The sequence below is a fragment of the Cyprinodon tularosa genome, unplaced genomic scaffold, assembly GCF_016077235.1.
Source record: "Cyprinodon tularosa strain WSP-4 unplaced genomic scaffold, ASM1607723v1 ctg678, whole genome shotgun sequence".
NCBI classification, from domain to species: Eukaryota; Metazoa; Chordata; class Actinopteri; order Cyprinodontiformes; family Cyprinodontidae; genus Cyprinodon; species Cyprinodon tularosa.
In genome coordinates, this window is record NW_024039427.1 from 50695 (window position 1) to 122783 (window position 72089).

General features: G+C 40.0%; 1 protein-coding gene and 1 long non-coding RNA gene across 2 annotated transcripts; both read right to left on the bottom strand.

The window, feature by feature from the left end:
• Positions 1-4601: 4601 nt before the first annotated feature.
• Positions 4602-59486, bottom strand: igf2bp1 (insulin-like growth factor 2 mRNA binding protein 1). The gene is made up of 15 exons (XM_038267577.1): positions 59278-59486; positions 58501-58561; positions 20299-20347; positions 16608-16659; positions 16112-16175; positions 12792-13082; positions 12581-12715; positions 12376-12498; positions 11162-11297; positions 9813-9935; positions 9402-9518; positions 9247-9321; positions 9034-9165; positions 8030-8143; positions 4602-4919 (listed from the first exon to the last, which is right to left on the bottom strand). Exons 1-15 carry the CDS (start codon positions 59450-59452, stop codon positions 4764-4766), a joined length of 1803 nt encoding a protein of 600 aa, XP_038123505.1. The 5' UTR covers positions 59453-59486; the 3' UTR covers positions 4602-4763.
• Positions 59487-63490: 4004 nt separating this feature from the next.
• On the bottom strand, positions 63491-68802 carry LOC119771523. The gene is made up of 3 exons (XR_005279154.1): positions 68484-68802; positions 67185-67291; positions 63491-63752 (listed from the first exon to the last, which is right to left on the bottom strand). It is a non-coding gene; the product is annotated as an uncharacterized LOC119771523 (long non-coding RNA).
• Positions 68803-72089: the final 3287 nt, after the last annotated feature.

The following is a 72089-nucleotide window of genomic DNA, read 5'->3' on the forward strand; positions in this document are numbered from 1 at the left end:
ACGGTTGAGTCGCAGCTCAGCTCCGTAAAGTTTTAACAACAAACCAGAAGTTTCCAGGTCTGACGTTCCAAGGTTCTACTCTTAAAGGAAATCTTTTTTTTTTTTTATCCATTTTTGATTTTTGATACTTTTTTGTTTTGTTTTCTATTTTGCCAATTTATTAGGTACTTTCTATCACTGCTGATCAAAGCTCATCAATGTGCCGCCGTCAAACTGAACGGCTTCTAGGTGGATTTCTACAGTGAGGCGATGGTGACCCCTGGTGAAAAGGGTTGCAACCTGATGCACCGATGAACTCACGGCTGACGTTTTCTGTATTCAACTCCGGCAGGAACTTTGCCAGATAAACATCCGTTCACCGGTTTGGAGACGAAGGATAAATCCACAATTTGTTGATGCTTTGATGTTTCTGAACTACACTACGGAAAACAAAATATATAGAAGCAGATTTTCCTTCAAATAACTGCATTTTCATTTGATTTGTGCAAGTAAGACAATTTGCCCTCAAAATAATAATGTTTTACATTTAAAATAACAAAAAAAACATCAACTCTTAACTTTTTTTTCTTTTTTTTTTAAAGGTGCATAATATCCAGTTATCTTAAGGGTAAGAATACTTGTTCAATTGACAAATCCTTTCATTTAAAGGCTCAAATTAAGAGCATCTGTGTTTAAAAAAAACCCAAAAAAAAACAAAGAATATAAGTTGTTCCTAAAACATAAATTGGAACTATGGCTCTGAAACTGAGCTACGAGAACTACTGCTGGTCCTCTGAATAGGGAGCGGTTTGAATTATCTCTTTATTATTTGCAAAATAAACATGAGACTACAAAATAATGAAAAAACTAAGATACATTTCCTTTAAATAAGTCTAATTGCCCTTAATTTGAGTTTAAAGATCAGATCAAATCAGTAAGAGGATTTCTGTCCTGAAATTAAGAAAATCAGATCATATGCACCTGAAATACAGTTGATGTTTCAACGCATTTCAAATCTAAATATTATTATTTTATTGGCTGACTGTCTTACCAAGGAAAAAAAACAGTCTTAAATTTCCGTTTTTAACAAACAGACTGATGTGAATGCTGCTGGTTGGTTATGCTTCATTCGTTGGGTCTGATGCAGAAAGTTCATCAGATCAGATGCTTTAAAATAAGGTTTTAAGGAGCAGAAACTGCAGAACGGATCAGCAGTGATATAAAGCACCTGAGAATGGAAAAGGGGCTAAACATGCACCATGAACTAAAAGGAGGAATCAAACATTATAGCGAAGAGTTTAACACAGAAAAATGTTCTACATGTTGAGTGTTAGAGCGTGGAGTCAACATCTGAGCTACGTTCAAAGGTGGCGTCACTAAAACTCTCCATTCCCACCTGGATTCAGCCCAGAAAGCGTCCAGAACCGGGCTGCTCCAGGGGCTGAGAGGGAATCAGGACAGTCCTGCTCACTACGGTCTGACCCACAGCATAGAGGCTGCAGGTGGAACGGTCCGATCGGGTCCGATCCGAACAGGCTTTCTCTACTGGATGTTAACATAAAGAGTTAAATAACCTCTCCTGGGTTTTGGACCTGCTTACGGACCGACCTGTTGGTGTTTTATCATATTTAGTGGCAGTTTTAATAATAAATGTTTAGTCATATAGAAGCTTGATTACTTTTCAGATTTTTCAAACAGAAAAATTCAGCTTTCATTTGATTTTTTTTTTTTATAATTTTTTTTTTTTTTGGGTGAACTAATTAGGGGGGGAAAAAAATCGTCTTTTATAGAAGTGAGCAAAACAAATGAAATGGAGACCAGCGCAAGAGAGGGCGAGGGACGCCGACGCTCCTGCCCGCTCCGAACGGTAAATATCATTTAGAAACTTCAGGAAATTCATTATTTTCTTCACTAAAACACAAAGGAGAGGAGAGAGGGAGGAAATGAGCTGGTTTCCTCCCGTCTCTTTCCTTTCGCAGTGACGGGCGGGTGTTTTTAGTCGTTCTGTTAGTTTGTTGTCCATTAGTGCAACACTACGTCCCTAGATGTTATGTCCAAATAAAGCTTGCTGTTTTGTCTAAACTAAAAAAAAACAAAAAAAGAAAACAACATTGAATCTAACCAATCCCCTGCAGGCTGAGCAATAAATCCTATAAACTGCGTCTCGGCGGCTGTGAACGGAGCTCTATGGTTGGGAAAGACGTGGAAACGACAGCAGCCATGCTGGGCTGTGGGCTTTGGGCCTCTGGGGAAAAATGGAAGCGAAGGCATGAGCGAACGGGTTTCCTCCTCGTCTTTTGGGGCGGAGGTCGCTGCTGCGAGGACTTTAGTTTGGCGGCGCCCTGCAATGGCCAACGTTTTCTTTCTCTTCAACGCTTTTCCTATTCTTCTATTTTTTTTATTTATTCCTTTTTACTTTTTTTTCTCCAAAAATACAAAAGAATCCTGATTTTTTTTTTTTTTTACGGTCTGACAGCAGCTTTCCTGCTGTTTTGCTCCCATTTTCCAGAATGTTTCTCCATCTTTGATGAGTCTGCTCGCAGATGGAGGGGCCTTAAGGTTCTGCCTTTTTTTAAACCAACCACATTCCCTGACCACAAAAAAAACAAACAAAAAAACAACACAAACTTGCAAATGCCTGCTTTTTACAAACACGCCCATTCAGCCAACAGGGAGCATCATGGTCAGTGCACAGGTAATAAATATTCACATTTGGAGACATCAGAGCTGCCTGCAGTGTGACCAGCTGCTGCGCCCTCTAAAACGCCGACAGTTAGGCTCTGGATGGACAACTGCTCAAAGGATGAAGCTCTGGAACGGCTGAGGGAGAAAACAGCTCCTGTTTGGCGCTTCCTGATGATGTCACAACAATAAGGCACCAGAGGCGGGTCCTTCAGGGTTCAGGCAGGCACACTGACTGATAGCAGAGGCAGGCGGAGGAGACCGCCATTCCTAAGAGTCAACTAGAAGCTCAGAGTGCTGTGTTTGGTCATCCTTGAGCCTGTTAGGACCCGCCTCTAAAGGTAACACTGCTCCCCATTGGCCAGTTCTCCACTTCAGGCAGTGGCTGATCCAATCACGCTTCAGGGAGACGGATGGCGCGTTTTTTTCCCCACCAGCGTTTTATCTCTGTGCTTAGAACAAAACCGCCTCCATGTCGTCCCGAATTCATTCATCCATCCCCCCCACCCCACCCTAAAAATTAACAATACTAAAAAAAAAAAAAAAATCTTAAAAAAATAAAACATATTAAGGACTATTAGCTCTTTTTTTTCTATTTATATAAAACACCAGCAAGCGAAAAAAAAAAAAAAAAAGTTAGGAATACTGAGGTAATTTTACCCTGAGGTAGTTTTTTCTTTATCGTTTCTTCTCTGATCTGTTCTAATCTTGGTAAAGCATCCACGCTCCTGCCACTCATTATCATACACAGGCAGGATCTGGAGGCTCCGCCCACAGGCCTTTGGCAGGAACTGGGAGAGGAGACCAGGAAGCTGCTTCCAATCAAGTCAGGCTTTAACTACTGAGGTGAAGGTGGGAGTTTTGGGATGTTCCATTGATTTGGGGCCTAGTCCCCGTCAGTAGCTGTGGAAACGGCTCTGGTACCAGAGGGGTCTCCGTTTCAGACGGGGGAGCTCGGCTGCCCGCCGCTGGAAGAACGCAAAGATCAGAGGGTCTCAGACGCGCCTCGTCTGTCTGTCTCTGCAGCAAAACGTCCCACCTGCCACTCAGACGTACGTCCAGATGGGGGCCGGACTAACTCACATATCATATATATATAATATATATAAAATATGTCATTGAAGGTGCGGGTCGCTGGCCAGCGAGCACGGCTGCTGCGCCTGTAAACATGCTTCCTTATATCAGCGTGTAGCTGAGCCGCTGCATTAGAACTGCAGGACCAGCTGCGACGGCCGCCTCCTTACTGTCTCTTGCTGTGTCCTTCCACAAGCGAAGCACGGAGGAGGGTGCCAGGTGCCCCCCTCACCCCTCGTTTAACTGTAGGCTACGTTATGCTACACGGGGGGAAAGGGAAATTGAAAGACAACCCCTCCTTTTTTAGTAAAAAATGTGGTCGGACGCAGCATTTACTAACAATAACATGAAGATGATATATTTACAACCTCATATTTTTCTTCAGAGAGTTGTTTAAAGAGCAGTGTTAGCATCTACGGCCCCCCCTCCTTTAGAGAACCAGGCTTAGAGATGCCTGTGGCTCCTCAGCAGCTTCGCTCCCAGCTCTCCCAGCTCCGCCTCACTGCATTCTTATCAATAATAGCTCTGAATAAAACATTTCTATACATATATCTCTATGTTAAAAAACGCCCTTAAAATATAAGACTGACTGCAGATGATTGGAGGTGTGCAGAGGAGGACCGAAGCATGGCCGACCTGCTCAGCGCAGCGGAGACTTTCAGGCAGGTTCCAGGATCCGGTCCACCGGACACTGAAACCTGCCCGAAGCGTGGCGTCCCGCCGCGGCACGCCAGAACCATGCCGCCTCTCCATCCCTCCTTTTCACCACATCATCCACATTCAGCCTCTCCTCTGGCCTGGCACTGGGTCTTTGTTTTCAAGTTTCTTTCAATCTAAATCCTCTTTATATCAATTTCATCTTTTGATTTTTTCCTAATTTTTCCGGCTTTCTCAGTGGCTGTCAGGCGTAGCGCCACCCTTCTCAATATTTCTCCCTGTCTATTGCTGGGTCCGTGTTTTACTCTTCTGAATCCGTTCGTCCGTCCGTCCGTCTGCACACGTCAGTCAGGTGGGGTGGGAAGAGGCCCTCACTTCCTGCGTGGCTGGTGATCCTGATTCAGTCCCGGCGTAGGGCTGCCCATTTCGGTGAAACCCTGGGGGCTGGGGCCGGGGCCTATACCCATCCCACCTTTCTGAGACATTTTGACCTGCGTCAGGATATCACGAATCTTCCTCTGAGCCAGCTGAAGGAGACAAAGAACAGACAAAAAAAAGATTAAAATAAATTGAGGAATCCAGAAAGGTTCAAGGTTATTTTAGGTTATTATCCTTAATTTCGTTAAAATGGTGCTCAAGTGATTAGGGTGGTTAGGGCATTGCGCTTGGATCCCAGACACTCTGAGTTGATGCCCCACTCCCACAGACTGCCACTGTGGCTCCCTGAGCATGACCCTTAAAGGAATAGTACACCCAAAACATGATTAGCCTTCATTTTCTACTCACCCCCATGCTGAACAACACTCTGGAGTACTTTTTTGATATCTCAAATGCATCTGGAGATCTGGGAGGCTTCTTGCTGTCTGCTGACATTCAAATAATGGAGGTCTATGGCGCCCGAGGCAGAAAGGTCCATAAAAGTCCACAAAAAACGTGTCAATATTCCTCCATACTGCTCGTCCAATGTATTCCAAGTGTCCTGAGTGGGTAGCATCCAGAATTTACTCGAAACGAAGTCATTTAGAATGTTTTTAGAGCATAAACAGTAGTTTATAGGATTTCCTCAAAGCGCGTTCACGAGTCTACGGAAGCCGGCAGACCAAACCAGATGAAAGTGCGCATTCAGCGTCTGCTCTGCCAATAATGCAAGCGTAGAACAAGAAATGTGCTGTTTACCTGTGCAAAGAAAGAAACAACGAAAGAAAAATGTCTGAGGACTTCAGTGTTGAGAAAGAGCATGAGTTCTTTGCCGAGCTGAATGCGCACTTTCATCTGGTTTGGTCTGCCGCGGTTTCCGTAGACTCGTTAACGCGCTTTGAGGAAATCCTATACACTACTGTTTATGCTCTAAAAACATCCTAAATGACTTGGTTTCGAGTAAATTATGGACGCTACCCACTCAGGACACTTGGAATACATTGGACGAGCAGTATGGAGGAATATTGACACGTTTTTTGTGGACTTTTATGGACCTTTCTGTCTCGGGCGCCATAGACCTCCATTATTTGAATGTCAGCAGACAGCAAGAAGCCTCCCAGATCTCCAGATGCATTTGAGATATCAAAAAAGTACTCCAGAGTGTTGTTCAGCATGGGGTGAGTAGAAAATGAAGGCTAATCATGTTTTGGGTGTACTATTCCTTTAACCCCACACTGCTCCCCTGGCACCACCAGTAGCAGCCCACTGCTCCCCAAGGGGAGGGGTTAAATGCAGAGTTAATACAACTCCAGTCTGCCGTATCATCACATCATTACATCATACACCTTAGTAGATGAGGAGACATAATCTATGTCTGCTTCTGTCTCCTTGAACCCCAGTGGGCCTCAGCAGATGGCCCCTCACACTGAGCCTGGTTCTGCTGGAGGTTTCTTCCTGTTTCTTCCTGTTCAAAGGGAGTTTTGCTGTTTCCATCTCTCCACTGTCGCTACAAGCATGCTTAGTGTGAGTCGATGCGATCAGCTGGTTTTCCTTAGATGGAAACTTTGATTCAATCTGACTGGATGATCTGGTGAACTGGAAAGTGCCTTGAGACGACATATGTTGTGAATTTGGCGCTATAGAAATAAAGAAAATAGAAAAATTTTATCCATGGTTACAGCCTTATCAAAATATACTTCTTAGATCAACGACGCCGCTTTCATTCCATTCCCAAATCTTTGCCACGTGCAAAATGAAGATTATTTTTTATTCTGAACTGTCCTAATTAGATAAACTACTTGGGAAACACACAGGCAGGTAATATTAGGGTTTAACAGACTCCCATCATCAATAAGGAGAATTCTAACAGATGAGAAACGGATCTCATCTGCCTCTGCAAAGGTAACAAAATCACCTTCTCTCAACGCTCTAAAGCAGAGGTCACGGATTAGCTGATCACGGTCCGGATCCGGATCAACCTGCAGGCTAATCCGGAACCCACCTGATTTAGGACATTTATAAATCACTGCATGTTGTCCGACAACAGTTTCTGATTTCACTTGCGCTGCTTCTCCTGTTAATACGGTAAAGCCCTAGGGAGCGTCCGGCTCCAGGCTGCACGTGATCCAAATGAGCCAATGAGCTGTCAGTCTGGGTTGCTGCTGCTGCTACTTTTAGACACAGCAGGCAAACCTGTGGCAAGCCGGGCGATGGGAAAGAAGGAGAAGACCATGAGAAAAAGAGAGCAGAGAAAGTGTGGACTGCTGGAAGAACTGCGGTGAACTGGTGAAAGAAAAGTGAAATGGCGTGCTCAAAGATGACCCTGCACATTTAGAGGATGTTTGGCTCAACCTGCTGCTGTGAAGCAGGATTCTCCACCATGAACAGAATCAACAATAAATCTGGATCCAGACTCAAAATTTGCTCCTTGATATGTGCTTGAGAATGGCTTAGTCTCCGGTTAAACCCAGGTTTAAAGCCTTGCAGGGCAGCCTAAAGCCCACTGCCAACATTAAGACAGAAAAAAGGAAGAAAATAACAAACCATCAGTTCAGGGGTTTGAGAAAATATGGGAATCAGGAAATTATCTATAAACCAAACTGAAAGATTGTTGTTCTCTACTTCAAAAAAATCTTTAGATTTTAAAATGGAAAGATATTCTGTTTTTTAATATTTTTTTTATTTGAAAATTTAATGTATAACATGGATGCATAAAAAACGGCTTTTTTATTTCAGTGTTAAATTCTGTTTAAAGTAACAGATTATAATTAAAAATGTCTCTGGACCTTTACTGGTTGATTATTTTCTTTATTCTGACCCTGCTGATTTTTAATTGGTTACCGCTGCTCTAAAGCATGAGAACAGCAGAGAGGATCATGGGGGCTCCTCTTCCCTCCATTAAAGACATTTCATCCCAGAGCCGCGTGTCCAGAGCCCGTGACATCATCAATGACCCCTCACCCCCCCACCACGGACTGTTCTCCCTGCTGCCCTCTGGGAAGAGGCTTCACAGCATTCAATGCAGGACCAGCAGGTTCTGCAGCAGCTTCATCAAGTAAGATCAAGATCATTTGGAGTTTTTACATTAAAGACATAAATAAGTTTCATTTTCCTTCAACCTGTGGACTCCTTAGTAACAGCCAATACCAGCATGCCGCTTAGATACAGGGTTAGTCATTAGAGCGTGGAATAAAGGCAAACTAAAGCGTTATCAGCGTACCTGGCTGGCATAGAAATGTCCATTGATCTTGACGATGACCTGATCGTTTTCATCAGGTGTTTGCTCTCTGGGGACGACCACCTCAGCTGCTGTCAGGTTCTGCAGCTCATTCACCTGGAAATAAAATCATTGGTCAATTTAGGAGTGAGCCACTAGCTTAACACTAGAGCTCCCACTGGCCGTCAATTGGACGGATGACTTTTTTCCCCAATGGAACGCATGAGTAGTGATGATGTCATCAACTGAAATGGTTATAGTGTGCGATATAAACTCATTGTGGATATGTAAACCTTAAAACAGGTCTAATATATATTTTTTAAAGGCTGTATTGTTAGCTACTATTATCTGTGGACATAATTTGGATAAAATTAAAAATAAATAAATCTGTTCTATCACACAGGTTTGAAGTTTAAAATTACAATTTTATTTACAGAAATTCATTAGCCCCACGCATTTTCCCCTGACGACCTTTTCACATTTGTGAAAAACATCATATGATGCTTTTTTTTTGTGCAGCGCTGAAAAATGACGTGAAATGAAGGAAATATAGAAACAGGAAAAATCAATTAACATTAGCAACACAAGATTAATGTAAATAAAGTTATTTCCCTTTAAAATCTCAGAACCGTCAGAATGATGGCTGTGGGAGTTCTAGTGTTAACATATCTGAGTCATTGCCTGCCAAAAAAAGTGCCTTCTCCCTGATCCAAAATACTCAGGTTATCCTGAGCTATTTTCTGCATTAGTGCTGCTATAGCATTAGACTGCTGGAGGACATGGGAACGGACGCCGTTTCATCACATCAAGGGAGTTTTTCCTCTCCACTGTCGCTACAAGCATGCTTGGTGTGAGGGATTGCCTTAGAGTAATGAGTCGATGCAATCAGCTGGTTTTCCTTAGATAGAAAACTGAACCAATCGGACTGGATGATCTGGTTGAATTTTCTCTATAAAGGGTCTAAAAATTGGCGCAATAGAAATAAACTGAACCGAATTGCTGCTCACCGTCTTTCCTCCTTTGCCGATGACTCTCCCTGCAGCAGCAGCCGCCATTTTAATGTGAGTCTCCAGCTTGACTTCCTCTTTTGGTCCAAAAAAATTCTCCTCTTTCAGTTTTCCATAGATTCTGCCCTGAGCCTGTGGATCAGAGACGGAGAAAGCAAACGGTTATCGAGCGCAGTCTGCAGGTAAAACAGGGTTATTCTCAACCATCATCACCTTGAACTGAGCCTCTGGGGGTCCCGTCACAATCACCATCCTCATTTTGGAGTCTGGGGTTTCCGCCGGCGCGATCTGGAGAAGGAAACGGGAATACATTTCTGGTCTTTGGGGTTTATATTCTGGTTTGGACCTCATCTTGGTCTTTCACCAACCTTAATGGAGGCTCCAGCGAAGCGGCTCAGCTGTTTGATGTGCTGTCCCTTCTTGCCGATGATGGCCCCCACTGCTTGAGCTGGGATGTAGACATGGACCGTCTCCTGCTCCGGGGCCTGAGCGCACAGAAACATGGCTGCCTGACATTCATATCCACCGGGATCATCTGCCCTGTGTTTAGTCTCACTTTATTAACAATAAACTTCCTTGTTCTGTTTTTTTTTTTAACACTACAGCCCTTATGGAGAAGTGACGTGTTCCATCTCCTGTGAACCAGTTCTTTGAATCTGGATGTGTGGATAAGGATGGAGTCATTTGGGGCAAATTTGGACAGATCAGATCAGATGTAGGTTGAACCAAACTGACAGCATGTCAGTGGATTCTGGACCGTCCAGTGAGGCTTCTCTTACCCCAAAGGAGCCATAGGGGGCTCCTCCCACTGCATTTCCAGGTGGTGGGGGGGGCATGTTGGATGAAGGAGGGAAGAGGCCCAGAGCGCCCAGGTTCAGTCCAGGGATCAGATGAGTTTGTTGCTGTAGAGGAAAATGATTTTGTTGTTAGACGCAGCTTGAATGTGATAAAGCTCCTCATTAATGAGGCTAACGTCAGCCAGTCTGCGGCGGCCGGGGCCGACGTCGGCCCGTCTGCGGCGGCCGGGGCCGACGTCGGCCCGTCTGCGGCGGCCGGGGCCGACGTCGGCCCGTCTGCGGCGGCCGGGGCCGACGTCGGCCCGTCTGCGGCGGCCGGGGCCGACGTCGGCCCGTCTGCGGCGGCCGGGGCCGACGTCGGCCCGTCTGCAGCGGAGAGAACACGAGTCCGTACTTTTGTTCTTTTAAATTGCGGTTTATGTTCTAATAAAGGCTAATGTGCTTCATTTTCTTTTATCATAACAGTAGAACAAAATATACACAAATATAACAACAGAGTCTTGATTCATTTTTTCCACATCGAACATAAAAATAGAGTCAATGCTTTTTTTTATGTAGTTTTTTAATTTATTTATTTATTAGTCAGAATTAATAATCTCAAACATTATAATAATAAGCCCTATGTAGTTACTTTGCTCAGTATTTAGTTATTTTGATTTTTAACTGAGTTCTAACCCAGGTAGGAGAATTAACTAGTAACTATAACTAGTTCCCTTTCTAGGAAACATTTCCAACACTGCTTACACTGGAAAAACGATCTAGAAATAATAATAAAAAAAAAAAAATTAAATTAAGTGTTTTTACCATTAATCTGAGTAGGTAAATGAGAGGATTTGCCAGTGGAATGAGTATTTTTATTCTTAAAATAAGATAATTAAAAAGGCACTTGAAATAAGATAAAGCGGTTGTGTTTTTTATTTTTAAGTGTAAATTGTCTTGTTCTATTGGCAAAATGTCTTTAACTTTGCTGTTTTAATTTGATCTAACGTTTCTGGACTTTTCCTGGGAATCTGTTTATGAGGACAATTAATTCTAATTAAGAGAGAAAAATACAATTGATACTGGAGCCCCTGTAGTAAAATCTAGATATAAGCATAGATTCTAGTGATCCAGTCCGTCCCATAATAAGCGGATTTTACCTCCCATTATGTCTCTCCTTCCTGGATGGTGTTTGGATGCTCGAAATATGAATCTTTGTCTTTTCACAGACATTTTCAGAATATTTCAAGCATCAGGATCTTTATGCTACAATAGTTTGAGACTGAGACCATAAACCTCCATATCCGCTGACGATCTTACAGCAGAGAACGGCGTTGCTGAGCGTTACTTACGTTCATGGCTGCAATGTCGTTCTCGTAGGCCTCTCTGACCTTCTTCATGATCTCCACCTCGGCCTTGCAGCAAGCTTCGATGGAGCCTTTGACAGTGATGGTCCTCTCCGGGTTATACAGGGTCAGGTCCTGGAGGCTGCACACGTCACCACAACAAGCATCGTCATTCAGGTAATCTGAAGATGGCTTCAGCTTGGTGATAGGTTAGTCAGAGCGATGGAACTAGCTTTGGCTCAGCAAACGCACTGAGAACGCGTTGCTGAGGGGAAATCCCAATGAAATACTTTGTAAAATGTGGAGAATCTGATTCTCTGCTTCGGTCGGCTTATGAACACAACCGTCTCTATCTTGATGGGATTTTATGTCTCTGAAGTATTTATGGTTCTGCTGAAAGGCGCATCACTTTGATTTCTAAAAAGCTCCTAGCGCCAAATCTAGAGACTTTTTTCTGCTACTGGAGACTTTGGAGGCAACATCTAAAAGCAGCGAACTCTGCTCTCCAGAGCGAGTAGATTGGTAACCCCGCCTCCTGCTCTCCTCTATCTTGTCTGCTGTCATGATTCATGCAGCTATTATTTCACCCAAATGAAAAATGGAGAACAGATAAGCAGATCATGGCTTGTCTACAGTGAAAAGAAGGACTGGGTTATTTACTTTGGCCTTTTTGAAACACAGGAAGGAGCAATCAGCTAAGTGAGCTTAGTGCTTGGAAAAAATCTTTCATTCCTTTAGAGACAGCATGAAAAGTCAGCTGAGTACAAAACATAGAGAGGAAAACAAGAAGAAAAGGGACAAGAAGAGAGGGACACAACCTAGAACAGATAATGGATGTCTATTCTATTAACATTTATCTATCTGTAGAATGGGTCTGTTTTATGTGTTGTCTTCTCCATTCAGAGGGGCCCCCTGCCTGTCTATGCCCAGGAAATTGCTGCTGAATTGCTGCATCGTCCGACTAAAGCAGACCTGGGCTCTATCTCAGTCTGAGCTATGCTGCCCCCTGCAGGACTTTATTAGCGCTAAACGCCACAACTTCTGAGGCACGATTTTCTGTGACGCGTTGTGTTCAGAGCCACCTGCGGAAAAATGCATGTCACACTTTTCAGGTTTTTTTAGGAGTAAAATCAACCTCATCAAATAAATGCTTTGGTTTTAACGTGACTGAGGGGTGTGAATACTTTATGATGCTGCAGTGGTCGTGGTGCGCCGCTTACGGTGAGATGGTTATCTTAGTATCCGTGTCCTGCTCCACTTTTTTCAGGTTGCGTCCTTCCTTCCCGATAAGCCGGCCGACAAAGTTGTTGTGGGCGAGAACCTTCAGAGGGACCTCATCCGCCCTAAAACAAAGCTAGCTGTCATCAAACCCCGCCTCAGTCGGGCTCCATGTTCTGCTGCTTTAGCTCTGGCTCTCAAACCTACGTCTTGGTGTCTTTGGCCTCCTGGTGCATGATCTCCAGGATCATGCGGCAGGCGGCTGAGCAGCCTTCCGGCGTGGAGTGGATGCTGATGGGCTTCTCAGCGGCCCCGGCGTTCTCCTTACGGTGGACGTCAATCCTGCAGGGAAACAGATTGGCGTCAGGCTGCGGGTTGATGTCGCTAAGCCCGCTTTCAAAGCGTCATGGTCACCCACTTGCTCTGCGTCTGCTTGGTGATGTTGCGGATGGTGGCTCCCTCCTTGCCGATGATGGCTCCAACGTACTGGGTGGGCACCAGCAGCCTGAGGGGGATGTCGGCGTGCGGAGGTTTGGGTGGCATTCCCGAGTTCGGGGAGCCGCCGCGGAGTCCGCCGCGGGGCCCGTAGCCGGGGCGACGGCCGTTCTCGGTCCCCCGCTGTCCGTCCATGTCGGAGGTCTCGTCGGGGATGTAGGAGACGCGCAGGGCGTTGCTCTCCAGCTGATATCCGTTCAGCTTCTGGATGGCTCTGATGGCAGCAAACGGAACAACAGGAGGATGATTAAAGAGACGCAGCGCCACGTTCCGCGTACGGGGAGACATTACTGCCAGGATTACGCAGAACAAAGAAAGAGGAAAGTTTGGATTAAAAAATAAAGGGAGATTCATTGATATGAAAAAGTTCAACCACTATTTTATATTTGTTTAGATTTTTGTTCACCAGATTTTCAAATCTGCAGTTAGCTGAGAAATAAATATGTAAAAAACTTTTAAAGAAAAATAAGATCTGTTAAATAATCGGATATTTTATTGATGGGTTTTTTGTGCGGCTGCAGAAGCTGAGCTCTCAGTTGTTAATGATTTGTAGAACAAACTTCTCCTGTCAGAGTCTGGCCTTGAGGTCCCGGTCACACCTTGCTAATTTAGCAGCATCTGCCCGACGTCCCAGAATCTTCTAAAACGCTGACATACGCTGAACTTTCTATGTAGTCTTTCAATTTTGGGCCTAAACATACAGTACAGACCTTCTCATTTAAAGAGTTCTCTTTATTTTCATGACTATGAAAACTGAAGGCATCAAAACTGTGAATTAATACGTGTTGAATTATATACTTAACAAAAAAGTGTGAAACAACTGAAACTATGTCTTATATTCTAGGTTTTTCAAAGCAGCTCTGATCACTGCTTCGCTCACTCTTGGCGTTCTCTTGATGAGCTTCCGGAGGCCGTCACCTGAAATGGTTTTCCCTTCACAGGTGTTGTCTGTCAGGTTTAATAAGTGGGATTACTGGCCTTATAAATGGGGTCGGGAGCAGTGTAAATTTTGTCAACCAGGACGATGACGAAAATATTTCGTCATCGTCCCTTTTTCCCGTGACGATGACGAGATGATAACACAAAAAAAGTTTTTCCAGAAAATAAAAAATTATTTTCGTCAACGAGACTAAGACAAAATTTATGATCTATTGACGAATGGACATTAATATAAGTGTTTCTAGAGCTTCTTAGAAGATTACACGTTGTTGCACCGTTTGTCCCTAAACGACACCTGTCCCACAGCGCCTCGCAGTACTCAGTCAGTACCAGCAGAGGGCCTGTATCTGTCTGTCTATCTGTCATAGAAGAAAGATGTTCTACTGATACTCTGGATATTAATCATTTAAATTTCTTCCTCCCAACTAGATTCCTGACACAGTGACACCACAGTCAGATCAGAGGTTGGGGAAGGAAGGGATTCTGTTGCAGAGATGTTGGGAGCCCCCCCACCGTACAAACCTGACGCCAAAGAGCAGAAAGCCCTGGAGAACTCAATGGCAAAGTGGATTGAGCGTTCTGGCCTGCCTACAAGGACCATTGAGGATGAAGACTTTGTGGATATGATGAAACAAGCCGACAAAAGGTTCAATGTGTGCAGTGGATATATCTTAAAAAGAGAATCAGTGTGTGAAGTTCTATTCTGCTCAGTGTTATATAAATAAAATAGAGAAAAAGAGAAGCTGTGTGTGAAGAATTTTTATTCTGTACAGTGTGATATATATGTGTAAAAAGAAATAAAAAAAAGCAGTGTGTGGAGAAGTTTTATTATTTACAGTGTTGACTAAAATGACTAAAATCTGTCTAAGACTAAAATAGATTCTTGTCATTTAGACTAAGATCAAGACTAAATCGGGAAGGCAATGACTAAATATGACCAATACTAAGATTTATTTTTGTGACTAAGACTAAATTAAAAAACGCTGACAAAATTAACACTGGTAGGGAGCATCAGTTGTGTTTAGCAGAAGTCAGGTCGTTAAACAGCTCATAGTCCTGCTGAATAGACTGCTAGAATTTGGATTATGGCCAGAAAAAGAAAAACGAGCGGCCATCATTACTTAACTTTAGCCCTAGCAAGTCTCTTCTGCTTGTTGTCCAGAAAGGATAGATGACATGACATCATCCTATCAGAGCGAATCAGTGCAGACCTGTAGGCCCAGTTAGCTGGTCTGTTGAAGGCGTTTATGGATGATTGACACAGTTAACCTGTCAGGTAGAAACATTTTCCTTTTTGCTGCTTTTTCTATTAAAACTTTCAGCAAAACCACCAGTTTTCTATGTGCAGCCGACATTTAAAAGAAGTCCGCTCATATTCAGAATTCAAACTTCTGAAAGTACTTTAAATATGAAAATATTACATATTGTTCAATAAATCAGTGTTTTTAAATCAGAGTCATTTTCATGTGAATGTGCTTTACTGGAGGCATCCATGTTTGTCAAAGAACACTACTGCCACCTACTGGTTAGTGACGTCACGGTGCGGTATCGGCTGTTGATCAAGTCCCAGTGCTGTATCTGGTGTTTGTCACAACGCGCTATTATCCAAGTCATCTTGAAAACATTCTTCTTCCAAATGTTGGCTACATATTACGGGTTTTTTCTCTGGCCAGAAGTTCGATGGCAAATCCTCCCTCTTCAAGTTGACGATCCAACGACCAACCCGTCCGTGGAGGATCAGGAATCAGAAAGGTGGAATAACTCTTTTTTTCCACTTTTACCTGATTTTATCTCCATTAAATTAGAAAAACTAAAACCTTTCAAGTTTAATTATTTTAAGTTTGATTGTTTACTGTGTATCTAACTGGACTGTCTCTAATAATCTAATAATTCATTGATTATCCTTTCCGACTGGACTTTTCCTTTAAACAACCAATAAAATATTTTTTAAGCCCTATTTAATCTCAAAAAAAGGAAAAGGCCTAAATGGGCAGAAATCTGCCCAATCTGGAACCACGGCTCCTCCGCCTTAAGCTCTGATCACCTTCATCAAGGCAGCTCTGATTCCTCATTAAGCAGAAGGAATTAAAGCGCTTCCTGAAACGGCCACTAGATGGCAGTCACACACCGCAGGAGGCGCCCATGCAGAGCAGTTTTCATTGAGGCCTTTTTATCCCTCAGTAAACAGCAGCCTGGTGATTCCAGACTCATCCTGCTGTAGATCCAAACATGCTGTTGGGTTTACCTTCATCATCTTCATCATCATCACAGAAAGAACAGAGTGCGAGGATCAGAATAACTCACTGTCTGGCGTGCTCCCGGGAAGCGTATGTGACGTTAACCACCGCAGTCTCGCTCTCTGTATTCACTAAAACAAAAGCAACAAAGCGAGTTAGACAGAAGCTCCAGAGCTACCGGCTACATCCGGACGATCAAACGGAGGAATAACTAAAAACCAGGATTAAGGTTTTCTTTAATCCCAGCAGGTCAAACCAGACTCTGTTACTGCCTGGTTTTATCGGCCTGTTTCTCTACAGCTGCTGGACTTTAAAGAAACCTAAACAATCAAACTGATCAGAGTTGATCTATTAAACCAAATATAGATAAAAGCACGTCAGAAAATAGATCCGCCAGACACCAGGCCTTCATTTAAACCCACAGAAGAAACGACTCATCAGATTTTTTAAGAATTTTCCTAATTAGTGAGTCATCAGAAAAACAGCCACAGCTCTGAGAGACCTTCTAGATCTATAGTAGATAGAGTAGAACTAGAGATGTTAGATGCAGAAGAGAGACTGACCTTGTTCACAGTTTTCTACGGTCCCACACTGAGCCAGCAGTCCGTCCAGCACCTGGAAGCACACGGAGGCAGGAAGTGATCAGGTCAAACGTTTCAGCCTTTTCCTTCCGAACGTCACTGACTGATCATTTAAAAACGATTCATCAAGCAGCTCTATTACCAAACATCTATTTCCTGTCAGGATCCAACCTTTAGTTGTTTATTAAAGGTAAAAAAAACTGAATATACGGAACTGAAGCATCAACAGTTGGACTGGAAGTGAGAGAAACTTAAGGCTGAGCAACAACTTTGATGTTTTCCTGAAACAAATAAAAATCTAGAGTTATTCTCAGATCTGGAGCCATAATAGGATTCAAAATACTAGAACTTCATGCATCGGCCGAGTAGCGCAAATATTTTGCCATTGTTGTTTTGTTTTTTATTGCTAAACAAACAACCAATCAGTTTAGGGCTGCAATTAACGGTTATTCTGTAAATCGATTAATCTGTCGATCATTTTTTCGATTAAAATCTGACAGCAAACGATTCCTTAAAGATTTTTTACAGATTTAAACACGTGAAACTAAATAACTTCTACTTTAGGTGTTCTGGATAGAGCATACTGATGGATAAAAAATGTTTTTTGCATCTTAAATGCAAAATCTTTATATATTTTTGTAAAATTTTGGTATAATTCCTGCTGAAAGTTGGTCGCTCTGTCAGCTAAAGGCAAGTTTTACAGTCTCTCTACTCAAGTTAACGATTCATCAATTATTAAATTAGTTAAAGATTATTTCAATAATTGATTAATAACCATTAATCTTTTTGTTTTAGTCCTAAATCAGATAATATTTCAAGTTAACAAGTAAATTTCTCCAGTTAGTAAAGGCAACTGGAAAGAAAATCTAAGAAATGTGAAACAATTTATTTTTGTTTGTCTTTTCAGCAATAAGGAAAAGTCTAAACCTTGTTTTATTTTCCTTTTCTCATAACCGCCCACTTTAAGTCGGTTCTGTCAGAAAAAAAATAAATATAAAATTAAATAGATGTTTGTTTTCCTGTTTATAATTTTAAAAAATCGGAACACAAAAACATGACTAAAAAAAAAAAAGATTAAACTTTTTTATAGAAGGAGTTTAATTTTGCTCTCTTTTTTAAATTAAAATAAAAATCCTTACACTCATTTATTCGATTGTTTCTTTTATTTAGTCTTTTTTAAACACCATTTAAAGGCCGCAAATAATTCCTCCAAGGGCCATAAAATGGCCGCCAGGCCGCGCTTTGGCGTTAGAAGATGGTTTAATCTGGAATCGTCCAAAAAACCTGAAAATAGAAATAATGAATCTCTGAGAAGAAAAAGTGATTTTAGTGGAAGATGTGCCTCCAAGAAGGAACGGAATAATGTTTCTAATCTTCTAAATACTAAAGTCTGACCACAGAGAAATGATCCGAACTTTTTAATTACATTAAGAATAATTCACCATTATGTGATTTTTTTTTTCTGTTTTGTTTTTTGTGAAATTAAACAACATTTTTGCTAAACTTTAGGTTAAAGTTCAAAGGGATTATTTTTGCTGTTTGGTATTTTTAACAGTTCAACACATTTATTAATTAAACATGTTGAGATGAAGCGGTTTCCAAAGCAACGAAAATCAGGCTGAAAAAAGCAACACCATCATCATCATCTTCATCCTCCTCCTCTTCCTCACCGGTGGGAACTAACAGTTACATTTACTTAGTTACAGTTACTTCAAAAACTCTGACTAAACTCTACTTTAGGAGAAATTGTTATTCTGCCATAATTCCTAATAAACATGATTAGTTTTCATCGAAACTTTAATGAATAAAGTTTGTTTTGAATGAAGCTCCAGATAAAGACGCAGCGTTAATGTTTAGAGCAGATTTTGTAAATGGAAATTTGAAAATAGGTTTAGTTAAATTAAACTTTAAGAGAGAGAAAAAAAATGCAGTCTAGAAATGAAATTTTGAAAAAAATTTCAATGAAAAAAAAAAAAAGTTTTGAGAGTAACTGTGCTGTTTGATCAGATTTTATTTAAAAACACTTTTTATTCCTCAAATATTTTTGCATTTTTCATAAAAAAAAAATAATTGATTTTATACATTAACTTTATATAAATAGTGGGGTGTTTTTTTTGTTTGTTTTTTTTTTTTTTTACAGATTTTATATTTTTGAATTTTCCCACCTTGCGTTCTGGAAAAACAAGGTGAAAAATAAGGTTATTCATAAAACTTCATCTAAATAACCGAAATACAAACACACCCGTAAAAAAAGTATTAAAATCTTCTAAAACTTTTTTTTAAAGATTTTAAAATCTGAAAAAAAGGAGGAAAAAATAAAAGTTAAGTTACTCTCAAAACCTTTCCCAAAGTTATATTTGCAAATTTCTTTTTTTTTTTTTTTTTTTATGTTCTTTAATTTCAACAATAATGGAACAAAGTGTACTCCATACGGCATCATAAAACTTCCATGATATTTGGAGATCCAACTTTAATAAGAATTAAATATCAGAACTGGAGGAAATGGTTTTATAAAAGTTTTATGTTTAGAAGAAAAGTTTTTCTTCTGCCTTAAAAAAATGTTGTTGAATTAAATTATTTGTTTGCTTGTTTGAATCATTTTATAATAATCCTAAAAAAAATAACCTTTTTTTATTACCAACTCTTTATTACATCGCTTTTAAAGTCAGACGTTTCTTTTTTACCAAATAATGTTTTACTCCTAGTTAGGTATTATTTTTGGGACTCATCCCTTATCTGACCATACTGTAAAAAAGAAAATAGATAATAGCGAGAAAAATAGCTTTTAACTTAAGAATATATAGAAAAAAAGAAAGAAAAAAGCCGACATTGCTGATTAGTACAAAAAGATTTGCTGAGTCACAAACAGAAAGGTAAGTTTAGAGTTGTAAAAGAAAAGGATGCAGAACTTTCTATATGGGACATTTTCATCACTCGTACTTCAATAAGTAATATATTTTATTTATACCTTTAATATAGTTGATGAAAAACGGGAGAAAAAACAACCGTGTTCAGCTGAAGCTTTAAACTTTAAACTTCCTTAAATAAACTAACAGATCAATGATTTAACCGATTAGCCTGAGTAGCAGAGACAGCTAACTGATAAACAAAGGTTAAAGGTGACTGTGGCAGACATCTTAGCTCTGATTCACAGAATTCCCAAACATCCTGAAGCTACCAGAGGAACGGCGTAGAAAATAAACTCACCTCAGCTATCATATCCAACCTCACAATAACATTCATTCATTCGTTCATTCAGAAAATGAACAGAAGTTTCCTGGCCTCCAGAGGAGCATCTCTGCTGTTTAGATCAGCCGGTGTTCTGGCAGATGATTATACCCATTCTTAGTAGCAGTTATAGTACAAAAAGTTTAGTTTTGTACAAAAAATACACTAAACTACTTTGACAGGCAAGTATTCCTTTAGTCTAGTACAAAAAAAAACGATTTAATTACTTGCTTCTTGGTGTTTTTTGAGGCGTATGGAGATTTCACCTTAAATAGTTTTTCTTTGGTACATGACTATAGAGATATACGCCCGTTGACGTAGTTTAAAGTCTATTTTTCATATGAAACTAAAGGGATAAATGCAAATGTGACTCTGCTGACGGCGTATGCTGATCTGACAGAACAGCGGCTCTCTGAACATGACCAGAACGGAAACAGGACCTTACCTCCCACTGCAGGTGGGGGGGGATGTTCCTGATCTGCAGTTTTCTGGTCCTGTGGGGAAAAAAAAAAAAGGACAGAAATCAGAAACTTTATCGTCTACTAACTTGCTGACGGAGCGCTTATTTAAATGTAGGTTTTCAGCTTATCGCCGGCCCATTCTTACGCGGTTGCCATGGTTTCAGCCCATGTTGTAAGCCATGTGTCAGCAGGAGGTAATGGTAGGGGGTCAGAGGAGGTCTTTGATGGTGACTATGGTCTCTGAAGACATGATGGGGGCCCTGATAAGACCACCTTTACATGTATGTGGTTTAAACACGTAGAGCTTTGATGTAGAAGCTGCTCGTACCTTTGACTCCGTATTTTCTCACCCAGGTTTGGTGGCGAAGGCGCTGATTGAAGCTCCAGCTATGAATACTGAAGCCGCCTGGTATTTTAAAACCACAGAGAATTCCTCCATGGAAACGCCTCCTGAGAGTTTGGATGGCTTTCATTATGGGAGCAGTTTGTGGGGGCGGGGCATTAAAACCTATGGATGCCCGGCTGGGTGTAGACTGACTGTTAATGAAGGTTATAGGAGGTCAGGATGGAGCATGTGCTTGATTTAGATCTGTATAATCATAGTGCCATTTCACCAGGCTGTTTCCCTACAGCGCTTCACCAGACTGTTTCCCTACAGCGCTTCACCAGACTGTTTCCCTACAGCGCTTCACCAGACTGTTTCCCTACAGCGCTTCACCAGGCTGTTTCCCTACAGCGCTTCACCAGGCTGTTTCCCTACAGCGCTTCACCAGGCTGTTTCCCTACAGCGCTTCACCAGACTGTTTCCCTACAGCGCTTCACCAGGCTGTTTCCCTACAGCGCTTCACCAGGCTGTTTCCCTACAGCGCTTCACCAGGCTGTTTCCCTACAGCGCTTCACCAGGACATTTCACCACAGCGCTTCACCAGGCTGTTTATCTACGCTGTTTCACCAGGACATTTCACCATAGCACTTCACCAGCCTGTTTCCCTACAGCGCTTCACCAGGACATTTCACCACAGCGCTTCACCAGGCTGTTTCCCTACGCCGTTTCACCAGGACATTTCACCACAGCGCTTCACCAGGCTGTTTCCCTACGCCGTTTCACCAGGACATTTCACCATAGCGCTTCACCAGGCTGTTTCCCTACAGCGTATCACCAGGACATTTCATCACAGGGCTTCACCAGGCTGTTTCCCTACAGCGTTTCACCAGGACATTTCACCACAGCGCTTCACCAGGCTGTTTCCCTACGCCGTTTCACCAGGACATTTCACCATAGCACTTCACCAGCCTGTTTCCCTACGCCGTTTCACCAGGACATTTCACCATAGCGCTTCACCAGGCTGTTTCCCTACAGCGTTTCACCAGGACATTTCACCATAGCACTTCCCAAGCCTGTTTCCCTACGCCGTTTCACCAGGACATTTCACCATAGCACTTCACCAGGCTGTTTCCCTACAGCGCTTCACCAGGACATTTCACCACAGCGCTTGACCAGGCTGTTTCCCTACGCCGTTTCACCAGGACATTTCACCACAGCACTTCACCAGGCTGTTTATCTACGCTGTTTCACCAGGACATTTCACCACAGCGCTTCACCAGGCTGTTTATCTACGCTGTTTCACCAGGACAATTCACCATAGCGCTTCACCAGGCTGTTTCCCTACAGCGTATCACCAGGACATTTCATCACAGCGCTTCACCAGGCTGTTTCCCTACAGCGTTTCACCAGGACATTTCACCACAGCGCTTCACCAGGCTGTTTCCCTACAGCGTTTCACCAGGACATTTCATCCCAGTGATTCACCAGGCTGTTTCCCTACAGCGTTTCACCAGGACATTTCACCATAGCACTTCACAAGCCTGTTTCCCTACGCCGTTTCACCAGGACATTTCACCATAGCACTTCACCAGCCTGTTTCCCTACGCCGTTTCACCAGGACATTTCACCATAGCGCTTCACCAGGCTGTTTCCCTACAGCGTTTCACCAGGACATTTCACCACAGCGCTTTACCAGGCTGTTTCCCTACACCGTTTCACCAGGACATTTCACCATAGCGCTTCACCAGGCTGTTTCACCAGGACATTTCACCATAGTGCTTCACCAGGCTGTTTCACCAGGACATTTCACCATAGCGCTTCACTAGAACATTTCACCATAGCACTTCACCAGCCTGTTTCCCTACAGCGCTTCACCAGGACATTTCACCACAGCACTTCACCAGCCTGTTTCCCTACGCCGTTTCACCAGGACATTTCACCATAGCGCTTCACCAGGCTGTTTCCCTACAGCGTTTCACCAGGACATTTCACCACAGCGCTTCACCAGGCTGTTTCCCTACACCGTTTCACCAGGACATTTCACCACAGCGCTTCACCAGGCTGTTTCCCTACGCCGTTTCACCAGGACATTTCACCATAGCGCTTCACCAGCCTGTTTCCCTACGCCGTTTCACCAGGACATTTCACCATAGCGCTTCACCAGGCTGTTTCCCTACAGCGTTTCACCAGGACATTTCACCATAGCACTTCCCAAGCCTGTTTCCCTACGCCGTTTCACCAGGACATTTCACCATAGCACTTCACCAGGCTGTTTCCCTACAGCGCTTCACCAGGACATTTCACCACAGCGCTTGACCAGGCTGTTTCCCTACGCCGTTTCACCAGGACATTTCACCACAGCACTTCACCAGGCTGTTTATCTACGCTGTTTCACCAGGACATTTCACCACAGCGCTTCACCAGGCTGTTTATCTACGCTGTTTCACCAGGACAATTCACCATAGCGCTTCACCAGGCTGTTTCCCTACAGCGTTTCACCAGGACATTTCACCACAGCGCTTCACCAGGCTGTTTCCCTACAGCGTTTCACCAGGACATTTCACCACAGCGCTTCACCAGGCTGTTTCCCTACGCTGTTTCACCAGGACATTTCACCATAGCACTTCACCAGCCTGTTTCCCTACACCGTTTCACCAGGACATTTCACCATAGCGCTTCACCAGGCTATTTCCCTACAGCGTATCACCAGGACATTTCATCACAGCGCTTCACCAGGCTGTTTCCCTACAGCGTTTCACCAGGACATTTCACCACAGCGCTTCACCAGGCTGTTTCCCTACAGCGTTTCACCAGGACATTTCATCCCAGTGATTCACCAGGCTGTTTCCCTACAGCGTTTCACCAGGACATTTCACCATAGCGCTTCACCAGGCTGTTTCCCTACAGCGTTTCACCAGGACATTTCACCACAGCGCTTTACCAGGCTGTTTCCCTACACCGTTTCACCAGGACATTTCACCATAGCGCTTCACCAGGCTGTTTCACCAGGACATTTCACCATAGTGCTTCACCAGGCTGTTTCACCAGGACATTTCACCATAGCGCTTCACCAGGCTGTTTCCCTACATCGTTTCACCAGGACATTTCACCACAGCATTTCACCATACCGTCTCACCAGCCTATTTCACTAGGCCGTTTCCCCATAGCGTCCCACCAGCCTGTTTCACTCTGCCGTTTATCCATAGCGTCTAACCAGGCCGCTTCACCATCCCATTACGCTATGCCATTTCACCAAGCTGCTACCTTACGGTGTTTCACCAAGCTGTTTCACAGGTCCATTTCTCAACACTCCACCCAGAAATGTTGGTTTCGTGCTGAAAATATCCCTGATATAAACTGCAGACTCAGAGCCACGTTCTACAGATTGAGTGTGAGATCTGAAAAGGTGTTATCTAGACGACACACAGGCCAAGGCCTTGAAAACTGATCTTTAATGATCAAGCCAAGTCTCTTGTTAGATTAATAAATGGATCAGCACCATTTTCAGAAGGGTCAAGCCTGTGACTGTCCGTAAAACAGAGATGGTTTAAGATACAAGTCAGGGATGAGATACGGCCTCTGAATAACGTGTAAACGTTGTAGGATATCCAGACCGACTCAACTTTAAGAATAGAACAAGGTGGCTTCACAGACCGCTGAGGATGGATTGTCATTTCCAAAAATCCTGTTTCTATTAAAAATTTCATGTGAATTTTGAGCAAATTTTCAAAATTTATAATAAAAAAAAAAGGAAAAGTGAAATTAAATGTTTTCAGGAAGGAGAGGTAGCAAGCTAACGTGGACCACAGACAGATAATGGAGAAACATTTTTATCAAGTTGTGCAATCAGGGAAGTTTTATTTGCTTTAGCGATGGTGCTACGTCGACATCCAGAGACGTAGGGAGAGAAGTGTGACTGATGCTTACATTCAGGAACCAAGAGAGCAAACAGCTGATCAGTTAAATGTTCACTACATCAGAACATTTGACAAATGTTTCGATCTCCTCTTATCCACATTTAGGATTTTTTTAGCCAAAAAATACCTGAAACGAAGCAAAACTTTTTGAAATTTGTCAAGTTGATTCAGATTTTGCAGTTTCCATTAAGCTTGATGGAAACTCGTCTACTGACAGTTTAAGGTGTTACAAGGAGAGACGTTATGTGGAGGTTACCTCAAAACCCAACTCCGCATCTAAACTCTGCCTCTAAACAGAGACTTTATTTTAATTCTGTTTACACAGAGTATATGTACAAAATGATATTTAAACAGAGATTTTCTGAGAGTTGTGATGCCTTCCGGAGGATAGTGGCACCAAACGGAGCAACATCAACACCTGAGGGGCCACAAAGCCAGATATGTTATCAAATGGGATCACAGTGGCAGCAGCTGCAGGATAGTTACCCTATCCAGGATTCCCAAACCTTAACATCGAATTCAAGCACCAAGTGTATTAAATTCAAGGATCATTGTCCTACTGCTATGACTGAATGTGTGCTGGGTGGATGGATTTGAGACGATGGTGGAGTCAATGGAATAAAACTTAACTTAAAAGTGGTTACATCAGCATCAGTGAAATCAGCTGCATAGTCCTTGAAACAAATGTTAAATGGTTAATTTTTCTCAAAGCCTCATAACCTTAAATGCTCATTAGGACATATAGTGGTGAATAAATATGTTACAGGAAACAATGGTATGAGAAATGCTTATGTAAACACATTAATAGATTAATTATAACAGCCTTCTTATGCGGGGTAGTCTAAGTGAAACGTATCGAGACAAATCAAAGGTGTAACAGAATAAAGTGCTTTTGTAACTGGGTCTGATTAAGACATTTACATTATTCGGGAAAAAAATGCAGTTTCAGAAAAAACAGACGTCAAAACCACCAAGAGTCCAACAAAAACACATAATTTTGCTCGGCCAGACGTGCATCCTGAAATATGCACTACCCTGGTGTAGTACGCTCCGGATGACTGGCCTGCTGATTGACCAACAAAACAGCAAGAAGGTCGGACGCAGCGACGCGTGTGGTGTTAAAGGCTGGTTATCCTCCTGCAGCAGTGTGTCGCAGGTATGACGCAGATATTATTGATTTATGCCCAATATTGAAGCACCACAACGCCAGAGCGCCAATCAGGAACTAGCTGTGGGTCTAGATGCGGCCGAGGCGATGAGGAAGTGGGGGCAAGTTTGTGTGACAACGGAGGGACATGAGGGCCAAAAAGAGCGGAGATCCAGGTGGACAAATGGTCCCAGCGTTCTCACGCACCTCGCTCTTCTAGCTGCTCCATCTTCAGTCGTTTTCCACAATGCCGGTCATCCAAACAAAACAAGCCGGTAAGGAACCAAACAGGAAATGGGCATAGAGCAGAGCGGATGTAGATTTGACCAATCAGAGGCCTCCTGTCTGCGGTCACCTACAATTTTGGAGAGGTGCAGCAGAGTGTCTGCGGAAGGGGGCGGGGCATATCTGCGTTCACTGCGACACAAATGCAGACGACCTGGTTTCTGAGTATAAACCAGCCTTTAGGCACCCGTTAAGTACGCAATACATTCAACAACTTCCAAGGATTTCAAGGACCCATGGTAACCTGCTAATCGCTTTGCAGTTAGAAAATGTTTTAATGTCCAACAGAAGAAGAATTCAGGTCTAACAGCGGGAAACCTAAAAAGGGACTACTGCACAAGCTAGACCCCAGAAGCTCCAAGAGGGGACTTAAACGTGTTAACATGATTGTAACGTAGAAATAACATGGGTTTTTTTTTTTTTGTCGCTCATTAAAAAGCAAGAAAAGATGAGCAGAGTGAAGACATGATATTCCACATGTGTCTGAAGGCCAGATCAGCTTCAGCTTCACAGGAGACAAAGAACCAGAGATGAAAAGCAGAAGACAGAGGAGGCTTAGAAAATGAATAGAACCGTCCTCAGAGGGGATATGAGGCGAGAAAAAACTCCACAGAAAAGCCTTTACTTTGAGGAGGAGTTAAAGGTCGAAGGTCAGAGCTCTTCAGACAGCGGGTGGGGAGTGAGAGTGGGGGGTTGACCATCGGCTCAGTTTAAGGTTATCCAGGGTTTGAAGTTTCAATGGAAAACGCTTCATTTCTTTAATAGTGATGATGATTGGGATTCACAGAAAGAAAAATCAAATATTGGAACAAAACGATCAACACAAAACAGTTTAAAATGTAGGTAACGGCTTCAAAAGCAGCAGAGCAGCTTTAGAGGGTCGGAATCATGTAAAATAACAAGTCCTAATGGGCCCGTCCCAGGAAAACAAGTCATCCCCATCTTATTTACACTACCGTTCAAAAGTTTGGGGTCACATTGAAATGTCCTAATTTTTGAAGGAAAATCACTGTACTTTTCAATGAAGATAACTTTAAGCTAGTCTTAACTTTCAAAGAAATACACTCTATATATTGCTAATGTGGTAAATTACTATTCTAGCTGCAGATATCTGGTTTTTGGTGCAATATCTACATAGGTGTATAGAGGCCCATTTCCAGCAACTATCCCTCCAGTGTTCTAATGGTACAATGTGTTTGCTCATTGGCTCAGAAGGCTAATTGATGATTAGAAAACCCTTGAGCAATCATGTTCACACATCTGACAACAGTTTAGCTCGTTACAGAAGCTACAAAACTGACCTTCCTTTGAGCAGATTGAGTTTCTGGAGCATCACATTTTTTGGGTCAATTAAATGCTCAAAACGGCCAGAAAAAGAGAACTTTCATCTGAAACTCGACAGTCTATTCTTGTTCTTAGAAATGAAGGCTATTCCATGGGAGAAATTGCTAAGAAATTGAAGATTTCCTACAACGGTGTGTACTACTCCCTTCAGAGGACAGCACAAACAGGCTCTAACCACAGTAGAAAAAGAAGTGGGAGGCCGCGTTGCACAACTGACCAAGAAGATAAGTACATTAGAGTCTCTAGTTTGAGAAACAGACGCCTCACAGGTCGCCAACTGGCATCTTCATTAAATAGTAACAGCAAAACACCAGTGTCAACATCTACAGTGAAGAGGCGGCTGCAGGATTCTGGGCTTCAGGGCAGAGGGGCAAAGAAAAAGCCATATCTGAGACTGGCCAATAAAAGAAAAAGATTAAGATGGGCAAAAAAACACAGATATTAGACAGAGGAAGACTGGAAAAAAGTGCTGTGGACGGATGAATCCAAGTTTGAGGTGTTTGGATTATAAAGAAGAACGTTTGTGAGACGCAGAACAAATGAAAAGATGCTGGAAGAATGCCTGACGCCATCTGTTAAGCATGGTGGAGGTGATGTGATGGTCTGGGGTTACTTTGGTGCTGGTAAGGTGGTAGATTTGTACAGGGTAAAAGGGATTCTGAATAAGGAAGGCTATCCCTCCATTTAGCAACGCCATGCCATACCCAGTGGGCTTAATTAAAAACATTTATTAAACAGTACGTCATGATTTCATATTTAAAGTACTTTCAGAAGGTAGAATTCTGAATATGAGCGGACTTTTCTTTTAACCCACCCCTCCAGGAAGCTTCTACTGCACCATGCCTTCCTGGTAAACTTTGTGAGAGAAGTCTGGCTTTTAGCAGTTAATCTGCAGGCGTTGGTGGCGAGGAAAATACACTTTAAACTACCTCCATGGGTGTGTATCCATTTAGTCATGTACAAAAACTATTCAAGATCAGATCACCATTTGCTTAAACAAAAAGCTTTAAAAAAAGCCCATAAACTAAGTGATTAAACAGTTTTTTGTACATGACTAAAGGGATACAGGTCCGTTGAGGAAGTTTTAAGTGTATTTTTCGTACAAATTAAAGGATAAATGGAGATAAACTAAAGGGATAAAAGGGTATTGACTATGGGTATGCTGGTCTGACGGGGTATGCTCTTCTGATAGAACACCGGTGGAGGTAAATCATTAGTTTGTCGTAGATTATCAGACAATTTAATTTATTTCACTTTTTTTTTTTTTTTTTTACTGTTGTTGCCGTTTAGCAGGTTAAAAGCCGCCAGCGTCATTCTACAGGCCCTTTAATATTGTTGCAACTTAAACTTTTTAGCTTGTGTCCATTAAGCTGTTGAACAATTTATGGCCAATTCTTCTACACCATTGATGAACTGAGTGATGACCGATTTACACGATTTAAAGATTTAATCGAGCCGATATTTACCAGGGTTCCTACAGCATAAGGCAAGTTAAATTCAAGACTTTTTAAGACTTTTTAATGCCACTTGAAATAAAAATTTAAGACCAAATTCACATGAAACACAAGAAAAACCCTCTTGCAACAACTTAACCCAAAGGTTTATTTTAACATAAACCACTGCACTAATGTTTCACATTTTGAAAAGCTTCCCATACAGGAACAAAGCTAAAAACACACAAATGACAGATATATTTTAACAATTATTTAACTGAATTCACAAACTTTGTTTTAGCAGGGAACAAAACAAATCCGTTTTAAAGCCCCAACATAACCAGTGCTAAGTCTTTTTTGCAGCTATTTTTCTTTGTATGGTTTTCTTAGTATGTTTGATTTGGTGATAAGTGGAGGCGTTGCAGAGACAAGGGTGGAACTAAACTGAGAAATACCGGCTGTTTCTCTGTAACTCCATTTTGACGCTTTGTGTTTCGTGCTTCGCATGTGCGACTCCACTGCCTTAATTCCCATCGTTCTGAGCTTCAATGACTTCTTGCATAAATCCACTGACCCTCATGTATGTTCCCTGGTTTTAGCCATGGAGGAAACTCTTGGCTGGAGACAATTTATGTTACATTTACACTTTCTCTTATTTTCCAGACAAAAACTTAATGGTGCATCTCCCAAACGTCCCGGCCGCAACAACGCTTTATTGGTTCCGCTATCGGGACGGAACCAATAATGGCGAGCCGTTATTTTTTTTCATAAAAAAAATAAAATAAATTGTCAATATTAACGTTTTGTTTGGATTACAAAAATTAAATCATAATAAAAATAATCCTATTAATGATGTTTTAAAAATTAAGACCTACGAAAGACTGAATTAAGACATTTTAATACCAATTAAGGCCTTAGTTTTATTTTGAAAAATTCAATGCCTTTTAAGAGTTTTTAAGGACCCACGGGAACCCCGTTAACCCGTTTGGATAATCAGGTTGTATTTGTACTGGTTCTGTTGACATTTAAACAAATAAACAGTATTTTTAGTAATCGTTTCTCTGGAGGGCTTGAAGAGTAGATAGCGTCTATGGCGCCATGTGGCGTCAGCTCCCCTCTACAAGAGATGGGCTAATCGTTCAGAAGGTAGTTTGTAGTGAGGTGAGCTATTAAGCTGCAGGAAATACAGTAATGCAAGGATAAAATGGCCGATCCTTATACTAAGCCAAGACATTTTTGAAAAAGATGGATCTAGTTAGCCACTGTTAAATTGGCCTATAACAGGGACTTCATGGAGTAGAGTGTCCGACATGGTGGAGAATCTGACAAATCAATCACATTTTCTCCACCATTAGTCCCTCAAACTAACAGATTAATTGCTAATCTCTTTTTTAATCGCACACAAACCAGCTGAGGTAAAGGTTAATCCAACATGAGGTTGGAAGAAAACAGGGGCGCTCATTTAGACCCGTTCATCTGCCATCATCACCTGCTGCCATTACAAGGCTAAACAATGAGAACACAGTTTGCTCTCAGATGTCCCCTGGTAGAAAGCAAGAGCCGGGGGTCTGCCGCACGAGCCCAGAAGTGCAGGGGCTTGATATTTCATAGCTGCAGCATAAAAACCAAGGATGAATATTTTATTGCCGGCGCTGCAGTTCAAGGAGACACAGGAAACCAAACACAGCCTGTATGCTAGGCAAGACGCCATCTTAAAAACAAAATAACTCACTAACCGATCATCCGGTCTAGTCAAAGTAAAAACGAGCAAGTAAAGCCTCTCAACTGGTCCTTATAAGTATATTTAAACATGGATGTGACGTGTCACACAGACTCATTAAGAAATGTACGGGCAGAAACTGGAGCTGATTGGAATCTGGACTCAGGACATTTTAAACGAAATTAGGGCTGAAACAATAATTAGATTAATGGATTATGGAAATAATGATTAACTGGAGAATAGGGACTCTAAAACATGCCTTAAGCTGACAGAGCGCCCACTTAGAGAATCAATTACACCACGATTTTAAAAAATATCTAAACATTTTGCATTTAAAACTAGAAAACATAATTCATCTGTCAATCTGCTCCTCAAGAGGAAAAGTTTGAATATCAACTGGTTTAATTATTTTTTTAAAGTCTTCTTTAAGGAATCTTTGTCCGATTATTAATCGATTAAAGCCCCGCCCTCTCTGCTTTAAAAATAAAATGCGTGCGTGTCCAAGAGAGTGCACAAGCACATTTCTACTCGTGCACGCCCGTTTAAAATGCTTTGTTCTCATAGCTCATTCAAGTTTACTGCGTCTACATACAGCGGTGAGTTTATAGTGAACTCAGTTAACTGACTGTTCGGACAGACGATCACTACTTTTTGTTCTGTTTGTCACATAACTCCTCCACGGCGTGGTGCCTGCGCCATCTTTGTTATTAGTAGGGGTGGAACGGTTCAGAAAATCCACGGTTCGGTTCACGGTTTTGTGGTCACGGTTTTCGGTTCGGTATATGTTGATTGTGAGCCTGACATGTTGGTCATGTTGCTGTTAGCATAAACAAAACGTGTTGCACAATGCTTGCACACTGTTGCACTTTTATCCCCAGCTTTCTTTCCGCCGTCATCGTAGGTCACTCTAAATGCAAAGTGGTCCCATACAGCAGACCTATAAAGTGCTGCTGGCGCGTCTTCCAACTCCTGTCCTTTCCCACTCGCCATAACCACACAATTCTCGACAATAACGCTGCTTCGCTTCTTCTTCTTCTTGTTTACTACTGGTGGTTGGCTTTGGTCGCAGTACCGCCACCTACTGCTCTGGAGTGTAAACGCTTCACCTATGAGAAAAAGGAGCAGCGCATGAACCGAACGAAACACACGCGAACCGAGACAGTCGAACCGAACGGTTCAGACGGTTTTCATAAACCGTTCCATCTCTAGTTATTAGTCGGTGTGACAGCAAATCCTATAATGCCTCGTGAGGAGAGCTCTCCGTGCAAAGCATTCTGGGATATATCTGCCTCCTCTGAGGCCTTTCTTTTCTTCTCATACACTTCATAGACAACTTTTCTCTGACGATCCTCTGCCATTTTCAAAGAACCATAGACTTCAATGACTTTCTGATTCTCCACAGATTTACGCCTGAAAGTGAGCAGAAAAAGATGGCTAACGGGACGAGCACGTAGGACGGCCTGACATAAACATATCACCAGGATTGTCCACCCGGAAATAAAAGATCACCCCCTATTACCATTAATAAAAATAAAAATAAAACATAATTGACAGATTCATCGATTTGCAAAATAAACATTAGGTGCAGCCCTAAATTAAATGCACTGGTTTAAAAATTAATAAACAATTTTGAATAAACCAAAATGAATTTTCCTTGAAAATTTACTTTATTTTATGAAAAATGCAATTTGTGCTTTAAGTTTTAGTTTTATAAATCTATTTCAGCTCCAAAGTTCTGGTTCTTTAAGCCGCAGAGCAATGAAACAGGTTTTTTTTTTATTGTTTTTCTTTTATTTGAACCATTTTGAGCTGAAGCAGTGAAGCACGTATAAACCTTTGGAGATACACTGTTATTCGTCATATAAACAGATCCACAGCAGCATCTACAGCAACAAGTGGTATTTATCATATAGTTATGAAGCTCGTTCATGCTGACCTCCACTGCTTTAATGAAAACATTTGGTTAAATAACTTTAATCTGATCTAAAACATGCATCTGTTTTAATACTCTACAGCTAAACGACACCGATTTTTAACAGACTGAATTTTCAAACTGAATTATAGAACAGAGTAAAAATAAAAATGCATTAAATACAATTCAGTTTCAAAGCAAAATTCATTAATTTTATATGACAAAAAGAAAGAACAGGTGTAAGCAATTTAAATCCTCTCACAAGCTCCTACAAAATAAAAAGATTTGAATCATCAGGTGTGTCTGAAAAGGCATCAATGTTCCTCCAAGTTCACCATCGGGTCAGGAGAAGCCTTCGTTCAAATTCTAAGCGCCTCACTTAACGCGGCGAATGATGGAGTTCACAGCAGGACGGATGAACGGACACGTCTGAACCGTTTCCCAGAGGACGTGGCCTCATAGCCCAGCTTAGCAAGGCTTCATCTGGACTAATCATGAGACTGGTGTGTGTGCAGCCATGAGGCGTGTCCACAGACTTCTGCACGTTTCTAAAGCTATAAACCATTTATTTTTCTAATGCAAAACAACATTTGTGGGGGGGGGGGGTTTCTCTTTTAAATGATGAAATTCTTTAATATTTTAAGTTTTAACAAAGCTGTAAATGTTTTTAAATTACTAATTTAAGTGCTTTTTTATATTTATGGCCTTTTAAAAACTTTTGTATGAAGAGGAAAATGAAGTAAAGTTAATGATAAATAACCAATTTTAAAGGTGAAATCAGTTAAAAGACACTCAGAGGTTTTTTTTAGCCTCTCATCTTTCTTTGGTGGAGTTTTTCTCGTCCATGGAAGCTGGAAATGATTTTATAAACTAAAAACCATCAGAGGGGGTGTTTTTGTCCCCTTAAATGCCTGATGATTGTTTACAGAATAAATATCAATTGATCACCTGTGGGCGGGGCTAATCAAACTCCCTTTATTTGCTTAAAACAGAAAAATAAAAGTAGGCAGGGTGGGTGGTGAGATCAGAACAGAGAGCTCAGCTCTGGAATCCATTAAGGCCAAAGGGGAGGTGGGGGGGGGGCATGGGTCAGAGTTCAGGCTGTCCTCCTCCCCCTCCTCCCGCCCGCCTCCATTTTGAGGAGGTGAGGGTCTCCATTTTGACTCAGCCTTAATGTTTGTACCCAAACAGCGCCTTACTTTAACCTCCCTGATGATTCAAAAACTGTTTGCAGGTTTGACTAAAGTCCTTCATCTGCAGGGACTGGATGGAAGCTACAGGTACGGTGGCTCTAAAGGACAAACAACCTCATAGGCCGCAATCTGCTCTGAGGCCGAGAGGCACGTGCTGCACTATCTCCTCTGACTGTGACGCCCTGCAAACTGCCTCATCCTCTGCTGCGCCTGAAAAGAAACCCGCAGCATCTGCGGCGGAAACGACTTTCTGCGCCAAAAACAGAAGAGCAGGAGGAGCAGCGGAGGCAGGAGGAGCTGAGGGAGGTCACAGGCCGGAGCACGAGCCTTTAACCGGAGCAGGAGTTCATAAAAAAAATAAAATAATATATAAAACATTAAAACAAGTTACAAAAAACTTAATTTGAACTAAGTGCGCATTTCTGCTCCAATTCACCGCTAAACCACAGCGCGCGCCGCTCAGCGCGTTCACCCAGCATCCATCCATGTGGGGCGCCAGCATGGCCGCCATCTTGTGCAGGCAACGCCCATTTACTACAGCTTCAGGTTCCACGTGACGTGGAGAAGAATCAGCGGACAAAAGGAGGGAAAGAAAAAACACAGAACAACAACAACGATGTTCGACCGAACCACAGCCGAACCGGCCTCCCCCCACACACACAGCCGAACCGGTCCGGGGAGGAGATGTTGGTGAAATTCCCCCTGCGGGGTATAGAGAGGCAGATCTGCGGTGTCAGGAAGCCATGAGGTCCTGATCCACAGAGATCCTCCAGCAGAGGCCCACTCTGCCCACAATTAACGCGCTAATTAAAACCCGCGAGGAACAAACACTTATTCTTTACGAAACAACTGAAAATCTGGCCGCGCGAGATCATTCATTCATTCATGAAAGTTCGCCAAAACATATACATATATACACACGCACACATATATATATATGTATGTACACACGTGTTAAAGTAACCTATAGATTAAAAGCTGTTTTTTATGTGTAAAATATAATGTATAATTTATGCTGTTTGATTCTATAAAAGCAAATAAAGTCTCCCTTTAATCAGTCCTGGTCTAAATAAATGTCTAAATGAGTTTTTGCTTAAATAAACCAACTAGATTGTTTATTAAATGGAATTATTAGATTAGAAACTAAATTATTCCTACAGGCAGGAAGGGGGGGGGGGGGGGGGGGGGGGGTTAGAGCAGATTTAATAAAATCTCATTTTAATAACAGAATAAAATGAACATAATATAGGATAACATTGGGATAAAAAGAGGCAGAACATTTTATTTTTTCTAGCAAAATGCAAAGTTTTGTTTAGTTCCCAGTAATTTTCTCAGTGCTTCATCTCTTATGAACAAAGTATAAAGCAATTGCTTTACATTTATAAATGCTGTACTTTCAAAGTTTTTATGAAAATAAAATAAAGATTTAAGCAGGGGGAAAAAAGAATCACAGCCTCCTCAATTTGATGCTTTTTGAAAACATGAAAATATATTAAAAAAAAACCAAGAAGGTGAAAGAAAACCTGAAAAGCTATTTTTTCTTTTTTATGTTCTGGACAGTGATACTAAAAATACAAACATTTGACTTTCGTTTTTATTTCTATTTTCATGTCTCATTTCCTCAAAACAAAGCATTAAATTAAGCATGAGGTAATAATGCATCTAACAAAAATAAAGGTTTCTAATTGAACAGACCGATTATAGTTTTAACATTAATTTTAAAGCATAATTCAGAGGTTATAAGTCGATTTAAATGCCTTATTAAACTATAATAATTACATAAAATAAAAACAGGGACATTTGGCCTTATTTCCTGAATCATTGTTCAGAAATCCTTTAAATATTTTCAGATATTTTTTTCCTTTTCGTTTCTCATTTCTCCTGCTTCTTTGTTTGCTCAAATCAAGCCGAGGTTGAAGATCTGGATCCTCGGAATCAGAGGAGAGGAGAGCAGCCCAGAGGGGGCGGAGCCCGCAGCAGCCAATCAGCAAGCAGCACGGAGAGGGGCCCGTCCTCTGATCACACGTCCACTAACTCCTGCATGGCGCCGCTACAGCTTCCACCAGCAGGGGGCGCCTCAGCCTTCACTCCTACATTTCTGGGCCTCCGATCATTTAAACTAAAAACTGCTCATTTAAGAGCAACATTCTGCGGAATTAAATCAGATTTACGATGGAAACATATTTCCCTACCCCCCACATGTCTTCCCATCCAATCAGAGCAGAAATAATGAGTGAAAAACGGATTTTCTTTCCATTTCCTCAGGAGCAGAGTCTCATTTTGCTCCCATCTATTGTATTTAAAAGTTAAATAATCAAAACTCTTTTTACATTTAAAAGCCTTTATCATGTCAGCTAAAAACAGACTTTAAAGAGTGTTATCTTAGAGTAATGGAGCAAATTAACTTCCACTAACTATTCTATTAAACTTGGACAGATTCAGCTGGTGCTGCCTTTTATTATAAAAACAATTAATCAGAAATCTAAATGTAACTGAAGGGCATCGCTCTAAATGCAAAGATGGATGAGGATCACCTTGGCCTCTTCATGGTGACTAATCCTCTCAGGTTTTGAACGTTTGTGAGGTTTTCTCTGGACAGAGATTGGATGGAAAATGTTTGGCGTCTTAAAAAGCTGCTTTTAAATACTAATACTCAGGCGCTGTAAGAGCTGCAGAAAACGAACCAGCAGCTCAGCTCCAAGCTGCATTACGGGAGGCAACATTTGAGGTTCATCTAAATATGATTTAAAAGCAGTTTGTGCATAAAGTCAGTACATGGTGGGGGGTGAGGACTGTTCTCCCTGCCGCCCTGTGGAAAGAGGCTTCACAGCATTCAATGCAGGACCAGCAGGTTCTGCAGCAGCTTTTTACCTGCTGCCATCAGACTGATGAATGTTGAAAAAAAAAAAGACTCTGCATCACACTGATAACACCAAACCAAAAACACTGCATATTTGCAGCATATTTATTAATGCTCTGAACTTTTGTGTGTTTTTGCACCATGTTTTTTCTCCCACACCGTTTACATTTGATCACTGCAGCACTTTATGGAACGGAGATGTTCATTTATTATCTGGAAAGCTGTACTAAACAAAATAAAAGACGTCTAATTCCTAGTCTGACTGAAATTTGACTTGTTTTTCTTCCCAATAAGTTCGAAGGTGATCAGTTTTGGATATTTTCAGCCTCAGAGGAACCAAGATGAGGAGAGCAGGCCTTTATTTTAGGGGTCATTTTGAGGCCTTTGTTTTTCTTTCCTCCAACAAACTCTCCTCTTTCTGGAAAAGATGCTTTTTCACCTGATTCTAAACTATCAGAAGATTGTTTGGGTGGGGGGGGGGGTGAAAGGACAAGTAGTCTTCTGGAAAAATCTGCTTCAGCATAACAATACACCACTACTACTATTACTACTGCTGCGGCTGCTCCTCCTCCTCCTCCTTCCTCTGAACACACACCTCCCTTCCACGTGAGCCGGGGCAGTGGCTGTGATACGGCACACCCCCCCACTCGCTCACGCCCACCCAGGAGGAGGGAGCTATGACACACTGGCTGGCTGGGGGAAGGGGCTTCCTGCCTTTCTCATACATGTCTCCCTGAGTGTGTGCATGAATGCGCGGTCCGTGGTGTGAGACATGTGACCAGCATGCATAGCCTCCATTTTAACTCTTATAAAATCCCATTTTGGGGGGGGTGGGGTGGGGGGGGGGTGTTAAAGCAGGCGGCTGAAGCTCTGCGGCGGCGCGGCTGCAGGAGATCCTGCATCCAGAGAAGTTCTGCAGGTTGATCTAAAACGTTTAACAGACGCAGAAAGAAACAAAGAAGCAGGTTAAATGGAGGCTGAAGCTTCTGGGAAGGAGGAGCTTCAGCAAGGATGGCGGCCTGGCTTTGTTTTATTTAAACTTCATCCTCCTTAAAAACATCCGTTTATAGTCTGAGCTCACACAGATTCACTAATTATTATTTCAATTTATCAGGAGGAAATCATCTTAAAACCGTTTTATTATTTTTATTATTTGACAAATTCCTTTTATTCTTACCTGGTTTTGAATAAAAATGGCTCCTTGGTTCAAGCAGAAAGTTTTTTTTAAAGCGTCAATTTCCTAGATTAGTTTTTCTTAAAAGTTAAACAAAAGGAGAACTTTGTTTTTATTTTAACCGGCAAAAAAACAGCATATTTTATTCATCCTTAAAGCTTTTTTATTGTCGACAAAATCTAATAAAGTAAAATAATAGAATATAAATTCTAATAGAAATTAAATAAACAAATAATTTCTTATTAATTCCAGTTTAATTGTAGTTTTTTATTTTTATTTAAGAGGTGCTGCTAGTTTTAATAATTGTTTTTGTAGTTTGGATGCATGCAGAGTTTTTATGAATTAAATACAGATTTTTTTTCCCCAATTTCTCATTTTTATCCCAGATATTCATCACCGCAGTTTCCGTTTTTTCCCCAAATAGCAGAACTAAGAAATAAATTCAGCGGATTTTTCTCTTCTCCATTTCTGTTTCACGTTCTGCATTTTTCCTCTATGTTTTGTTTAAGAAATAACGACGTAAACCGATTTAAATGAGCCGAGAAGGAATCTGCCTAAAGTTTTTAAAATAAGAAGAAAGGCCGAGTAAAGAACAAAAAAAGCTTTTATTATAAAACATCTGCTGATTAAAATCTGGAAATAATTTATAAAGGAAATAAAAAGCATGGATCAAACTTTGGTTTTGATCAGTTTGAGTCTCGGCTAAACAAAAATGATTGAATCTGGATCAAATCTAAACACATAGAAAGGAAAGAAGGATCTTTTATAGTTTTATTAAAGCCTTTCATCTTTTCCCACCCACTTTATCATGCAGTAATAAAATAGAAATAAAGCCGATGCAAGCATTAAATCATGTGACATGTAACGACTCGCTAACAGCACGTCTATAATCAGAAGATCTACATCGGAAGGAGATTCTGAAACTTTCTGCTTTTTGCTTCATATTTTTAAAGTGAAATTTTTACCTATATTAATCCATCCAAAGATTGGGATCAATAAAGTATTTTTAACTTGAACGAATTCAAGTGAAACGTAGAAATTCAGAGGTTAGAATCTGCAGGCAGGAAGGATTCCTCTAGTGTATCTGTCTGACTGAAGACGCTCGACTATCAACATCTGATGAAGAGAAAAACTTTTCCATAATGTTATTCTTTTTAAAAGCCTTTTATTTTGTTTCCCGTCGTGCAAAAAGGTTAAAAAAAAAAAAAACTAATCCGTCACAAAACTGCAGCCGTTTAAAGAACCAAGTGAGGATAAACGGACCAGAAAAACACTTAAACTCAACCCATCGTTTCCTGACGATTCAAACCTGGATTTTATACTAAAGATCCCCATAACTTCAAAGGTTTAAATCTCACATTTCTATAACTAAATGATGTCATTTTAGCAGCATATTAACAAACGACATCAAGACAAAATGGGAAAAGAAATAGGGACGGTCATTTCAGAGAGACGTGAAGGGATAGAGCTCCTAACCGTGTGATTGGAACTTCTTCTGTTCGTCTCAATCTCATTCAATTAAAACTCATTATAGCAGTAGGTCAGACATGCTAATGCTAACACATGGGGCGTGTGATCGCTGTAGAGCCACCGACGCAACCTGGCTCATATGTTCTGGTCGTTCTCTAAGCTGGAAGAAGTTTTTCAGTGCATTAAGTGCAGCTTAATGCCACTAAAATAACATCTATAGATAAAAGAAAACAAAAAAAGAAAAACATCACAGGATGTAGCTTCTAAAACTAGATCAGACATGAGTCGCTCTACCTGTAGGAGGGTGGAGCTGGAATTAAAAACTGAAATCACATCCTGGATAGAAACATGTTTGTTTCACCAGCAGGAAAACAAACTCCAGCTGCAGCTGAAGCAGAGCTGAAGCATTTACTAATTTAGAAATCGATTAATCGTTAACTGGAGTTAAAAGACTGTAAACAGGCCTTTAGATAACAGAGCCACCCAATTAGAGCAGCAATTATACCAACACTGTAAAAAATATATACCGTACATTTTTTAAATAAAAAAAAAAAAAAAATATATATATATATAAATCTTATTTAAGGAAGCTTTAGCTATCCAGTTATTAATCAGTGATAAAAAAAAAAAAAGAAATTGATCGATTTGCTAAAATTTCCATTAGTTTCAGCCCGGATGTAAAGTCTAAATCTAATCTCCTTTGACATTAACCCTTGATTAACAACCTTATGGTGTCTGAGAGGTGCAAATGCTCTGCAGCGACATAACTGTGCAGAAAATACCAAAGGTACGAGACTGAAAGGGAGAAGTAAAATGAATTTAGCTAACATAGCGTTAGCTGAAGCATTAACGGTGCTTCTGCCAGGAAAACATTTGGAGGAGAAAAGGTGCATGTTTAATTCAAGCTATTATGTCAGAGGGGATCTGCTTTTGGCTTCGATCTGCAGCCGAGTCCTTTAACGCCTCGATTTGGGGCTGAAGGTGCGACAGCTAGCAAGAAAAATGCTATTGCTTTTGCAAACCTGATTGCTCCAGGGAGAATCCTTTTAGATTGGAAATCCCAATCAGCAGCTGAAGCATCAACAGGGTTTATACATGAATGAATACATCTTATTTAATGCTTTTTAATGCTCTTTTCATATATACATATTTATAGCAAAATCCTTCACCATCTTCACCGTGGACAGGCTGCAGCCATGTCCCCAGTTCCTCGTTTTCCCGCCACTTTGGTTCAACTTTGCATTTTCCCCCCATTCTCTAGCCTTTTCTCCACCTCAAGCTTCTTTTCCGAAGCATTTTAATGCCAAGATTATCACATTTAATGAATTTTAATGCCAATTAAGGCCTTAATTAAAAAAATTATAATTTAATAACCCGCAGAAACCCTGATCAATGCGGCTCTGATATGACGAGATTCCTAAAAACTGAAAAAGTTAAATACTTGGGACCCTTTACTGGGCTATTTTATTTAACTCTCCCTTCTCATTAGTAAACAAGTACTTTCACTCTGGGATAATACATTTTTAAAAGTTTTTAAAATATTAATTTATTTTAATTCATTTATGAAAATGGATAAATTAATAGAAATGTTGACATGCTGAGTAGTTCTTGTTAAATGGTCCTCTGTCATCAAAGGACTTCTATCTGAATCGCATTGTACATCTGTTCTAACAACAAAAATAAGAATAATAAAGTTTTTCCTGATGGCTGCTCTGCAGTCAGAAGGTTCTGGGTTTATTCTGCTGGTTCCTATAAACTGGATGTTAAAGCGAGATGCTGCCCAGGAACCTGAGGAGGTGAGGAGCAGGAGGGAAGCAGCGCTGATGTGGGTCAGACCGGCCAGCTGCTGGCAGACTGACGGTTTACATACAGGAAGAGAGAAAAAGCCAAACCACAGCTCTATAGACGTGCAGCTATAGAAGCTGCTCTGGACCAATCAGAGCGCAGCAGCAGCAGCAGCAGCAGCAGCAGCAGCAGCAGCAGCGCTGCCCTATAGGTTCCCTCAGATTCTCGTTCCCCTTTACCTGAATTCTTTGCATTTTTTCAGCAGTGAAGTAGTTAGTGAGCTTCCCCATCCTCCCTTAGCCCCCCCCACCCCCCCGCCACAACATACATCTTCTGCTGGCCGCTGGGGGAAGGGAAGGGTCTCCAAGGAGAAGCTTTGACAACATGAAAAAAAAAAAAAAAGAGGAAAAACTTCACTAGAAATTTTCAAAGATCTAATTTTCTGGAATGGGAAAAAAAAAGAAAAGAGGAGAGGAAGCAGTTCCCAGCTCTGTTTTCTTTTAGCGCGGCAGTCTTTTTCTCGGACGCTCACACAAGGGGCCTGTTGTTTCAGGAAAACAGAAGCGGAAGTTGGAGGAAAATGGCGGCAGTCGGTTGATCTCAGTTTTACTTCCACCAGCGGACAGGAAGGCAGATTTCAGGGGAAAAGTGACGCAGCGCCACGTTTTCTAACCTTTGCTCCAATTCTGAACACATTTCCTTCACAAACATCAAATTAATTCCTTTAGATAGAAGCTGCTCATCAGTCCTGCCTGGTCCTAACATTTTTACTCCACTATCTTCAATCTGCTGCATGAAAATGGAAAGCATTTTTAAAAATCAAACCTGGAGGTTTGATTTAATTAATTATGATTCATGGATCAAAAGATGCGCTAAAGCCTGCATCAGATGGAACTGATCGTTCCTCTGCCTCCAAATGATCCCAAAAACTTAAAATACTAATATAAATAACTTTTTTATTAGCTTGTTTTTAATGGTCTGGTAAAAAAAAAAAAAAGAAAATAAAACGAAACTTATCTACAGGTATAAAACTATTCCCCTGCTGGCTGTAATGCTAATTTAATTAAACTAAAATTCACTTTGAAAATCCCCTAAAATCAAACCATTTCCAATAGGTAAATGTATTTATCTTTTAATTAACATCACATGTAGAAAGAAGAAAAATATATTTATTCTCTAAAACTTATTTTTCAAGCAGACTTTTTCAGAATCAAACAGTGAAGCCATTTTTGTATTTATTAAAACATCGTATGGCTGAAAACAGTTTTTATTACTTATAATTAGCTGGTTAGTTTTACGGTTCATTTTATTTTGTCCCAAAGCAAAAACAGCCAATCAGAACAGAGCAGCCGTCAGAGGAAGGAGAAAATCCACCAAAACTGCAGCTTAATAAAACCAAAACATTTAAACTGCTCTGGATTTATCTCAATTTATCTTCTGTGTTTGTTTTCATGTCATCTGTCCCGCCTCCCTCTACCTCCCCTTAGTTCAGATCCTCACTTCCCTTTCTATCACAACTGTGGAGGAGTTTACTGCCCATTTTAGATAAAAGTAGAAAGAAAGAAACAAAGACATTCACTTTTATTTGATTCTCCCAGATATAAAATTCTAATCGGTGAAATTTATGGCACTAAACTTTAAAACTGGTTTACTTTCATTCTCCCACAGAAAACCTGATTTTATTTCCATTTGTGCAACGAACACCAGGTTAGCGGAGATAAAACCGTCCTGCTGCAGCTGCAGCTTAATGTCACTAAAAATGTCTGCAGAAAAAAAAAAAAACAAACAAAGGACGTAGCTTCTAAAACTAGATTAGACATGAACCGGTCTACCTGTGGGAGGGGAAAAACTTGCAAGATGAGCTGGAGTAAAAAGAAACAAAAAAAACCTGGAATAACATCCTAGATAGAATCATGTTTGTTTTACCAGCAGGAAAAAAAACATTAGCTGCAGCAGAAGTAGAGCTGAAATGATCGGATTAATCGATTAATTAAATAATCAACTAATTTAGTAATCGATTCGTCGTCAACTGGAGTTAAAAGGCTGTTAAACAGGCCTTTAGATGACAGAGACCCAATTAGAGCAGCAATTATACCAAGATTGTAAATAAATATATATTTTGCATTTAAGATAAAAAAAAAATCTCGTCTGTCCCTCTGCTCCGTCCAGAACTCCTCAAGTGGAAACATGTAGTTTCACCTCGTTTGATTTTATAAACAAAAAAAACAAAAGAAATCTTCTTTAAAGGAAGCTTAAAGGAAAATTCCGTTTTTTTACACTTTTAGCCCCTTTTCTGTAGTGTCCAGGATGAAATCGAATGATCGACACCAAAATTTTGACGATTGGTCCTGTCTCTGCTATTTGGCTCATGCAGAATCCCCCCCTGGCTGCTTCAGAATGGCTTCCATAGTGCATGTCCGATAATGTCCTTAAAACAACCTTAAACGTTCTTTTTTAAAATATTCTACTCACCGTGTCGTCAGCGCTGTTCAATGACGTTCCAAAAAAAGTTTCGTGAAGAAAAACCGTTCCTGTCTTGTTTTATTTAGCATTTTGTAAATCCCAGAACTATTTTTTCCGATACATCACAACCGCTTATAAACTTCCGCTTCCCGTTCGAATCTGAAGCGTTGCACACTCCAGACCACTAGTTGGCGACAATGTCTCTATACTTTGGGAATGTAGGACCACTGTGTAGGACATAGCAAACAAATTTTCAGAGTTTTTTAAAGTGTTTAACAGAGACGTTAGCACCTCGACGTCGGAGTACACAGAGTGAAGCAGACACACAAAGACTACAACTAAGCGTAAACAGGCCCCATTTCCGTTTCCGGTGGCAGGGGAATATTGACTATTCCAACAGAACTCAATGGGACTTACAAAATGCTAAATAAAACACTACAGGAACGTCTTTTCTTTACGAAACTTGTTTTTGAACGTCATTGAACAGCGTTGACGACCCGGTGAGTAGCATATTTAAAAAAAAAGAAAGTTTAAGGTTGTTTTAAGGACATTATCGGACATGCACTATGGAAGCCATTCTGAAGCAGCCAGGGGGGGATTCTGCATGAGCCAAATAGCAGAGACAGGACCAATCGTCAAAATTTTGGTGTCGATCATTCGATTTCATCCTGGATACTACAGAAAATGGGCTAAAAGTGTTAAAAACCGGAATTTTCCTTTAACTATCCGATCAGTAATTAATTGATCGGGGGAAAAATGGACAAATTAAGCGATTTGCTAAAATTGTCATTAGTTTCAGCCCTGATGTAAAGTCTAAATCTAGCATTAACCGTTTGATTAACAACCTTATAGTGGCTGAGAGGGGCAAACGCTCTGCAGCAACATAACTGTGCAGAAAATACCAAAGGTACGAGACTGAAACGGAGAAATAAAATAAATTTAGCTAACATAGCGTTAGCTGAAGCATTATCTGTGCTACTGCCAGGAAAATATTTGGAGGAGAAAAAGAAAAACTATATTTTTATTTAAACCGTTAATTTCTCAGAGGATCTGGTTCATGTTTCTACTGTGATCGTCTCCCCCTACAGGCCTGGAGTTATTTCTGCTACTTGCAGCTGTGTGTTAGCATCTTTTAGTTTGCGGTGCGTTTGCACCTCAGTGGTCATTATGCAAACTGCCTGAATGGGGGGGAGAAAAAAAAAAAAAGATCCAAACTAAGTTTAAATTCATTTTATCGATAAAGTTTGAGCCTGAAGCAGAGAAAGAGGCGGAGCTTTATAAACGTTAAAGCTCTAAATTAAACCAATGTATGAAAGAACCACATGGAGCAACCTTCTACAGACTGGATGGAGCAACAACAGGCTGCCCCTCCCCAACTTATTGCTATACTTTACTTGCCAGGCAGATTAAAGTTCACTACAGCAGGTTTAAAATAAAAATAAAAACTAATTGTGTTTGTAAACAGATCAATCGACACGCCTCCATCATTTGATCCGACTGTAAGTAGGATCAACATGGCATCTTTATATTTTACTGCAATCGTCACATTTTCACTTCACTGTTCCTAAATTATCCAACATCGAACACAGGAAAAGGAAGAAAAAAAAAATAAACCCACAACTTAACAAAAAACCTTTACAACCTGCTGGGTTCTTCACAGCGCGTATAGAAATATTTAAATCTACATAACATTTTTCATTTTTTTTTACATTTTAAAGCTCTTTTAAAATTCATCGATAAAGGACAAATTATATTTATGCTCTCTGAACTTAATTTATTCCTGAACACCAGAAGGAAGACTTTTGTTCACTGCTTTTTACAATATTTCAATTCTTTTTATATAAACAAACCTTTTAATGTGTTTAAATGTGCTTTGAATGAAGAGTTTATCAGTTGGTTCACGGCGTCCCGCCTTATTAATAAGCATTAGCTTTTTTTCAATAATTGTTTTACTTGCATTTCCCCACACGTCCGAACAATAAGACAAATAAGGCATGACTAACGAAGGATATACAATATGCAGGTTATTTATTAAATCTTTTACTTTAAACAATATTCTTTTATATTATTTCTAATATTTTCTATGTGAAACTTCCAACCAAGTTTGTTGTTTATAATAATCTCTAAGAATTTTGTCCTAAACTCTTTCATTTCAACTCCATTTATACATAACTTTACATCGTTATGGAGCAGATTACCCAAGAATATCAGAAATTTTGTTTTTTTTTCTTCTTTTAACGACAACTTATTGTAATGAAATTTTTCTACAGTTTTTATTAGTTCAATGTTTTTTCCAGAAAAAAAAAATTGTACCATCAGCAAACATTATAAACTTTAAAACACTGGATACTGCGAAAATATAGTTTAAATATAGTATAAATAATTTAGGACTGAGCCTTGAGGAAGATGATATTTTACTGTATCTGTTTGTGACTCGGTTCAAATTGTAATCTATTAGTCAAATAACACTTCAACCACTGAAGGCCAAACAGTTTATCTCTTTACATAAGTCAATAAACACACCTACGCTATTAACAGCAATATGCCTCACAGACTCCATTACAGCTGAAGTTGTGCAGCAGTTGTTCCTGAAGCCGTACTGAAGCTCAGTCATTCAGTTTATTATTTATTTTAAGAAAGGAGTCCGGCCTTTTTATGAATCAGCAATGATATAGGACTATAATTTATTAATTGTCAACACTATTATAGACTTTATTAAAGCTTTGCCATCTTCATTCTACCAGGAAAGGCTACAGTTAGAAATCTGTAGTTTAAACTGCAGCAGTCTGCAGTTTAAACAGATTCTTAAAAATCTCTCATTTCTGTAGTTTGCAAATATCCTCAGATTATCTTCTCAGCTTTCAGCACAGCAGACGATAATCTCTCCTCTGCAGTCAGATCAGATTATACTTCAGTATCACTTTTATTCTTAAACGTCACCTCAGAATGAACGTTTTCTGCGTTTATCGTGATTCAGGCCAACCGGAGCCTCCGACTCGGAGCGGCCGACTTCAGACGGAAGGAAACAAGGCCACCTGTGAAGGGCGTCTGCAGAGGGAAACGAGACTTCGACGTTTTCCTCTGAATAAAAGTCTGAGGAGACTTGAAGGGATGTTTTTTTCCCACGGAGCAACACAGAGCACCACAATAATTTGGCTCCTGCTCTTTTAAAGCCGGTTTAAATTCAGGGATCAACAAAATCATCCGATTTCCGTTTAATTTTTTTTCTGATTCAGAATTTGTCCCTTCGTTCCTCTGGACTATTTCTAGCATTCAAGCATTCGTAGATCTATTGGGTAAACAAAAAGCTGCTGCTATTATTAACAGGAAGCATCATTATTACAGTAATCTGGTCTAAAATGAGAGCATTAGATACTGTAGAAACTCTCCAGTAGTAAAACTCGGACTGATTTAGTTTCAATGCTGCTGCAGACAGGAAGCAGCAGGAACACCTGTTGGGATCCAGAGGTGAGCATTTCTCAGCTGAAAGGTCGTCCATCCAACTCTGGAGCGGAGCCGCTCTGAGCTCACACCGCGGGCCCCCGGCCCCCTACCAGCAAGTACCCCAGCACCCTCCTCCTTCCTTTGTCTTCATGTGTTGATTGTTCCTCTGCCCCCCCATTCCTCCTGGTGCGTCATGCATGTACCCAGATGTGTGCGACGTTTTATTTTGGAGGAGAGAAAAGAGCAAACGGACAGAAAGAAAGAAAGGAGGGAAGGACAGATGGTTCGAACCGGAGAGAAGAAGCAATCAGAAAAGGAACGGGTGAACCGATGGGGGGGTGGGAGCTCTTAAAGAGACAGGCTCCTTTTAAAAAGCGGCCATATTTCCCCACCCTCTGCTTCCCGTTTTAACTCTGAATAAACCCAAATAACCAGAAACAAGGATTTTCTAATGAATGCTTTTCTAATGCTCTGGAATTTTACCATAAAATCTATGGAACAAAAAGCTTTACATTTAATGTTATGAGGAGAGATAAGGTTAAGATAAACGCCCTAAAATGATTCATGGATTCTGTTCACATAAAACTCCTTAAAGATGATTTACGTCTTCATTTGCTGAGAGCCATAGAGAAACAGCCGTGCTTTTATTGTGGCAGTTTCTGCAGACATTAGCAGAAAACTGTCCGATGCCATAAATCTGTTCAGAAACGTAGAAATATGATAAACAAATACATCTGAATTTGGAGTTTATTTAATGGAACCAAACCGCCTGTAAACCAGCAGCGTCTCACTTTATCGCATCTCTTCCTCATTTCAAACCAAATGTTGAACTGAGCTGTTTGATTTTCTGTTTTACTTTGGATTATTTCTTTTCTTTCTGCCCTTTTAACAGTTTTAAATAGAAAGAAAGTGGAAGCTAAAGCTAGCAGGGCAATAATATCTCACTGCATTTTGAATTCCTCTAGTATAAATAAACATAAAAAGTTTTCTCGGCACCTTTTCGATGTTAGAGATGCTGAGTAACAAAGTACAAATACTTTGTAACTTTACTGAAGTAGAAATAACGGCTATCTATACTTTACTGCAGTAATTATTTTTTAGACAACTTTTTTTTCCTGACATTTTTCTTCAATAATCTCTACTTTTCCCTCCCCAGATTTTAAAAATAGACTCGTCAGTTTTGTTTAATTTAATTAAATATAAACCATCAAAATAATTAGTTTCATCTAGACCAGGGGTCTGCAACCGTTCATATCCAAAGAGCCATTTTGCTTCAAGTACGACCAAGTCGAAGTCGTTTAGAGCCGCAAAATATAAAAATACTTTACAAAAAAACAAAAAACCTAATTATTCTTTTTATTATATAAAGGAATTTTTTAAATAATATTAATACACATAATTCCTACATTAATTCCAAGAAAAATCGTTCTTCAAACAGATTTCTGGTTCTTTTAATATCATTCATTATAGTACATTATTTAGCTCTTTATATACATTTTAAGAGCCGCTGGAGATGATGCAAAGAGCCACATGTGGCTCTGGAGCCGCAAGTTGCAGACCCCTGATCTAGACAATTCATTTCTTTATGGTTGGACTCGGTGCTGCCCCAACATGTTGTTCCCCACAAACCAATATAAATCGTTTTTCCAGATGATGCAAAGTTAAATGTGACTCTGTTACCATTAGTTATAAAACTAAGAAAATTAACTCTACGGAAATTTTCATCCAGAATTGTAGAAAATGTTCCTTTAATAGAGTAGAGCAGTAAAGCTTCTGGCCTTAACTGTTTTTTTTCTGCATTACTTTTACTTTTATATTTCAATTAGTAAAGCTATAAAATTCCTTGAGATGACACGTGTTGGGAATTAGCGCTATAGAAATAAACTGAATTGCATTTAGTTTTATAAATTGTAAAAAACTTAAGTCGATCCTCTAATGTAACAAAAGTGTTTTTAAAACAGCAGGATTTATATTTCTACTTTGGTGATTAACATTAATACTTTTGAAAACTCATATAAGGTTGTCAAAGATTTCGACACGTTGAAAAGTAAATTCTTAATCCTCCAATATTTCATGGAGACATAATTGTAATTTGTCGTTAGCTTATTAAAGACAAGGATTGTTTGCTGATCTTAATCAGATTTATAGATTATTTGTAAGAGCAAATAATATCCAAGACTGCCTTTGAATATTATTTTATATTTCAGTTATTTTATTTTGCATTTATTTGCAAACTTATTCAACCTGCATTTATGATTCTGTTAGATGGAAAAAGTTTCGCTTCTCATCGTCATTTTTTAATCAAATATTTTTTTAGTGTCGATATAAATATCCTAATATCCTGACAGCCTCAATAGATAATCTAACACTTGAGCAACATCGTTATTAAATACCGATTTATTGAGTTTTATAGACCTGCAGGTTGATGCAGAGACCCACAGAGGGCGCTATAGCCAGGCGCTAACAGTAGCGCCGTACGTTTTCATGTGCGACGGGTTAAATGATAACAGACTGAGTAAAAACACAAACTCATTTAATTAATTAAATCCTAAAGGTTTTTTTAAGATTTCCCCCAAAACAGATTTTTTTATTACTTTTTTATACTTATTCAAAGCTAATATGGATATTTTCATCAACTGTGTTTAAATAATACAGTAAAATTTAGACTTTTTTCCTTTTCTCTTAATTTTCTGTGTACATAAAGAAAATCATTTGGCCAAAGATTGACTTCAACCTAACTCAGATAAATTAGAGATCTTTATTGTCCATTTCCTGCATCTAAACAGGAGACCAGTCCCAGTTTGAATGTGTTCTCCCAGAGCTCCCAGTGATCATCGTCTACTCCACTGGCTCATATTTAACATCTGAGAAATATCTTGTTATTCTCCATTGAGTCCTGAATGATTATCAGCTTATCTAATTAACTTATTTAGCCTTCAATAGAATAAATACAAATCAATGTATTTGTCCATTTTCTTTTTTTGATTAATCACTAATCGGATCTTAAATGCAAAATATTTATTATATATTTTTTTTACAATCCTGTTATAATTGCTGCTCTAAGTGGGTCGCCACTGTCAGCCAAGGACGTAGGTTTGATTTCAGCTTTGGTAGGGACACTATTCTTCAGTTTCATTGGTCCTTTGCAAAAATATGCATGCTCTTTTTTATGCTTAATGTGAGCTTCAGGGCTCATTTTGTTTAAAGAGAACAGCAGCATTTCTTGCTACATTAATACAAATCTTATAAGCACTACATGCACTAGATGCTGTTTATCAATATTTAAAGCATAACTGGCACTGATGAATGTGGAATTAGGACTTTTTCCACTTTGAAAAGGATTGCATTTAAATTTACATGCGACTAAGACTGTCTGTTTAACCAAATATAGTCTATAATATGTGGATTTATACTGTGTTTTCTTCTGAAGATAAAGAATTGTGCAGAGGTAAACAGAGGTAAACCCCACTCTTATTTTTTTTTATCTAATATGCTCTCTCTGGATCATGCAAAATAATACATTCAAGGGACAGCAAATAAATGTATTGTATTTACATGTGCACTGGAACTATAAGAGGAACTGACACTGAGCATTTAAAATATTAATATTAGAAGTTGTAGTACATCTGGGCTGTAGGTACTCTAGCTAATTTCATGTATTTTATCTATGGCTGAAACAATTAATCATATTAACAAATTATTTAAATAATCGTGAACTATGTAATTGATTAATCGTTAACTGGAGTATAGGGTCACTAAAATGTGTCTTTAGCCGACAGAGCGACCCACTTAGAGCAGGAATTATACCAAGACTGTAAAAAATATGTAAACATTTTGCATTTAAGAAGTAAAAAAAAAAAGTTTTTGTCTGTCAATATTCTCCATCCAGAACTCCTCCAAAGGAAACTTTTAAACGTTTCTGTTTTACCTGGTTTCATTTCATAAAAGATCTTCTTTCAGGAGCCTTTGGCTATCTGATTAAAAGATAAAATAAAAGAAATCCTAACGTTGTTAACTTACATTTCTCAAGTTCCACAAATCAAAAAACTCTCTCCTGCTTCTTTACAGAACTCCAATCAGAAGCTTTTGCCTGTTTTAGCGTAGATAATAAGTTTTTTTAATTCGGACTAGTTTCGTAGCCCAATATTAATTTATTTTAGCGTCTTTTTTTTCCGTGCTCCAAGCACCGGCCCGCGCGCACATACAGACTAGAAAACATGCAATCAGAAAGAGAGAAGGCGGAACTTAAGGCAGAATAATCAGAGAGTTAAACCGCGCAGCACAGTTGATGCGCTGCTATGTGAAAGGGACAGGAAAGAGTAGGCAGCTGCATCTACCAGGCAGAGAAGCTGCGAGAGGACAAGAAGCGGCTGCTGTATAGTAAATTATAAACATGTTGTTCACATCCACTTACTGGTAAGGACAAACAGGTCCGTCCAAAATTTTGGTAGGGACATGTCCCTATGGTCCCTATGCAAACCTACGCCCATGCTGTCAGCTAAAGGAAGATTTTAAGAGTCTCTATACTCCAGATAAAAATCAAATACTAAATTAGTTGACGATTATTTCAATAATAGATTAATCGGATTAATTGTATCAGTCCTAAATGTTTAGTGGTTATCGTAAATAAATGATGCAGGTTTTAAGGCTCTGGATATAGATATTCATTCATTAAAAATATATATTCATTAAGATTTCTTCTAAATTCAAGTCCTTGTTTGAGATTGCTTTCTCAATATCACCACCCACTGGACAGGAGGTAAAGTGCAGTGATCCTAAAAACCTCCCTGTACATCATTAGGCCAGTTTCAAAGGCGCCATAAATCTCCGGCGTTCCTTTAATCCAAGAAAATAAAATCCTTAAAAACGGCGATGGACCAGCAGAGCAGTAAAGAAAGCCCAGCATGCAAAGCTGATGGTTTTAACTCCACCTACATGTTCACCTGCCTGGATGGACGAGCTCAGCTTCAACATATAGAAAGAGACATTTGAGACACAAATGATGGTTTCCTTCCCTGGAAAGCAGCACGAAGCCGATGGAATAAAGAAAGGACGCCTACAGAAAAATACAATCATAGTATTTATATTATGGATCATCAAGCTATTCACCAAGTGCTCAACTAGTTTATTCTGATTCATTTATGTAGGATTATAATTATAACTAATTATTATTTTACAAAATCAATTAATGTCTTTTTTTTTCATTAATCAATTAATAATCAGCTAGCCAAAGGTTCCTTAAAGGAGATTTTTACTTAATTAAACCAGCTGGAACTAAAACTCTTCCACTTTTGGATTTCTAGATTTTTTTTTTTACCTTAAATGCAAAATATTAATGTATATTTTTATAGTTTTCCTATAATTCCTTCTGTAAGTGGGTCGCCCTGTTAGCTAAAGACATGTTTTAGAACCTCTATACTACAGTTAAAGATTAAACGGTAATTTATCTGAATTATTTGTTCCAGCCCTACATTTATGACTGCATTATTTGTTGGATTTTAGCAGCTAAAATGCTGCATGACCAAAACTGAAGCCGGAGGAAATAGAAATAACTACAAAACCAAAGAATAATATCTGTGAGAAAGGATAGAAAAGCCAAACACTGAATCTGATTAAATCGGGAATTTAAACAGTTTTAAAAATCAGATTTGTTGCTTTTGGCTAAATAATGTTTGTATGAATCAATAATGACCTCCTGCTATAATTAAGCAAAGTGTCATTTTATGGAAGCAGATGTTAAATCTAGGTTGAAGTTTTTAAGCTCGACGTGAAACTGAAGATCTTTAGTGATTGATTGGAGAGGAAAAGGTTCATTTTATAGCAAAAGAAGATGATGCTAGCGCGCTGATCCCAAACAGACAGGCAGCAGCTGTTTGCACCAACAGGAAAAACAACATTATGGATTTAAAAAGCTGTCGTTAAAACAAATAAATTAAACATTAATATCTCCAACCTCTTTTGACCCAGTTTAAAGTAATTTCATACGAAGAAATAAATTTTCCTTTGTTTTTTTAGAAGCAACAAAAAAAAGTCTGCCAAAGGAAAAAGATTTTTATTGTTCAAAATGAATTTAAAAAACCCACGATCTTATTTCAGGTGCAGAATATCCAATTACTTTATTTTAGGGGCTCGTTTTTAACAGCCAATAATCATCCAATTTACCTGCTCAAATTTAGTAATATGCTTTTTAATAATGTTTAGATCAGTTTTTGTTTTTAGTGCAGAAGGAACCTCTAAAATAAGGATGCACTACCCCTCCCCCACTTGTTGCAGCACAAAGTTTATCAACTGGCTGAAAAAAGGACAACCTAATGTGGAATATGCACCAAACGGTGCATATTCCACATTTCAGCCTGATTGTGAGTATTGAAGAATAGATGCAAACATTTGTGCATCACTTTAGCTTCATCTGAGTTTTTAGGTTTTCTCTCCAGCAGAAAGCACAGCGGATGTTATAAAAGCTCAGAACGGCTCCCATTCCAGAGACTTTATTCAGCAGAAACAAAAACCCCACTACTAAGATTCCTGAGAAATGTTTACAGTTATATTCTGAAACTCGTAAAAGAGTCCATAACCGAAGCGACTGAAGTTTAGTTTTTCTCCTGCCTGGTCGTTTGGCTCCACGTTCAGCTGGAGCTATACAACTCTGATGCTTCTCCAAGACAAAAGGAAACATTTTGCGTTTTTTTTATCTCGACATCATAACGTTCCTTCGCTAAATAACAGTTTAATTGATTATCAGCAGTGTTTGGTGTCGATCACTTCCAGTTTTGTGAAGCCAAACTAGATGAAACAGCAGGAAGCAAACAAACTGGCACTAAAGTTAGTTAAACAGTAAACATTAGAAAACCAGCCGCTAAATTTAATTGATGATTATCTCAATAATTGATGAATTACAATTAATCTGATTGTTTCTGCCCTAAAATGATCAAATGGTTGTTAATCCACACATCCTAAAGTAACCAAACCCTGAATCCAGGCCGCCATGTTTCTTTCTGAATCAACCAGTCCTTTTTGTTCTGGTTTAAACCGAGAAGAAAGAAAAAAACAGCTTAATGTTCGGCTGATTTATGAAGTAAAGTACCAGATGGAGTTTGATCTGACATCAGTATTTGCTTCTGTACATTCTATATTAGAGCCAGAGGAGGAACCCATTCTGTCTGATTTATTTCTGTCGGGTTGAGAGGTCCGCCATCAGAAAGCTCTAAATCGACCTTCCGGATCACCGGATCCGCCGTCTACCAGCCCGACGTTAAAAAACGCACCGGATCCGTCTTCCAGCCACCTTCCCTGGATCTCGCCGTCTGCCTTCGTTTCCAGCGCTCAGCGTCGGCTCTTTGTGGAGAGCTCTGGGGGTGTTGCAGCGAACATGGCAACACGCCAAGGGACGGCGAGGAACAAGAGAGGCAGGAATGAACACACTGTGCTGCAGAGAGACGGGAAGCAGAGAGTCGCTGTCAGAGCATGCGTGTAGGGGAGGACACGCTCACTCCTCTGAGTCACAGAGCGAAGGGGGGGTGACCCCCGCCGGTCCTGACAGACGATTGGTCGCACCCCCCTCGCTCCCTCCACCCACCGTCCCCTCCCCCTCCCGTCAGCCAAACACAGGAGGTGAGGAAATCCAGCCATGGCTCCTTCTCCCTCCGTCTCTCTGAGCCTCACACGCTGCGCCTGATTCACGCCACGGGAGTCATGCATGCATTTGGCGTGTAAAATTCCTGCACTTGAAAGTACCTGCAGATCATGAGCAGAGCAGCGATGGAAAATGCATCCCGGGTGCAAAGGAGCAGCTCCTCCAGGAGGCTCCTCTGCTACCGACACGCCCTTCAATCGGACAGAACCGGACATGTGGGCTGCAGGACCGTAACCAGGCAAACTGTCCGGGTTCAGAACAAAGAGCAGAGGCGGATGGAGGGGGGGGTTACTGTACGCCTGACCTTCCTGGCCTCAGCCATGCCATTCAGACTCACAGATTAAAGGATGCCATTTTAAAAACAGATACCAGGCTGCCTATCCATCATCCCCCTAAAGCTCCATCTGACTCCTCAGTGCAGCGCGGCGTGCTCCCGGCGTGGCCCGTTCAGCCCATCGCCGTTTCATCCTAGAGTTTCCCTCCAGTTATCTCATTTTATTCAACATATAAAAACGATTAAGAAGCATTTTGAGGGAAACCAATTAGAGACAAACCGATATTTCTGGCCAATGCTTCTCTGGTTCAGTGCGATGCAACACTCCATCTGCTTTAAATCAGTAAAACAGGAGTTATTGTGTTTTTAATCAGGTAACCAGAGGAAAATAAAAAACAATATTGGCTTAAAAAGATAAAAATAAGCAGAATGTATCAGGGTCGGTGGAACCGATATCTGATCTGTCCTGAATATTTAAAACAAGGTGCTCATAAGCAGCTGCATGCAGTGATGTCAGGATGCTAATCAGTAGAGATTTACTGTTAGCTACTGATGAAGACTTTAAGTTTAAAAAACCTTAAGGTCAGTTTTAAAATTCAGACGCAAATAATGACAGGAGCAACAACCAATATTCCCAGTTTACTGTCGCTCATCTATGAGCAACTGGTGCCTGAGCTCCCATCAAAAACAGATTTTACTGAATGATCTGGGTTCAGCGTTTCAGACACAATGACGGCTGATCTGCTGGGATCCAACAAACACGCCAAGGTTAGCAACACAGCTTTAGCCACACATGAACAGCAACATGTACACATAGTGAAGATTTAAAAAAACTAACAGGCAGCACTTTTTTTTTCTGTCACTAATTACCTGCTTTATTTTTCTTCCTTTTGACGTGTTTTAAATGTTGTACTAATTTGCACAAATTTCAACAATCATAAACAGACAGCGCTCCCATTTTTATGCGTCTGCAGCAGGTGGGTGGAGTTTAACCCTTTAAAGCACGATCCAAGAATAAAACAAAAACAGAAAATTACTTTTTTTGATTTGAAGTCCTTATTTGGCCTTTTAACAAAATATGTAAAAAGAAAAAACAGAAATAAATTTTTGATATTAATAATTTATTACTATGCGATAAGTCAAGATTATTTTTTGTGTTTCTTCTGCCCTCTGTTATCAGGTATATCTGATTGTGTACAATAGTTTTTACCATTAAATTATGCAAAAGGTGTCAGACGCAAAACATTTCAGAAACCGTATGTATCAAATATGATACATTTGGCATTACAGGGTTAAGAAGAACACCACACAAACACACGCACCATATATACAAATGCATATTTTCCCCTATTTAATAAGAGATTTGTTGGGGGGGGGGGGGGGGGGGGGGGGGGGGGGTAATGGTTTTTAAAACCTAAAGATGCTAAACTAATCATTGGATCCTTAAAAAAAAAAGCAGCACGGGGAACGGCTAATTAAGACGTTGTTTAAACTAAATCTGTTATAAACACAAACCTGATCAAGTGAATCAGAGCAGAAATGACCAGATTTGGCGACGATATTTTCCTAAACAGTAAAAACAGGTTATTATAGCAGCTTTGCAACTGATTTCAACAACCGCTGAAATAAATCTATGGAAAAATATCAACATGTGAGCGAGACTAATGAAGCATGTTTTTTGTTTTTAAATCGATAATTATTTACTCATCTTTTCCTGCAGCATTAAGAAGCGTAATGCAGTTTTGCACAGGTGGTTCCAGTCTAAAACCATCCATGAGTATCTTCCAAACAAAACACTGCAGGTTCACCACAGGCCAGGGCCCCTCCCTTTTCACCCCCCCTGCACATAATAAGTCCTGATCTGCCACATTCTGCATAAAAAGAGAATTGAAGCTCTTTCCTTCCAGAAAGCTGCCCCTCCCCCCTCCATAAGGACCAGTTCCCTCTGAACACCCCCCTCTCCTCCCCCAGCAGCACAAACACACACCTCCACTGAGGTCCCATTTCACTACCAGCGGAATCCTGCAGCCTAGAAGGTGTTTGATGCTGTTCTCACATCTGAACCATGATTCCAGATGTGGAACTCCATCATCATCATCATCATCACTAGGAGGAAATATTCTGTTTTAAATCCAAAATAAAGCAGAAACCTTTTGTTTTGAAATTTATTTGTTGTATAAAAATAAACCAAATGGGATTTGATTGTTGATTTTTTTTAAAGGCACGAGAAAAGAAAAACTCCTCTTGAATTTCCTTAGCGCATCATAAAGGCACGTACAGAAACAAAAGAGTCTGTTAATAATTTGTTTTTTTGTATTCTCATTTTAGTGATGAAATGTGAAAAAGCCTGCTGCTCCTGAGGGGCTGAGAGTGAACGGCCATTTTAAGAGGCAGCTCCCAAAGTTGGGCCATGAGCGGAAAAGAGCCGCAAAAACAGCCGCTAAACGGGCTGCGGAGCCGCAGAGGAAAGGCCCGCTCGCCCCTGGCTGTTGGAGGGGGCTGGCTGCCTGCCTGCACTGTTGCAGCCAATTCCTTTCAACTGAAAGCTTCGCCATTTTGCAACCTGCTTCTTTTTTCGCCTGATGGAACCACGTGTTCAGCGCCACGGTGATCCTACGAAGCGACCACCGTTAAAAGAGAGGGAAGGCCTGGAAGGAACCAGAAAAATGTTTATTTGCAGACTTTTAAAGCCGCAGATCGCTTCTAGGTTTTGTCCACATCCACAGATTCCTCCTTGCAGCCCAGTGGGAAAAAACAAAGCGGGGGAGTTTCAGTGTTTTGGGGAATTTTAACTGTTATCAGGCATCAGGACGGACACCTAAAAGTCTGCTCCTGGTTAAAACCTCTGTGCTGCTGGTAAATTAATGTGCAGACATGAATCAGTGTGAGCATCAGTTTATGGTGATAATGGAGCTCACGCAGGAGGAGCACGTTCAGCCAAATGGCGGAGCTCCTCTATCTGGGCCAAAGGTTACAGCCACGAATCATCGACTATCTGCTAGATCTAGAAAAACAGAGCGACCACCGAAACACGCCAGCAAAATAAAACCACCATATGCAGACCCTCTGATGCTGAACTAAAGCACATTTATAAACAAAACAAACTAGACGTGCTATAGAAAGGCAGGTTTACAGTTATAGTAGCTAAATTAATTCAATTAAACAATCAGTTCACTAAGAGATATTTTTAATTCCAATTATTATTTAGTAAAATACTGTAAGAGCAGACTATAACCTATTAATACGTTGTCAGCAGGAATAATTGAATAAAATTGAAAACAGACTCACACTGCAAGCATAAAAAACACAACTATTATGTAGTATATTCTATACTATATCATAGTACTATTAGTACTAAAGTATAATATACGAGATGTAGAAGATTAATGCACTATTAAATATACTGCATATTTTAGTGGCTGTTGTAACATTTAAGTCAGGCAGGGCCGCCTGTTGAGTTTCTGTAGGGGTTGAAGGTTACGGCGGAAAATTCCCTGATTTTGTAAAAATGTGACGTTTTACTTTAAAAGCTAGATTCACTAAAGCACTAATATGAGCCTGTTTGAAAGACTGAAGAGCCAGGCAGCCAGAAGAGGCCAGCAGGAGCCTCGGGCAGAGCGGGTCCTCAGCAATGGCGGCCGGCAGCAACAACCAGATAACCAGCCTCCATCATCCAGCGACACACCGCGGAACACAGCAGCACAGAACTCACAGCACAACTCCCAGCACCGCCAAAAATGTGACAAACTCCCGCAAATGTGTTTAGAAAACAGTTCAAAGTGTTTGGTGATGTTTTTTTTTTAGTACCTTTGTTTCTTGGGGACAGAATGCTCCACCTCAATGCGTTTCCCATGAAGTTCCACTTTACCTGAAGAGAAGAAGAACAAGGAGGGTCAGATTAAATCAGATTAAATCATCCCAGATCAGAGGCTACAGGCTAACAGCTAGCTGCTATTTACAGCATGGTGTTGCAGCAACAAAACATCTAATAACCTGATTATTAAGAAAGTAAAATACGATAAGAAAAGACTCGGAAATAAAAAAAACACACAGCTATATATAAATATTTATTTATTCTTTTTTTTAACAGCTAGAGTAAAAGAGAAACTTTCAACCCAAATCTGCAGGATTCATGTTTTGTATGAAACTGTTGTTAAAACATGAGTGATTTAGTAGTGATAGTTTATTGGAAAGCTGACTGGCCTGCAGACCAGGGGGCCCCTATGGAACTGGGTAATAAGAACTGGGTTTACTGGTTCCTCTCTTCAATATAGGCCAGACTTATCTGTCTTAAACACAACTGTTATCTAAACTGGAAGTAAAGCTACACTTTCTTACACACAGAGGCCAAAATTATTTAATGTAGCTGGTTAGATGTTCACCTCTACCATCGTGACCTTAAATGTGCACCATTGGTTACCCCCACCCCCTTGCAAAAGTTGAACGACCCCCCCTCGGTGCACGACCCACGGCCCCCCTTCAGCCATGGAGGCCGGGTTAAAGACGCTCTCGAGCGGCTGAAGCATTTGTGGATCTGCTGAGAAGCCGGAGTGGGAAGGAAACATTTTTTTCTCCATAACTCACCCGAAAATGTTTCGATGGCTTTCATCGCCCAGTGGTCATCGGGGCAGTCCACGAAGGCATAGCCGTTCTTCATGAGGAACTGTCCGGAGTAAGGGATCTTATGATCCTCGAAGGTTTTCACCAAGTCCTCAGCGGTCACGCTGTCCCCCAGATTCCCGATGTATAGTTTGTGCATGGTGCTTTTTAATCTTTACCAAGAGCAAAAAAAAAAAGAACCCCAGAAAAACTGTAAGGTTAGGAATCCGTAAAGTTTAATAAAGCAGCTCCCGTCGCTGCTGTCGAAAACTAACTGGAATTAGTAAGGAATTAGACTAATAATCAAAACCAATAAACGCTACTAAATATTGTAAAAATAAAAAAAATGTCCAACAATGAGGAGAGTGTATCTGATTGTAAATCCAGGTGGACTAGAGGAGCAGAAGCAATTTAAAAAATCCGTGATTCGAAGCAGCAGCAGCAGCTCCCGTGGGCTCCGTGGATTATAGTGGGTCAAATCTGCTGGGTGGGTGGGTCTGGAAGAGTGGGGGGGAAACTCTGGCGGGATCGGATCAAATCGGGTGTAGGCTGTGTTTTCCTCTCTTTCTGCGAGCTGAACGGTGACGCCGCCCCCCCTCAGCCTCCGATTCACGCGCTTTAACCACGTGGTCTCTTCGGGATAGGGCAGAGGCGGAAGAGGCGGGGCCTTATCCTCCAACCCTTTCAAGGGATCACAGCATAGATATAGAACTGAATAGATAACATAGAAATATAAGTGAATATTCTATAGATATTTACGGCCCTGTTCCTATTGGGCGAACTGTGACAGGAGCTGCTTCTTCTTCTGCTATATGTAAGGCTAGCTGTGTGAGCTAGCAGCCAACAGTATTAGTTGAGTGATTCAACTTTAGGCCGTTATTAAATGTAAAATGAACGCCGTCCTTCATGACTTTGTGTTGTGGAGACGTAAAGACGTTCATGTTGGTATTGGAAGGCAGTCTGTTAGAGAGGTTCTTCCAGAAAGCAGACCCCAGGCTCCAGGTGTTGCTGTAACACCGCAGCGGCCCTGCTCCTCTCCCTGAGCGGGCAGCTCCTCCAGCCTACAGTACGGCAGAGGTTCTATTAGCAGCAACACTGATTCAAACATGGCGGCTTTCCATTCCTGCCAGCACCTACAGCGGCCTTGCAGTAAACTCTTTTAACTTCCGCTAAAACAAAGCTGGTTGTCCGCGCTGCACATTTGTAACGGCGGTTTTAGCGTAAAGGCTCCAGGAAGTGTTAGTGAGTGGATGGATGGATGGGTTTATGGTGAAATGAGTTTAAGTTGTTTTGAACAAACATGGCGCTGCCTCAGACCTCTACCGGATCAGAAGGCCTGCTCTGGCGGAGCAGCCTACGTGGAGTAGCAGTGCTCCATCATGGCGCCCGGTGCCTCTAATCCGCTCTCACTTCTTCTGCTCCCCTAAACATGAATCTGGTTTAACGTGGGTGGTTTTTAACAGCTCTTATTTGTGTGAATCATATTTCAGGCTAAACAAAGCCGGACTGTTAGGAGGAGGATGGATCTAAATCCCTCAACATGGCGCTGTTATATTCTCAGATTATACCTAAAACAAGGGCAGTTTGAGGCTAATAGTGAAAAGCCCAGGCTCCGAGCTTCAGAATATACAAACCTCTCAGTATGATGGTTTTAAATCACAAAGAGTGACTGGAAGGAGTTAAATACACAATAAACCCAAATATCTTTTATTTAACCACACTGCTAATAACAGTTGGCTGCTCTAATCAGCTACTGATATAAATGTCATGAAATTCAGTTTTTTTTTTCTCAGGGGTTTTTCCGTTCCCTCAGAAAAACTCCAGCTTCTTCTCTCCCACACACCTTTCTTCTTTTTGTGACACAAACAGGTCAAAGGTCAGTCTCTGCAGCTCAATAAACAAGCAACACATTTTCAGACCAAAGAAGTGAGAAATCCTGTACTTAGGTAGCCTCAATAAAAACTGATTTCAGAGAGTTTAGACAACACCATCAAAAAACTTAACAAAGGTTCAAAATTCTCACTTTAGCCTCTCCGTGTTGATAAATAACATCTGGAAAGGCCGTTCTACTAATTGATTTACAAAGAAACAGTTTATGGAATACTTTCTTGGAAAAAACAAAAATGATTATGCTACAAAAAAACTCAAAAATCTGAAGTTGAAATGTGTTAAAATCAGTTAATTTGTACCTTACTCTGAGCAGGTGAAATGAAGAAATGCACTAAATGCAAAGAAAAAAAAAGACCTGGATTTTATTCATTTTTGCAGCTAAAGAACAAAGTTTTATCAAACTAGTTGACAGCACCAGTTGGTTGTTAAGAAATAAATAATCCCATTCAACTGTTTAGAGCAGGGATGGGCAATTCCAGTTCCCGGGCACCTGCATCCTGCACATTTAGGAGCCATCCTTGGTCCAACACACCTGAATGAATGAGTTTCCTTCTCAGGATGCAGTCAGTTCCTCCAGAGTCCCCTCTAGCATCTAATAACATGATTCAGGTGTGTTGAACCAAGGGTACATCTAAAAGTTGCAGGAGAATGGCCCCCAGGAACTGGAATTTCCCACCCCTGGCTTAGAGCATCTGTTTCAAGGAGGACCTTAAAAAAACAAAAAAAAATTTTTGATTATTTTTTTTTTGAATTTTCCCTTATTTGATCAGATAATACCATTTTCCCCCCAAAGGGTTAACCCTTTATATGGCACTCAGTGCCCAAAACACTTGAAGTCATTCCAAAAGTTTCCAACTTTGAAGACGTTTCTCTTCCATCCAGGAAGCTTTTTCAGTACAAAATGTCAGAAATAGCGTTGAGTTCCAGGCTTTATACAGTAGCAAAACAAAACCCTGTTGCTTAGAAAAGATGCAAATTTAAGCGAACAAACTGGAATTTTAATGACATTAATTTAATGTACATCAACATCTCACATTCAGATAACTGAACATCAGTCGGGTCTTTACACTTTTGGGTTTGAAATGAAGTCATGCAAAGGGTTAATATCCCCGGTCCTGTTTCTTTCAGACACATTTTATAGGTAAACAAATAATCCAGACCAGCCAATTTTAGTCCAGCAGCTCGATGCAAAGTTGATCTCTACCCTTACTTTGATGAATAGTTTTTAGGACAAAGAGAACAGTCTATACGTTAGGGTGCAGCTATGAACGAGACCAAAAGTTAGAAGAAAACATTTTTTAAACCTCAATGTGGAACGGATAGATGTAACGGCTGACTTTAGGTCGGGTCTCTGCAGCTTCTCCGGGAGGCATCTGTGATTCACACACATTAAGCAAATGGACAGGAATCTATTTCAGACAATTTGACAAACAACAATAAATTAGTCAACTAAATAGACACAAATAAAGACTAGTAAACATCAAACCAAACACCAATTTCCAACCTTACTAAATTTCCCTTAACATAAATAGAAACGAAACCCTCCACCAAATAAATACAGCCAGAGAACTGACATCGATTAATGGAAATTGTCTGAAAAGGGGTATGATGATTTAAAACGTATTACTCAAACCTCTTCTCCCTCTAATTAAATATAAATTAACTTAAAGTAGAGTAACCTCAATGTTAAACCTTTTTTTTTTCCCAATATTTAAACGCAGCATAGATGGAGGTCAGAATGAGGCAGGAACATAATAAACGAGATATAAAAAGATAGAGAAGCTTAGATGTGAACATGAAGTGGATTCATCAAGGTCGATTTCATAGAACAGTTCAAAGTTTCTAAGGTTGAGCTCTTTCATAGCCATAGAACTCAATCAACTAGAGCCGCTATACATTCTTTGTAGCTCGTCTCAGTTAGTGCATATAGTCCATGTTCACATTAAATATCTTTCGATATCTTTAGAAAAGAAACAAAAACATTCATACGATCTATAAGCGATCAAATGTTTTATATTCCAAGGAACTTAAAGCTGAAGTTAATTTTATCTGATTCACAGTTTTAAAGAAAACAAAGGAGGGAAAATATGTATAGAAAAACAACAATAGCAACTTTCTGAAATGATTTAGTTGGTCCTCTTGTGTTTGGAGCTCGGGAGCAGCGCTGTGTGTGTTTGGGGGGAGGGGTGAATATGCAGGGGTCAAAGGTTGGGGAGAAATGGGGTGAATGGGAATGCTGAGGGAGGAGACAGACAGACAGCCTGAGAACATGCAGGCTCCTCATGCTTTAACCTTCTCTAGGACTCACCTGCAGACCGTTCTCCAGTCCTTTCATCAAAGCGATGTCACCACATGAATTTCTTTTAAACAGGAAGACTCTGAGCCACTCCTGTTCCTCCATTTCTCACAGAGCCAATAAACAGCAGTAGAAAGTGATATTCTAGATCTGCCTCCTTTAGCTGCAGAAGGGCTATGTTAGCTGACGCTAATGTCCTACCCTTACTCAACACTGCCAGGAGGATCTAATCCCACCAGGTTTGATTTGCTCAGCTGGAGTCAGCCTGTCAGACCTGCAAGAACAAAAAAATAATAGTCTAATAGTTAAAGGTGCATCATTAGATCAAAAGATTATTTACAATAAATTCAAAAAGAGATGAGAGATAATATGCATCATCATCCAGATTCTCTTGGTCACATTTATAACTTAATTGAAAAAACAGAAATGATTGAATATGCTAAAAAAAAAAAAAAAACTCAAAAATCTAAAGTAGAAAGGTGTTAAAATCAGTTAATTTGTACCTTAACCTGAGCAGGTGAAATGAATAAAAAATGCACTAAATGCAAAGAAAAAAAAAAGACCCGGATTTAATTTTTTTTTTTTTTTTTTTTGCAGCTAAAGAACAAGTTTCATCAAACTAGTCCACAGCACCAGTTGGATGTTTTAGAAATGATCCCATTCAACTGTTTAGAGCAGGGGTGGGCAATTCCAGTTCCTGCGCACATTTAGGTCCAACACACCTGAATCAATGAGTTTCCTCCTCAGGATGCAGTCAGTTCCTCCAGAGTCCTCTCAAGCATCTAATAACATGATTCAGGTGTGTTGAACCAAAGGTACATCTAAAAGTTGCAGGAGAATGGCCCCCAGGAACTGGAATTTCCCACCCTTGGTTTAGAGCATCTGTTCCAACGAGGACCTTAAAAAAAAAAAAAACACACACACACACAAAATAAAAACAACTAAGCTATTAATTATTCTTTTTTTTATTTAAAAAAAAGTGAATTTTCCCTTGATTTGAGCAGATAAGAACATTTTTTCATGGATTACCCCTTTATATGGCACTCAGTGAAATACTTTAAAAATCAACATTTCAAGTCAGAGGACTTATTACCTTCATAACATTAAGAAATACACATATTTTGATGTTTGCTGGTGAAGATTCTCAGTCATCCAGGTCATAGTCATTCCATAAAGTTAAAATCAATCCCCTGGCTTTGTTTCCAAGTTTGAAGAAGTTTCGCCTCCCATCCAGGAAGCTTTTTCAATTCAAAATGTCAGAAACAGCGTTGAGTTCAGAGGCTTCATCGAGTGGACAAAAAAGAAAGCCTCGTTTTGTTTTTAATTTGCATGTTTTCTAAGCAAGACATGGTTTTGTTGGGCTACTGTATGAAACCTCAAACTTTACGCCGCTTCAGACATTTCACATTGAAAAGTCTTCTTGGATGAGAAGAGAAATGTCTTCAAACCTCGAAACAAAGTCTAGTGGATTGTTTTTTTTTTTTACATTTTTGAAAAATATATTTGAATGAAGGTCAATGTAATAATAAGCAGCGACCAATTATCCTAAAATATTAAGAAAAGTAACAAAAGTTTTATGAGAAATTCATGAAAAACACTGAGTAAAAGAAATATATATATATTTATATTTTTTGTTACAACATAACCTTAGACCTTAAATGCAGATAAAGACACTTCAATTTTTGACTTTTCTAACACTGCTCATTACATTTTTAGCTTGACTTTTAAACATTTAGCCGTTAACATTTTTTTCACCTTAATTTACAATAGGTGATAAATCATTCAAGCTCATCTAATTGGTTAAAAGCCAAAATAAACAGGTACAGCCAGGTAGCAGCATCTTGCATATAAATCTAACGCTTCTGCACCTCACTGAGGGAGTTGGGGGGGGGGGGGGGGGGTGCAAGTGATCAAAAACACTAACTTATCAAGGATTAAGGTAATTCACATTTAAAATAAGAGAAAAAAAATCATCTTTTCACCTCCACTTCCTCCCCTTTACCGACTCAAATTAATGAGAAATGCACTTTAGTTTCATTTATTTCTAGATCAGAGACTTTGCAGTGCAGGGATTCAACATTTCTGCATCAAAATGTCTCATTGCTCTGACTTCATTTAGTGATATTCTGTCTTTATTAGCTGTAGGCTAATGATTAGCTGTCGGCGACAGAACTAAAGGCTTAAATCATCAGCCTCATTCGTCCTTCATTTACTACACTGTGTTTCCATTCTTTGCTGTTTTCGGTACTTTATGATGAAGACTTCTGGCTCTTCCTCAGAGGGAACTTACTTGCTTCATGAGGCAGAAAAAAATCTAACTTAAAAAAGGTCTTAAACATCATTTTAATGGAACCTGAAAGGAGGTCAGAGCGGATCAGTTTTCCCACTGAATCGTTCCGTCTGCAGGTTCAAACTGTTTTCTGCTCGTCTGATTAAATTTTAAAGGTTTGTTCTGTAGTGGTATTAAAGAGAAGCCGTCTGCGCTCCTCACCCGGCGGTGGGGAAGGAAGGACACCATGATGACACCTTCAGAAATCAGAAGCAACATTTACCTCCTGTTCTTCATTTCTCCTGCATTTGGACCTCAGACGTCCAACTGGGACCAAACAGGTGAAACTAATGATGTAAAGATGTTAATGTTTCACTTTGAATCACCTGAGTTTATGAGTGCGTACATAACATGCAGATCTAATGAGATTTGCTGACATCCTCCCACTGCAGCAATGGAGATCAGAACATAAAGACAACTTCCTTTCAACTAAATGGATCATTTTTCACAGAAGACGCTAAAAAAAGAGGCGAGATCTGCTTTAAGATCCATAAAACTAGACGCTTTGAAACATCTGAAATAGGTTCTTCATTTTAATGAGATAAATCATCTTATTTCGTTGTCAGATTGTCTAACCATCTCAAATAAAAGGAAAATACAATTATTTAACATATTAATATCTCATTTATTGCAGTATTTTTATTATATTTTGCCCTTTTCCCCCAGAAAAATACGGGCTCGTCTTCCCCTTTCTGTTTTTAGGGTTTTCTTTATCAGCCAAAGCTTAAAAAACTTTGTTTTACCTGCAGTTGAAATAAATCCCTTCAGTCTTTTAATCTGATGTTAAACTTTATTCACTTGTTTTTGAAAAACTAAATTAAGAACAAGGTAAGTAAAAGAGTTCAAGAATATTTAAGGTATTATTGTCATCTTAATCTTAAAGAAAATATAAGATAAAGTAAAATGTTTTTCAAAATACAATAATTCTGTTGCTTTCTACATAAAAAAGCCTCTTTCTTTATTACTCTATGTTTAATGTAAATATTTACCAGATTTCCTAAATATTCTGAAGGAAATTTAAATCAGCAGGAAAATAATAAACTCTGCGTCAAACAATCAGGAGCAAAACTTTTCCTAACGAATTTAAAGTCTTTATAGAAACAGCCTGAAGAGTTAAATGAAGATCAAAGTCCTGCTTAGCTGCTGTAGGATTAAGATTTTAGAAGTTTTCTTTTTTTTCATTCTGGATTTTGTTGTAATTTATTCAACCCAGAAAAGGTAGAAAAAAGGAGGTGAGAAGTTTCTGATAAATGTTTCTAGAAGGGAGCAAATAAATCCTGAGCAGACAGGTGAGGTCAGATTGTGGAGGGAAGTCCATATAAGGGCATCATTTTTTAGGGCTTTAACATTGGGGATGAAGAAACGGAAGCAGGCTACCTGACAGGCAGGTGCCTCTGGCTTCCTGCGCTGACATCATGGAAACAGGAAGTTCCTCCGGCGGCATTCAGCCATCATTGAATGCATCTTTCAGTCAGGAAGCATTGCTGCACACAAGGAGAAAGGGTTTCATGCAAACATGGAAAATGGAACCAAAGTACAGAAACATAAAGCAGCTTTTTCTGCTCTGATGTCCGTTTGGTTCCCACAGCACCTTATTTTTGCTGTGTTTAAATTTAAATGCATGTTTCTATTCTTATTTTTTATGCATTTTTATAAATGTATGTCATTTGATTATTGTTGCCTTTTAATTAAATCCCATCGAATGAAAAGGATCCCAAAAAAACTATTAGTCATTAACATTCATCTTCATTTCAAAAATACCATAAATTGTAACTAAAACTTTATAAAAACTGGTCTTAAGTCAAATCATCCTCAGACCAGATCAAATGGATTAATTTATAATTACTAATAATTCATTAGTTTCATCCTGTAGGACTGGGGTTGGTTGCATTATTCTTTGTTTTATTCTAACTTTTCTGATGATTGAGTTTCTGTTTATTTCGCCATCTTGGAATCGACCCCCTGGAGGAAATGATGCTGTATCACCATTGGACATTTCCTGCTCAAATTTAAAACTATTGGTTTTAATAATTATCTTTTTTTTTTTTTACTCTTAATCTTTTTTCACTTCCCTTCTTGATCAACAAATAACCTTAAATATAAAAAAGAGGGGATGATGAGAGAAAACAGGAATAAAGCAGCAATTAATACTTTTATTTAGGACTAATAAGCTCAGCATTGAGGAAGTTTATTAAATTATTTCAATTCTTTTTTTTCAAGATAAAAGAATAAAAGCAGACTGATGTAGCCATAGAAACAGGAATTAAACCATTCATCAGCAACTCTCGTGTTTAATGTTTTTATAAAATGTAAATAAGGAGGAAGTGAAGTTTTAAAAAGTCTGTCTCTAGTTTCATGGTGTTTAGTAAAGTAAAATGGAGCTGAAGTTTTTGTGAATCTAAGGAGGAATTTAAAGCCCCATGAGGAGGAGGAGCATGAGGAGCTCAGCCACACAAAATGGAGCTGGGTGGGGGAGGAAGGGGGAGAGAGGGGGGAGGGGGCTGATCAGGGAACAAAGCAGCACAAACACACAGAAAAAAAACACTTTAAAATTAAATTTAAATCATTTCTCTTTAACCTCTCGGCTTTCCGATCAATCCTCGAGCAGAAAGTATATTTTCCGGAATTTTTTAGTTTTAACTCCACTTTATGAATTATTTAAAACGGTTAACTTACCATAATCACTGGTTGCTTTGCAGTTTTTAACGAAAACGAAGCAAACAGCGTGATTCCTGCATGAGAAGAAAAAAAAACAGACTAAAGCAGAAAAACTTCTGGATCTGAACTTCCTCCTAAAATATTCGTTTCTTCGTTACTCAACGAAAAACTTCCCGCTTTCATCTTGATCTATTTTCCTTTTATTAAACTGAGCAGTTAGTTTTGCGGTAGATGTTTCGTTGAAGCCGTTTAAAATGAACCAGGAGCGGTGATCCTCTCAGCCTGGGGAATACCGCCACCTGCAGGCCGGCAGGTGGAATGACAGCTAGGCCCGGCCGGCAGAGGCCTTCCTTACTGAGGCCTTCAGCCTCTGCAGGACAAACAGAACCACAGCGATTTATCTGCTTATATAAATAACTCTTTATTACCATGTATTCAAATCTAATGTCAAGTTTTAATTATTAACATTTCCTGCTCATTATCTTTTATTTCATCTTTAAAAAGTAACATTATTACCAACAAAAACAAAAAAACAGCATAATTATTACATATTTTACTCAGAAACACGTCACTACATTTTTATAAGTTTTATAGAAATTAATTGAAGGACATTCCTAAACTAATTAAGCCTTCCCGCCTTATTAAGTCCATCATGCTGCGGATATTGATGTTTTTTCTGTTTGATTGACTATCAGTGGTTAGAAATGATTGATACGCGCGTCCACAAAGGGAAGCTGAGCGGCTCAGGTGCCGGATGCGGAGAAGCCCGGAACCGGAGCGGAGCGGAGATCAGTAAATAAAGGGGCGGACCGGAGCCGCGCATCGAAATGACAAACAGTTTCTGATCAATAATCGAAGGTCGAAGCGGTCCTGCTCTCCTCCCATCCGATTCTAGATTTTAATTCGCTGCGATCCGCACCAGAAGCGCGCGCGACCGAGAGCCGAATGGCGAGCAATCCGCGTGACAAAGGCGCGCGTGCCGGCTGAGTAGTTTGCTTCGTATGCGCGCGCACGTCACGCGCACGCTCAATTTAGAGACTGTTTGGGAAAAAGTGAAAGTGGCGGAAGTAGTTGGTATTAATAGCTCATCCAGGATCATCTACATTGTTATTTATTATTATTATCTTTGTCTGACAATTAAGAAAAAATCAGATTTAATTTAAAAGCAACAGAAAGACACTGATTCACATCTGAGCTTCTAAACTTTGACTTTGAGCTTCAAACCCAGGCAGGAATTTAGCTGCTGAGGAGAAATATAATTGAAAAGGTTTTAGCATCCAGCTTTAGCAGATCAGCACATCCATCCATCCATCCATCCATCCATCCATCCATCCATCCATCCATCCATCCACCCGTTGTTTACATTTCAGGCTCTTTACAGCATCACCACCTGCAGAACAGGTCAAGCATGGGTCCAGCGGCTGAAGCTCACAGGCCAACTGAAAAACAAACATTTCTACTGCAGAAATGGACGGGAAACAAGGTGATTAAAGAGAGGGAGAAAGATGGGAATCGAACCATCAACCCTTTAATTGTCCTTAATAATAAAATAACCTTTTAAAACCTTGCTAACTTCCAATTCCCACTGACATAAAGCTGCCGAATGAGAAGTGGGGCAAATCCATCTGCAGGTATTAGATTCTTTCCAAAAAGAAGAAAATGAAACGTATGGCAGTGAGTTATGGAGTAAAGCAGTTTGTTGGGGAACATTGCGAATCACGATTGTGTTTTTTTTTTTTATTTTGTAGCTCATCATAGTTCCAACCAATGAAAACTCAGTTAATCTTTTCTGACCATCAGTGAATCTCAGCTTTAACAGAGATCTGATCTGACTGGAGGAGAAGCAGGAATGAAATGTAAACAGATCAACTGAAACTGGGCTGCCGGAAACGAAACGCAGAGCGAGGTGCTGATTCTCTCCTCACTGCAGGTTTACAGATCTGAAATGAAAAGACTGCTGATCACAAGCAGAGCAGAGGAAACCCTGATGGTAACTTTAACAGATAAGCCTTAAACAGGAGGAAGTTAGCATGACTGAAGCTTTTTCTTCAGAGATCAGAACTATGCAGGAGGGATGATGATGATGACGAACGCAGCCAAGATTGAGAGAAGAAAAATGAAAACTAAACCCACCCAACTGAAGAGTTTTCCGCATTTCCAAAACCTTCTTTCAACATTTGTTGACCAATAGGTCTTTTAAATGAAATAATCACATAAAAAAAACTTTGCTGGAAATTTGTTTCTTATAACTTTGGTTTCATGCGGGGAAGAAAAATGTGTTTTTGAAAGACAGTAAAGAAAGTGGGGTTCAGTGCTGTTTTCTCTGCTCATCGATTCCCAGTTATGCCTTTTCTATGAAGCACATTTCTGTAACACTTTATTCATTCAGATAATCAAGCAGTTATCAGATGCAGAAAGCATTATCTAACTAACTTCATTTATAAACTGATTTACTGCACAGACATATTCAATTAATACGAATTATTGCTCCAATGAGGCTCGTTTGCATTTATAAAAACATACTTTTACCTTAAAGGCAGAGCGTGTGATGTTTGACCCAAATATTACCTACAGGAGATAAATGAAACACTTTTACTGGTCAATATTGATCACGCTCGTGTTACCTCAAATTAAATTAAATTCAGTTTATTTCTATAGCGCCAATTCACAACACATCATACCAAGGCACTTTCCAGTTCACCAGATCATCCAAGTTTTCTATCTAAGGAAAACAGGAAGAAACCTCCAGCAGAACCAGGCTCAGTGTGAGTGGCCATCTGCTGAGGCCCACTGGGGTTCAAGGAGACAGAAGCAGACATAGAAAAAGAAGCCTAGATACAAAGAGAAGCTGTAAAAGGTGGCCCCGTCCAGGAAACACACAGCCAGGCAGACGAGCTCCGAGCCAGCTCCCATGTCAGAGGGTGAAGAGAGCACATCCAGTTAGTCAGTCAGAGAAACAGGACTACACTGAAAAACAGGCCAAGCTCAAACGTCAACACAAGGGCCATGTGATCCAGAGCTTCTCTGAAACTCCAGAGCTAACTAAGATACAGTTGTTAGATCTGATCAGACAGGGTTGGTTCGTGGATGTGAGAAATGTTCATGGGGCTGAGCAGGCAGGACCTGTTCAGAGTTCATCCACACTAATGAGATCCAACCAACACGAAAGCAAAGAAAAAGATCACATCCATTATTAGCAACAACAGAAAAATCACACAAGACGGATCAGATTTTCCTTTAGCTCTTCCTCACTAATATAAACACATTCCTTTATCTATGCTCTAGGAAAAGCAGGAGAAATAAATGAAACAGAAAGGAATCTGAGGATACTAGTATTCCTAACATTTAAAGGCTATTAGTAAATTATCACTTCTGTATTAAATCTGTAATTCCCTGATGGCTTTTCTCTATGGGTCTATGATCTATTATCAGGACTTTCTTCCAAACTCAACCCTGCATAGAAGACTCCTAAAAGACTTGGAGAGCCCCTCCCTTCTTCACCATGATTGAAACTAATTAAACCAAGAAAATAAATTCACTGTTTGTCAGCTTTCATGTACGGAAGAAGATTAGGGCCACTGGAAAAAAAAAAGTTTACCGATTTTTTAATTTTATTTTAGTTTA

What these genes read in the sequence shown, in the direction of transcription:
- igf2bp1 (XM_038267577.1), bottom strand. Translation starts at nt 59,452, where the DNA reads ATGCACAAACTATACATCGGGAATCTGGGGGACAGCGTGACCGCTGAG. An exon ending in ACTAAGATAACCATCTCACC is followed by an intron (nt 11,298 to 12,375) that starts GTAAGCGGCGCA and finishes TGACGTGTGCAG; the next exon opens with CCTCCAGGACCTGACCCTGT. An exon ending in CCCCCTATGGCTCCTTTGGG is followed by an intron (nt 9,519 to 9,812) that starts GTAAGAGAAGCC and finishes CTGTGCGCTCAG; the next exon opens with GCCCCGGAGCAGGAGACGGT.